At 41.1% G+C, this 54719-nt stretch overlaps 1 protein-coding gene and 1 non-coding gene across 4 annotated transcripts; both read right to left on the bottom strand.

Annotated features, from left to right (window-relative positions):
* Positions 1–18181: 18181 nt before the first annotated feature.
* On the bottom strand, positions 18182–39964 carry Morf4l1 (mortality factor 4 like 1). Of its 3 annotated transcripts, none has more exons than XM_051207335.1 (13): positions 39738–39964; positions 35356–35402; positions 32648–32715; positions 29538–29651; positions 28365–28451; positions 26373–26453; positions 23608–23633; positions 23189–23277; positions 22474–22575; positions 21125–21213; positions 20701–20873; positions 20011–20095; positions 18182–18917 (listed from the first exon to the last, which is right to left on the bottom strand). In XM_051207335.1, exons 1-13 carry the CDS (start codon positions 39775–39777, stop codon positions 18833–18835), a joined length of 1086 nt encoding a protein of 361 aa, XP_051063292.1. In that variant the 5' UTR covers positions 39778–39964; the 3' UTR covers positions 18182–18832. The 3 variants fall into 3 exon arrangements, with proteins under 3 accessions (XP_051063292.1, XP_051063283.1, XP_051063300.1); XM_051207326.1 differs by having other exon boundaries at positions 29538–29654; positions 39738–39963; XM_051207343.1 differs by lacking the exon at positions 29538–29651 and having other exon boundaries at positions 39738–39953.
* A 10392-nt stretch (positions 39965–50356) lies between these two features.
* Positions 50357–50429, bottom strand: Trnak-cuu (transfer RNA lysine (anticodon CUU)). Its single transcript has one exon. It is a non-coding gene; the product is annotated as a tRNA-Lys (tRNA).
* Between the last annotated feature and the right edge of the window lie 4290 nt (positions 50430–54719).

Here is a 54719-nt window from a genome sequence, read left to right as displayed (position 1 = left end):
AACCTCTTGCACTTGCATCCAGTGGTCTGGTCTCGTCTCTTGGGGGCAAGGGCCTTCCCCCTGACAGGCTCCAAACTCTTGGGGTCTCTGGGGGTCTTTCATTGGAGGTCCCACCGAGATTGGAGACCCTTCCCCCTAGAGACTGACACTGACACCCACCGGGAGGTAAGCTGGCCAGCGCTTAATTTCTGTTCTTTGTTGTCTTGTTCATATGTCTTTTACTTGTTGCTTGTTGCGCAGCGATCGGTAATCGGCTAGGCTAGTCGAGTCTGTAGGCGGCTTGAGAAGGAGCTGACGAGCTCGGACTTCTACCCGCCACCCTGGGAGACGTCTCAGGGATCTGGGGCGCCCGATTTTTCGGGGCCCACAACGAGTCCCAGGGATTCGTGGTTTTGGGGGGGCCAGGGGGCTTAAGATCCTCTGTGCCTCCAACTCAGTATCTGGTTTCGGTTTTACGGCCGAAAACGCGCAGCGTGTCTTTGTGCCGGCTGTCTATGTGTTTTGTCTGTTCTGTTTATCTGTCTGATTCTTTATTTCGAAGAAAATATGAAACAATCTTTAACCACCCCCTTAAGTTTATTTTAGATCATTGATGATGTACAGAGCCCAGCTCACAATCAGTTGGTTAAAGGAAAAAAAAAAACTGTGTCGGACTCCCCGGTAGCCAGCTGACTCTGAGATCAAAGGGAGCCAGCCACCGAAGGAACCTGCTGAGCCTTTCCCCTGCACCAGGCTGCTGGATTAGGAGGCCAATTTCAATTTCAATACTGGTCTTTCTCGGCGTCCAACCTTTATAATTGAAAAATCTAACAACCCCTCCTTCTCCAAAAACCCTGTAGCTCTCTAACCTACTTGAATATGGCTTTTGCAGGTTCTCCTAACCTTGGGGGGGGGGGAAACAACGCATCTTCCTGGGAGAAACGTCTTATTTGGCAACTCAGTTGCCAAATAAAATTGAGGAAATTTTTCCCCTAAATCGTCCCTGCTGGGACTTTAACACCTACGTCTTTATCGCCAGTTACTCACAGCGGGTCTCCGCAGGCCTGGGACGCTGTCCCAGGAATTTGGCTGAGGTAAGACAGATAACCCAGGGACCGGAGGAAACTCCGACTGCATTTTTGGAGAGGCTAAAGGAAGCCTACCGTATGTATACACCCTTTGATCCTGATAGTAACGAGCAAAGGGGCAATGTTTCTATGGCTTTCATTTGGCAGTCGGCTCCAGATATTAGGACTAAGTTGCAGAGATTAGATAATTTACAAGATTATAGCCTGCAGGATCTGGTAAAGGAAGCAGAAAAGATCTTTAATAAGAGAGAAACACCTGAGAAAAAAAAAAAAAGACTTAAAAAGTTGCAGGAAGAAAGAGAGGACAAGTTTAAAAAGGAGCTAGAGGGAGAGAGAGAGGAAAAAAAAAAAAAAAAAAAAAAGAGAGAGAGAGAGAGAGAGGGATCATAGGAACTGGAGAGAATTAAGCAAAATTCTGGCCACTGTAGCTCAGAATAATCATAGTGCAGGAAGTCAGAAAAGGAAAAAAAAAAAAAAGGAGGCCCAGGGTAGATTGAGACCAGTGTGCCTACTGCAAAGAAAAAGGCCATTGGGTCAAAGATTGCCCTAAGAGACCTAAAACTCAGAGGCGTGGAGACGGACTCCCAAGACCAACTCAGCTTCTAGCCCTAGATGAAGACTAGGGCAGTCGGGGCCAGGAGCCCCCCCCTGAGCCCAGGCTAACCTTAAAAGTCGGGGGGGAGGGGCAGCTAGTCACCTTCCTGGTGGACACTGGAGCCCAACATTCAGTTCTCACTGAAACGAACGGGCCATTGAGTACCAAAACAGCTTGGGTACAAGGAGCCACCGGAGAAAAACAATACCGATGGACCACGGAGAGAAAAGTTCATCTCGCATCAGGTAAAGTCTCACATTCCTTTTTGCATGTACCGGACTGTTCATATCCATTACTGGGTCGAGATCTACTGACTAAATTAAAAGCCCAGATCCATTTTGAAGGACCAGGAGCTAAAGTCTCTGGCCCACAAGGGGCTCCACTTGAAATATTGACTTTACAATTAAAAAATAAATATAGACTTTTTAAAAAGCCTCCTGAACAGCAGGAAGGAATGGACTTATGGTTAAAACAACACCCCCTGGCCTGGGCAGAAACAGGGGGCATGGGCTGGCCATACAACAGCCACCCCTAATAATAACCCTGAACCCAGCCACCTTGTTACCACTGCTGGAGGAACCAGCCTCCCATGACTGTCAGCAGATCCTTGCAGAGATGCATGGAATGTGGCCTGATCTGACCGATCAGCCCTTGAAAGATGCAGACTACACCTGGTTCACAGATGGCAGCAGCTACTTGCTAAATGGTGAGAGACAGGAAGGGGCTGCAGAGGTCATATGGGCCACTGCACTCCCAGGAGGCACCTCTGCTCAGCAAGCTGAACCCTTTGCTCTGACTCAGGCTCTCCAGATGGCAACAGGTAAGAAGCTTAATGTGTACACTGATAGCCGGTATGCCTTTGCCACTGCCCATGTCCATGGAGAAATTTATCGGAGAAGGGGCCTTTTAACATCAGAAGGCAAAGAAATCAAAAATAAAAATAAAATCTTGACATTATTAAAGGCCCTGTTCCTTCCTAAAAAATTGAGCATAATGCATTGCCCTGGACATCAAAAGGGGGAAAGCCTGGAGGCAAAAGGAAATCGCCTGGCTGATGAAGCAGCCAAACAAGCAGCCTTAAGCCCCCAACTATTGACTATTAGCATATTGACTGAAAAGGAAACAGCTAAGACTCCAGATTGGGACTATGATGAAACGGATTTGGACATTGTTCAGAAACTAGGTGCAGATTATGACCCCAATCGGCAATGCTGGGTCTACCAAGGAAAGACTATACTGCCTATAAAAATGGCAAAAATGTTAATAGACCACCTCCATAAACTGACTCATCTAAGTGCCAAAAAGATGAAAACTTTGCTAGATAAACAAGAAATTGGAACTTACCTTCCCAATCGGAATTTATTACTGGAACAAGTAACTGCTAACTGTCTGGCCTGTGCCCAGATAAACCAAGGAAAACCAAACTGAATTCTGGGACCCGGCTTTGTGGCCATAGGCCTGATGTCCATTGAGAAATAGACTTTACTGAAGTCAAACCTGGAATATATGGTTATAAATATTTACTGGTTTTTATAGACACCTTTTCAGGATGGGTAAAAGCGTTTCCTACCAAACATGAGACTGCAAAAATGGTCACCAAGAAACTATTGGAAGAAATCTTTCCCAGATATGGGATGCCACAGGTAATAGGATCAGACAATGGGCCTGCCTTCGTCTCCCAGGTAAGTCAGCTGGTGGCCAGGTTGCTGGGGATAAATTGAAAATTACATTGTGCTTACAGACCCCAGAGTTCAGGACAGGTAGAAAAAATAAATAAAACCATTAAGGAGGCTTTATCCAAATTAACGCTTGAAACTGGCTTTAAGGACTGGGTACAACTCCTATCTCTGGCTCTCTATTGGGCCAGAAACACTCCAGGCCCTCATGGCCTAACTCCCTTTGAAATCCTATATGACAGTCCACCACCAGCTGTATCATTCTTTGATGCTGACATTTCTGATTTTGCAAACACCCCTTCCATACAGGTGCATCTATGAGCCTTATAGATAGTCCAAGAAGAGGTCTGGAAACCTCTGGCGGCCGCATCCCGGGAGGAACAAAGAACCTCTTGTCAGCCCCACTCTTTCCAGATTGGCGATTCCATCTGGGTTCGGAGACATCAGACTAAGAACTTAGAGCCCCACTAGAAGGGCCCCTACACTGTGCTCCTGACAACTCCCACCGCCCTGAAAGTAGACAGGATTGCTGCCTGGATGCATTTTAAATAGACTGGTACTGTTCAAAAATACACACACACACTTGTCAGTTGTTCAGGCCCTAGTTTTGAGCCAGCAGTACCAGCAATTAAAACAAATGAAAACTGAAAAACCATGAATAAAGGGTTTTATTCATTTTATAGAAAAAGGGGGGGAATGAAAGACCCCCACTATGCTTATTGCCTGTTTAAATTGCTCTTGCTAATTTGCCAAGGTCAAGTTATGAGAAAAGTACAGGAGGGAACCAGGTGCTGCTCTCATCCAACGCCAACCAGATATCTGTGGTCTGCAGCTTGGACCAAAGCAAGGTCAGCAGGACAGTGTCCAGTATGCTGAGATAGTCATAACTGAATTCTTTGTATTCTTTGTGCCCAACCCGAATAACCAACTGTCCTTGGTTAACTACAACTGCAACATTTAGATGAAACAATGAAATCCCTGTAACCATGCTTCTGCTTCTGTAAGCCTGCTTCTTGCCACCCCAACCCTATATAAACTGCCTGAGTTTTAACCTCAGCACGCTCAGTCCCCCCGAAAGACTGAAGCGTCCACAGGTACCTGTGTAAACAATAAACAACCTCTTGCACTTGCATCCAGTGGTCTGGTCTCGTCTCTTGGGGGCAAGGGCCTTCCCCCTGACAGGCTCCAAACTCTTGGGGTCTCTGGGGGTCTTTCACAACAACAATGAAATTATGAAACACCCCAAAGAAGTAGAAACACACAATATTCTCAAGTGAAAAGCTTAATGTAAATTAATTCTTGCAAGGAATAGAAATGTGTTTAGTATATCTCCAACTAAAATCTTTTTTAAAAAATTGATTCTGTTTACCTGGGCAAAGAGTGAAGATTTAAAAGTGTGACTGGTTTTTACTCAGTGTGAAACTACTTCAATGGGCATGCGTGCATATGTGAGCTAAGAGGGCAGCTCGTGGAAACCCTTGCCTTCCACAATGGAGGGTCTGTGCATCCCACTCAGGACTCGAGGCTTGGCTGAAGCCTCGAGTGCCCCATGTGCTGAGCCATCCCACCAGCCCCAAGATAAAATTTATTTTTATGAAGCAGTAATGAAAGCCAGGCGGTGCTGGCACACACCTTTAACCTCAGCACTCGGGAGACAGAAACAGGCAGATATCTGTGAGTTTGAGGCCTATAGAGTGAGTTCCAGGACAGCCAAGACTATACAGAGAAACTCTGTCTCAAAAAACTGAAAAACCAATAACAACCCCCACAGTCCAAACTCATGGACACTGAACAATGTGCAGTTGCCCCACTCCTGGGTCAAGGAAGAAAGAAAGAAATTAAAGACGTCCTAGGGTTCAACCAGAATGAAGACACAACATATCCAAACTTATGAGACACTTTGAAAGCAGTGCTACGAGGAAAGTTCATTGCACTAAATACCCACATGAAGAAAATGGAAGCTAGTCACATTAAGAGAATTAACAGCACAAATGAAAGATCTAGAACAAAAAGAAGCAAACTCACTCCAAAGGAGTAGAAGCCAGGAAATAAATTTAGGGCTGAAATCAACAAAGTAAAAACAAGGAAAACATTACAAGGAATCAATGTAACAAAGAGCTTGCTCTTCCAGAAAATCAACAATATAGACAAACCTTTCTCCTGTAGAGCAAGAACTTTGGGTCTTTCAAGAAGGAAATTAAAGAAGATATAAGAAAAATGGAAAGATCTCCCACGTTCATCGATAGGCAGGATCAACATATTAAAATGCAATCTACAGATTCAGTGCAATCCCAATCAAAATCCCAGCACAATTTTTCACAGACCTTGAAAGGGCAATACTCAACTTTATATGGAAAAACAATAGACTCAGTTAGCCAAAACAACCCTGTACAATAAAGGAACTTCCAGAGGCATCACCATCTCTGACTTCAAGCTCTACTATAGAGCTAGAAGAGTCCTGAAAACAGCTTGGTATTGGCACAAAAACTGGTAGACCAATGGAATCAAATTGAAAACCCTGATATTAACACACAAACACCTATGAACACCTGACATTTGACAAAGAAACTAAAATTATACAATGGAAAAAAGAAAGCATCTTCAACAAATGATGCTGGCATGTAGAAGACTGCAGATAGATCCATCTTTATCACCAAGCACAAAACTTAAGTGCAAATGGATTAAAGACCTCAATGTAATCCAGCCACACTGAATCTCTTAAAAGAGAAAGTAGGAGGTACCCTTGAATGAATTGGTACAGGAGACAGCTTCCCCAAACATAACACCAGTAGCACAGACACTGAGATCAACAATTAATGGGACCTCCTGAAACTGAGAAGCTTCTGTAAGGCAAAGGACACAGTCAACAAGACAAAATGACAGCCCACAGACTGGAAAAATATCTTCACCAACCCCACATCTGACAGAGGGCTGATCTCCATAATATACAAAGAACTCAAGATTCTCAGTAGAGGAATCTAAAATGGCTGAAAGACACTTAAAGTGTTCAATATCCTTAGCCATCATGGAAAAGCAAATCAAAACAACTCTGAGACACCATCTTACTCCTGTCAGAATGGCTAAATTAATAAAAAACACCAATGACAGCTTATGTTGGAGAGGACGTGGAGAAAGGGGAACACTCCTCCATTGCTGGTGGGAGTGCAAACTTGTACAGCCACTTTGGAAGTCAGTATACCAGTTCCTCAGGAAAATGGGAATCAGTCTGCCACAAGATTCCACTCTTAGGCACATATCCAAAAGATGCATATTCATGCAACAAAGACATCTGTTCAACTATGTTCATAGCCTTATCATTTGTAATAGCCAGAACCTGGGAGCAATCTAGATGTTCCTCAACTGAAGAATGGATAAAGAAAATGTGGTACATTTATACAATGGAGTACTATTCAGTGGAAAAAAAAAAACAATGGAATATTGAAATTCAAAGGCAAATAGATGGAACTAGAAGAAACCATCCTGAGTGAGGTAACCCAGTCACAAAAAGATGAATATGGTATGTACTCACTCATATATGGATCTTAGACATAGAGCAAAGGATCACCAGCCTACAATCCACACCGCCAAAGAAGCTAGGAAACAGGGAGAACCCTGGAAAAGAGGAAAGGGACAAGATCTCCTGAGCAAATTGGGAGCAGGGTGGGAGAAGGGGAGAGGGAGTTAAGAGAAAGAGGAGGGGAGTAGAGAACATGGGGAACAGGAAGATTGAGTCAGGGGAAGAATAGAGGAGAACAAGAAAAGAGACACCATAATAGAGGGAGCCATTATAGGTTTAAAGAGAAATGTGGCACTAGGGAAATGTCCAGAGACTTACAAGAATGACCCCAACTAACAATCTAAGCAATAGTGGAGAGGTTACCATAATGCCCCTCCCTGATAATGATATTGATGACTACCTTATATACCATCCTAGAGCATTCATCCAGTAGCTGATAGAAGCAGAAGCAGACACCCACAGCTAAACACTGAACTGAACTCCTGGAAACCAGTTGCAGAGAGGGAGAAGTGATGAGCAAAGGGGTCAAGATCAGGCTGGAGAAACCCACAGAAACAGCTGACCCAAGTAAGGGGGAGCTCAGGGATTCCAGATTGATCGCTGTGAAACCAGCATAGGACCAACCCAGACCCCCTGTACATGGGTCTCAGTTAGGAATCCTTGGAAGTGTATGATACCTCTAACAATGGATCCAGGATGTATCCCTAGTGCAGGAATGGACTTCGGGAAACCATTCTCCATGGAGGGATACTCCCTTAGCCTAGAGACACGAGGGAGGGCCTAGGTCCTACCCCAAATGACTTGACAGACTTTGATGATCCTTCATGGAAGGCCTCACTCTCCCTGGGGAGTGGATGGAGGATGGGGTTGGGGTATGTGTGGGGGGCATGGGAGGATGGAAGGGAGAGGGAGCTGAGATTGATATGTAAAATAAGCAAAAAAATTAAATAAAAAAGATATATAAAATGTCAACCCTTAAGGCAGTATACAAATTAAAGATAATCTAACACAAAGAATCTTTTAAAATGAGAAGTCAAGGCATCAGTAACAGAAGACAATTAGTGTTTTTGTTTTATTTTTTTATTTTTTAAGATAGGGTCTCGCTGCATAGCTAGCCCAAGGTCGCCTGAAAATCCCTATGTAGACCAGGATGGCCTCAAAAACACAGAGATCTTCTATCTTTGCCTCCCACATGCTGGGATTACAAGTATACACTACCAAACTGGCCTATGACTTTTGCTATTCAATAAAAGGTGTTAAAAATAACAGGCTACAGGTAAAACAATTTACTTTAACCCCTTACTTAACTAAAATTTAATTTTTTATGCACACTGATGTTTTGCTTGCATGAATGTCTATGTAAGCCTGTCAGATCCTCTGGAATTGGAGTTAGGAGCTGTAACATGGGTACTAGGAATTGAACCCAGGTCCTCTGAAAGACCAACCAGTGCTCTTAATCACAGACCCATCTCTCCAGCTCCCCTTGGATCCAAGAGCAGCAAACAAGGAGGTAATATATGGGATGGATATATTCCATTTGCAGTTAAACCCCAGGGATCCAGAAGAGACAATTCCTGAACCGGTTCAACCTAAAAGATCTCAGGCACTCTGTCTTGACACCCCTCCTGAAAGGCCCTTCTACATAGCTGGGGATCTAAGGGAACATCTCTGGCACCAAACAGCTCTCAGTTAAGGAAAGATTTAAAGAAAAAAGAAAAAGTTATAGCCCACAGATAAAAGACATCACAAGGGAACTAGATCAATGCCTTTTATCAATAAAGATGTGAAAGGCCTCAGTTAAAAAAAACAAAAACAAAAACAAAAACAAAAAAAAAAAAAAAAAAAAAAAAAACAGCAAGAAGGGCTACACATCCAAACGAAATGTGACTCACTCCAGGAACAAAGGTGAGTCAACATGTAAAAAATCAATTTAAGATACGAAATATAATATAACATAGGTCAAAATATTGCACAAGCATCTCAATAAATGTGAAAAAAAACCCAACACTTGAAATAATTTGAATACTTGAGGGCTGGAGATACAACTTAAGGGTACACAACTTTCCTAGCTACATACAGAATGTCTTGAGTAAAATGGGGATTGGCACAGCTAGATGGCTCATTGGGTAAAGGCAGTTGCCACCAAACCTGATGACAACCCCAGTTTGATGCCCAGGACTGACATTTTGGAAAAAAAGAACCAATTCCCTCAAGTTGTTCTCCAATGCCCTTATACATGGGGTAACAGGTGCACCCATAAGTACACTCACAAATACACATGATAAAAAAAAAAAACTAGCATTGGGTGAGGAACAGTCAATGACAGATTACATGTGTAACATCCCTGGTGTGCAAGCCTGTGCATGGACGTGTATACACACACACACACACACACACACACACAGAGTATTTTATAATTAAAAAAAACCTTAATGAACTATGAATAGATAACAATCTGATAAAGGACACCTAAGGAAAACTCACAGCTAATATGGTACTTGTGAAATACTGAGTACTTTCCTCCTTCAACCAAGGACAAGAGAGGAATTTGTTCTCACCAGCTCTGTTCAGTACAACAGATTGCCTGGGCAATCAGATGAGACAATGGTAGAACAGGTATTCCCTTTGAAAAGATGAAACCTTATATACAGCAAACCCTAAGGACGTATACACTGTTAAGGGCTGAAATGAGAAAATCCAACTGAAGGCTTTTGTGTATTAAGGACACCATAGACAAGTGAAAAATCCAACAGGATTTGCAAAGCATCTAACAGAGATCTAGCATCTGAAATATGTAAAACAGAACAAAGGGGCTGGAGAGATGGCTCAGTAGTTAAGAACACTAGCTAGTCTTCCAAAGGTCCTGAGTTCAATTCCCAGCAACCACATGATGGCTCACAACTATCTGTGAAGAGATTTGGTGCCCTCTGCTGGCCTGCAGTGATACATGCAGGCAGAACACTATACAAAATAAACACATCTTTAAAAACACACAAAAAACTCCTCCATCTCCACGAAATCCTCATTTTATTTTTTTAATATTTTAACCTATTTGGGAAGGGGCCAGAGGACATGCACACACCACAAAGTATGTGTAGAGATCAGAGGGCAACCATCAGGAGTCTGTTTTCTTCCTCCTGCACATGGCTCCTGGGAATCAAACTCCGGTTCTCAGGCTTGTGAGCAAGCACCTTTACCCCCTGAGCTATCTCAGTGACCCTTTCCCCTTTTATTAAAAGATATATTGCATTTATTTTATATGTACATGTGTGTGTGTGTAGACATGCAGGTGCCAGTCATATTAAAGTCAGACGGCAACTTGTGAGAGTTGGTTCTCTCTACCACCATGGGGGCTCTGGGAATCAAACTCAGATCATCAGAGCTAGACAACTGCCTTTAACCACTGAGCCACCTTATGGGCCCAGTAAGTGCCCCTTTTGAGGCAAACTCAAGGTAGAATTCTTGCTTAGCATGACAAGGCCCTAGGTTTTACCCTTAGCATTGCTGAAAGAACAGCAAACAAACAAAAATACACTCTTGTAGACAGTTAATAGCTATATTTCCAGAGGCAGGAGAATGGACAAAGACCCTTGATACACCTGTCTCACCTGTCTTCTGTTTCTATGGAACAGTGTCTAGACTGTTGCAGACTGTAGCAGCCAGTAGCATTGTGTCTGATTGAAGACAAGATATTGCTACACAGCCCAGGCTGGGTGTAAGCATGTAAAGGAGCCTCCTGCCTCAGCCTCCTCAGTGCTGGGGTTACAGATGTGCACCATGTCACCCAGCTTAAAATATTTATTAAACTAGAATTGTAAACTTGTGAAGCAAAAGACAACCAGAATACCAGAATATATGCTCCACAAATCTTAAAAAAAAAAATCAAAATAAGCCAGGCATGTGGCACACATACATTATTCCCACACGGGGGATAGTTGAGGCAGTTGGTTCTGAGTCCCAAGATGAGCCTAAACTACATATTTAATTCTAGGCCAGCCTGGGACATGGGTGGTAAGGGGAAAAGTTAGTGAGGGAAAGAGAGGAAGGAAGAGGGGGAGGAGGGGAGGGAGATATAACAGTTGTTTAAAACAAACAAACAAATGATCTCGGTTGGTGGCACACACCTTTAACTCCAGCATTTGGGAGGCAGATGGATCTCTGAGTTCCAGGCCAGCCTGGTCTACAAAGCTACAGAGAAACCCTGTCTCAAAAACCCAAAAACAAAAACAAACAAAAAAAAAAGGAACAAAGTACATGATCATAATAAACTCAGTCATCCCCTCCTGAAGATCCTCCTCCTCAAACACCCTTCCACACATTTTACCACCAGGCCACAACTCCACCCTGAAGCCCAACAAGATATGTCTATCCCTCACATAAATGAAGACTTGCCAGGTCTCTTGGTGGACACCTGAAACCACAGAACTCCAGAGGCTGAGGCAGAAAGAACAAGTTAGAGGGCAGCCTGGATAACAAGTTTCCTAGAAGAATGGGGGGGGGGGTAAAAAGGAAGCAAACCGTTGGTATGGTCCAGATGTCTAGAACTGGTGATAAGAGCAAAGCTGCCATTTCTTCTCTGGTTCCTTATTTTAACTCATTTGCATCCAGCCAGCACCAGCTACTGTGGTGTCCATTTGACTTTTCTTTGGTGTGACCTCAAATATCACTCCCAGTGCTGAGAATATGGCTAAGTGGTACAGCACTTACCAATCATACAGAAGGCCTTGGACAGAATCCTCAGAACCAGGAAACACCACGATGAGCTTGGTGTAATGGCTGAAGGCCTCTATTACCAGCACTCAGGAGGCTGGGTGGGACAACCAGCTCAAGGACAAACACAGTCTGAGGCCCGCTTGGGTTACATGACACTGTCTCAGAGAACAAAACATCATTCCTTGGGTTGGAGAGATGACTCAGAGATTGAGAGCATTGGTTGCCCTTCCAGAGGACTGGGGTTAGATTCCTAGCACCCACAGAGCAGCTCACAAATGTCTGTAGTCTCAGTCCCAGGAGATCCAATGTCTTCTTCTGGTCTCTGTGGGCACCAGGCCCATGCATGGTACAGACATACATGCAGGCAAAACACCCATACACCTAAAATAATTTGAAGTTTAAAATTATTTTTGAAGGATCTGACTAGCATTGGTGCTGTTTTAGTTTTTACCTCACAAGTAACCCCAGCCAGAGCTGCTCAGCTGAGCCTGCAAGTCATGAGATAATCATTCTTAGGTATTTGTTAGAGATTGCCCCCAGGGCCTCAAGCATGCTAGGCAAGCGCTCTACCACTGCAGCTAAGATTCTTTCATATACTTGTATTTGCCTACCTTCTTCCATTTTTTTCTACTTTTCTTTAGACATATTGCTACTCAGCCCTGGCTGACCTCAACGTATGGTCTTCCTGCCTCCTGAATACTAAGATTACCTATTCACCACCCCTCAAGGTCCTTTCAAACTTTATATTTTAGAATTGACCCTTAAAATAGCATGTGGCTGGAGCTGGAGTGATGGCTAACTGGTTAATCTAACACGTGCTGTTCTCCCAGTACTTGATTCCCAGCATTCACAGGAGGGTGCTAACAATTGTCTGGTAACTCTAGGGAGATCTGACCCTTGGAAATTTAAAGTTTACCTTCAATTTTTATTGGTGCTAGGGATTGAAATCGGTGCCTTACACATGGTAAGTACACAATAACACTGAGAAACCTATGCCCCTATTCCCAAGATTCCTTTTCAATAAATGGTTACCCTGAGTTCCTAGTTTGTTTTCTGTTGCTGTAATTAACACCATAATGGAAAACAATTTGAGAAAGTGTTTATTGCTACTTAAATGTAGCAAACCAGGGCAGGAGTTCAAGGCAGGAGCTTAAAGCAGAGGCCATTGAAAAACACAGCTTAATGGTTTACTTAGCCTACTTTTAAGTTACCCAGAGGTAACTTAAATGGATACAATGGGTGGGGTCCTGCAAGATTACTCATTAATCAAGAACATGCCCATAGGCCGATCTGAAGGCCAATCTCAAACTCCACACCTCTTTCCAGGTGATTTTAGTTTGTGCCACTGGATAATGAAACAAGTTTTATGCATTACCATTACTAGGAAGCTTATTTTATAAGGCCAACAAGACCATCTGTTAACTTTAGCCATGCCTCAGAGATTCATGCATCTCTCACCTTCTATATACTTTTTCTAATAAGATTTTCTGACTTACCCTTTTTTCTGCAAGTTTTTTTTTAAACTTGTTTCCACCAAATTGAGACATGCAATTATTTGTTTCAATTGACTTTGTTTGGATTTAACTGAGTGTTTTGCTTGAACGTATGCATGTGCAAAACACATGATGTGACTGGTACCTACAGATGGAGAAGAGGATGCTGAATCCTCTGTAACTGGACTTATGATTGTTGTAAACCAAGTTAAGAGTCTTCTCCAAAAACAAGCATTCTTAACCCTCTCCAGCCAGCTCTCAACCTTTAATATCCATTGCCCTCAGCTTTTACTATTTGTCAGTTTAGAGGCTTTTGAACCTGGGAAGTTTTCAGATGCTGTTGGGTTTTATCTTTTTATTTTTGATAAAATTTAAGATTTTTACATGTCAATCCCAGTTCCTGCACCCTCCCATTCCCATCCCATCCCCTTTCTGCTCCCCAGAGAGGGTGGGGCCTTCCATTGAGGATCTTCAAAGTCTATTAGATCATGTGAAACAGGATGTGTCTAGGCTGAAAGTGTATCCCTCTATGTGGGATGGGCTCCCGAAGTCCATTTGTACACTAGGGATAAATACTACCAGCCCCATAGACTGCCTAGTCCTCTTAACCAGAAAGTCTCATCAGCCCTCCCAAGCAGCCAGCAATCTCAAGTACTCTACAATTTCCTTCCATGTCACTAGGCAACCTACACTACCACGCAGTTTCCTAGCCTTTCCTTCCCTCCTTTGTCGTCTCTAGTCTCTACCTTGATCCCTTTCATCTAACTTTTCTCTCTAATCTATTAAACCCATTCATTCTACTTTGGCATACACTGTTAGTTTGGAGTTTTGCTGCTTGATCATTTGTATCCCGACTGGCTATAAACTTGTCTGAGGGGGACACTAATCCTCATGCTTTACCCCCGATGCTAGTTAAGTTATATGCCACCATATCTGATTTGGGTTTCTATTTCACTATTGTCTCTTGGACTTAACCCTGCAGATTAAACACCACTTTCTCATCTTTGAATATAGAATATCTTTAACTGTCTTACATTGATTGCCCCCATTAAATGAGGGTGTACCTCACTATAGTTTTGTTAATGCTGGTGAAGTACTTGCATGACTTTATATTGGTCTTAAATCCATTTTGTCTTTCCACACTTTTACTTTTCTTTTAAGTATCTTTTTTTTCCAACTCAAAAACAGTGAGACAAACCTTTATTGGTTGGAAGCTGACACCTCCAAATCCTGGGCAGGGTGGTCCAGTTTGTGTGTTGGATCATGGGTAACTGGTTTCCCAAACTGCAGTGTAAGTCAAACTGCCTGTCTTTTGGACCTTGGGGCTCCAGAACAGGTGCTGGCTGCTTTCTGGAATACTCCACGGGCAGATTTGGGGCCCTGGTTTGTGGTCTTTGTCTTGGGGTAGGAAATTTATTTCAACCCTTTTACATTAACAGTAGAGGGTATCATTTTCTGTCTTGCCCTTTAAATAACTTCTATGTGATACCCCATTGTCTAGATTGAATCCAGATAAATTTTCATTGATTTCTCTTCCTTTTCTGTTCATTTATTTATGCCAAAAGTTACACTTCCTCTTATATCTATCTCTTGGCATTCTGTAGTGTAAGCTCTCAGTTTGCTAATGTGTAACCCCTGGAAAGTACTGTATTTCATATACTGTGTTGTTCTTCAATGTGCTTTGTTCATTCAACAACGCATGAAAGCTAACTCAAGGGGGGGGGGTGAGAAAGCCATCCAAACAAACCAACAATGGCGGTAACAATGAAGGCAGGTAACTTCTTTGAACTTCAGAAATTTTATGTTAATATTAGTACTGGGGGCTAAAAAGATTACTCAGTGGTTAAGAGCTGTTCTTCCAGAAGACCTGGGCTCAATTCCCAGCATGACAGCTCACAACTGTCTGTAGCTCGTTTCAGGGTATCTGACACTCTCAATACATATATATGCAAACAAAATCCCAATGTAGAATGTACATAAATTTTCATGATGCATACATATATCATAAATGGTGACCCAGTGGCTCACTTCTGTTAGGTTTGATTAAACAGAAGGCAGGTCACCAGTTTGACACCAGCCTGGTCTCCACAACAAATTCCAGGCCAACCAGGGTGATGCTAAGTAGGGAGAATTAAAATGAGTATGGTGGAACATAGAACAGGCCTGTAATCCCAGTTATTTGGGAGGCTAAAGCGAAAGGCCCATGAGTTCCAGATGCTAATTTGGCTTTCACTCCCATTGAGTCAAATAAGAGCAAAAGGGAGTAGCATCAGTTTTAACCATAGAAGACATTAAAAGACAAACATTCTAATGACTGGGGCTAGAAAGAAGGCTCAACAGTTAAAAGCACTAGCTGCTCTTCCATGGGACCCAGTTTTAGTTCACACCAAGCACATGGCAGGTCACAGCTTTCTCTATTCCAGTCCAGGAGCTCCAATGACCTCACCTGGCCATCTATGGGACTGAGCACAGAGGAAGAGTGCACAGACATGAATGCAGGCAAAAGACCCACAACTTTCCCCAACTGTTATGGTTATATTAACACCAGAATACATATTGTTCTTCTTTTGTTACAGTTGTAATAAAGGCTGGAGAAAGGGGATGGGGGTCCCGAGTGAGTGGGGCCGCAAGGTAAGGGACCACGTGGGAGATTGCATAGCCGGTGAGGGTGACCCAGACGGGAAGGAATAAACACACCTAGCAGATAGAGCTTAAATGAGTTTATTTAGAAAGGGGAGTGAGGGAGAAGGGACGAGACACAGAGGCACCAGTAACAGAAGAGTAGGGGGGGGGGGGGAGAGAGGGAGGGAGAGAGACACAGAGACAGAGAGAGAGGAAGGGGGCAGCTGGTGGCCAACCAAAAGCAGGTGAGACCGTAAGTGGGCGGGGTCTGACTTTTAAAGGGGTCCTTTACACCTGCCTGCAGACTAGTAGTACTCATGGAACCCTGGGCTGACCAGAGTACTGCCTGAATCCTTACAAGTATAAAGCTGTAAGGTTAGGCTCATAAAGACCAAAAAAAGTAAACTAAGAAGAGATAACAGGGGCCAGGTATGCTAATTCTGAGAAAACAATTTCAAAACCTAAATTCTTAACAGGTCAAGCTATAAAAATTAATGTCCATTATATGCAGGCTAAGTACCATCGTGTCCTTGGATGCAACAAACTGGTAAGTTAAATAACTTACTTTCTTAAATTTTCTTGCTCCTAGGAGCACCACTGAAGCTTACAACTTGATTTCTCCATAAACATGTTTCTTTTTTGTTGTGGCAAATCTCTGGTTTATTCCAGCTCAAATCTCAAAGCATACAGTTCACCAAGGCAGGGAAGCAAGGCCGGTATGACTGTTCAGTTAATGGTGGCAAGAACTTTGTGGTACAACCTGTTTATGTATCGGCAAGTAAGGAAACTTTGTGTAGCATGAGGGAACCAGGGACAGTTCACCCAAAAAGGCCTACTTTTTCCAGACTGGCCCCCTACCTAAGTAAGCTGTGCTAGCAGCTAGAGACCAAGCATATGAGGACCATTTCAGTCTCAAGCCGTAACTTGTTTATAGCAAGCTTTTCCATCTTGGACAGGGTATTCTCTATAGGCTGACCTACTGCAATCTCCCCAATAGCTGACACTACAGATACCAGATCGATATATCTCAAATTCCAAAACTACCTAAATATAGCCATCTTGCAGTTTACCAGTTCGTTGCGGTTTTTCCCTTGTGTTTTATAAGTCTAGGAATTAACTGTTGCTTCTACTTCGTTAAGGCAAGGGCTTCTGTTTGTGCTGCTAGATGGCTTGCAAGCTTCCAAGCCATTTTCATTCTCCCATCTCGATCTCCACCTTCTCTGTATAGAAGACACTGGGATTACAGTGTTATGCTCTAGGGATCCAATTTGGGTCACTGGGCTTTCATGGGTAGCATCATTATCCTCCACACCACCTCCCCAGCCCCGTCTTACCAATAAGCCTGTTTTGTGAACAAGTACAAATAAAGCCAGGCAGTGGTGGCACACCTTTAGTCCCAGCACTCAGGAGGCAGAGACAGGCAGGTATTTGAGTCTGATGTCAGCATGGTCCACAGAGTGAGTTCCAGGACAGTCAGAAATACAAAGAGAAGCCTGTCTTAAAAAACAAACAGAAGGGAAAGGTCTTACTTGACCAGGATGGCTCCCTCCCTTTGACTTCCAAGCACTAGGATTACAGGTGTTTATTTTTAATAGTTAAAAGAAAAAAAAAGTCATGAAACAAAAAGGCTCAAGTATAGCTGCTCTTATAGAAAAATTAAATGACTCAGAATAACCATCTTGACTGAGCAAAAACACAGCAGTACATTAGGGATCATCAGGAAAAAAACTAACTTGTGTTCAACTCCCAGAACCCACGTGCAAGGTGGAAGAAGTTAACACTCTTAAAAAATTGTCCTCTAGCATCCACATGTGCAACATGGCAAGCTCTCTGTCTCATACAGCTCTACCATTATTGAAAACAATACTCTACAGGCATTAGAATACAGAAAAACAAAAACCCATCACCCTATCATCTTTGCACGGACCAAATAAACAGGCAGGTTTATTCTCCACTGTGTGTTAGGGATTGAACCCAAGAATCAAGTGAACTAATCAAATACAGTTAAGAGGACCATGAATACACACCATTTATTCTCACTCAAACCCTCTTATGCTTGTGTCTCTTGCTACCTGAACCCTTGCCAGTATGCTGTATCTATGTCCAAATCCAATCCCTCTGGGATCTCTATTAAAGGTTAACAATGTTGCCCTTCACAAATATCCTAACTGCAAAATTTGTGCTCATTTTTAGCTCATTTCTCACAGAAACTCCTTACAAAAAATCACTACCAGAAAAGTTTTCACACAGCAAAAATTACCCACTGCTCAAAATTACCAAGGGTCTGAGTGAAAGAGGGCACTATCATGTGGACATCTATCCTTTTATGGCTAGGAATCAAGATGTCAAATTTCTACAACCAACAGTTTACTCTACACCAAAGCAAGCTTTTCATTCCATAAAGATCAACCAGGAAATTAAACAGTCTCCTGAACAATCAATATCTAATCACAAATATACAATGTGCCAAGGTTTTGATAACACAGCCACACAATCTCTTGAAATTTAAAGAAAAAAATTTATTGAAGATCTGAAAAACAACTCCTACAAGATTGACTTTTCCATAAAACTGTAGCTACAGGATGCATTGCGTCTATCATGTTAAAACGTGCATTAGACACAAATACAAAAACCATGAAACAAGCCACCATTCTTTAACAATTAAGCAAAGATAAAATGCCTAAAGAACAACATGGATGACTTGCAAAGGATGGGCTCTTTAAGCACCATTTAAAAAAAAAAAAAAAGAGCACAGATGGATGAGTGTTCAGTTATATACACTGAAGTGAACCTTTGGCACTAGGAATCAGAGCATTTTGTCATAGAGCATTAACACATATTATAAAAGTGCGTAGTGTCAAAGGAACAGAACCACCAGCATTCAAAAGCAGCTTTGTCAACTAGGCAATAAACACTCTACAGCATGTCTCTGTTGTCCGTCACTGAATACACTGGTAGAAACTTTGAAATGAAAAGAAAGAATTAAAGGAGCACTGACTCCTTTTATTTTCTCTGTTTAAAATCAAACAGAAAACAAACATCAATTCTGTTATACACTAACGGTCTTCAAAGTACATTATTTGTACAAGAGAAGGACTAAGAACCAAACTGTTTACAGAGACCCAAGCACGAGCGAGAGAACACGCCCCTCACACGGCCTTCCGATGGTATTCAGGAGGAGCCACTTCGTAATCACTGGCACTGAACAAAGTTGCAGAATTCTTCGCCAGATACCTAAAAAAAAAAAAAAAAAAAAAAAAAAAATTAACTCACTATAAAAACGTTAAGTTACACTGACACTAACTATACAGTGATGCATGGATCACTGTGTCCTCGAGAAACCACATCACTACAATCCAAACCAGATTATATAGCAGACAAAGATGCATTAGTGCCCAGAAACTCTCTTCTGAAACAAGAACAACCTGAAGGGAATTTGCAAACAGCTGTCATTATTATAAAGCAGTACATTCTAAACAATAATATTCATTTTCTTTAACCTTTTCAACACTGTTCAATTCCATACAAGGTAGTCTATGAACACTTTTCAAGTTCAAACCTGAAATAAAGGCATGTCAAATAGTAGTTAGTGCATTTCTGTATTATCAAAGAAATTGGAATCCGGAGAAAATATTTACGACTGTTAGAAAAAAAAAAAAAAAAGGGGGGGGGGGGCTACAAGTAACTCCAGATCCTTCCTCCAAGAAGTAATTCACAGTAACCATGGTCCATATTCTGAAAAGTCCAGTCTTTTCAAATTGAAATGTTTCTCTCCAAACAAAAAACAGACTACCACCTGTTACTACACCTGATTTCTTCTCCATTCTGAGTTAACCTATCATTTTCAAAAGCTGCTTGGTTTTAAGTTCTTCTCTATTATAAAAACACCCTCCAACGTGTTATAAGCTAGAACTGCCTCTTCCCATTTCTTCAATCTTTTAAACTTAACGACTTTGACAAAAAAGATGTTTGTGGTTAACTTATATTTGTATTATTTCACTGCTATTTCTAAGCCCTTTATTTAGCCCTTAAAAGTTTATCTTTCTACTCTCTAATACAGGTAACTCTAAGTTTACAAAATTAACCTACAGTGTTTTCACTGTCTTAATAGCTTGGAGACTTAATCACTCCATCATTTCCCATACATAACCTATATGGTTACTCTCCCACCATCTATGTGATTCCCATATATACTATTTATATTGTTCTAGTGCCTTATTGATATCTGTACAAATATAATGCCCATTTTAGTAATTATCACAATCTCTCCTTTCATACATGAATTTTAAGTAACCACCCAATTGTTTGTGATTTCAATTAAACTTACTTGAGGAAATCATGTAGATAGTTCAGTAATAAAGCAAGGCTTTTCTCATCCAGAGGTGTATAGGCCAACATCGCTCCAATTCGCACTATTTAACAAAATAATTCAGTTAAAGTTATATCTAAGGCAGCACTATAACCATACACATTAACTATTTAAGAAGTAAATGGGTTGTCACAGATTTCATAAAACTAAATGATCATATGTGTATGTATAGGTGCATGCATGTATGTATGTATATCTTGTAAGCTAAGGACAACTTTGAATGTCTTTCCTCATGTACCATCCACTGGACTGGAGAAGACAGTGAGAACCCAAGATGCCCACATCCACCTCCACAGCACTGGATCATAAGTATCCACCCATTACACCCAGCTTTATGTGAGGTTCAGGGCACAAGTATCCACCCATTATACCCAATTTTATGTGAGGTTCAGGGCTGAGGGATTCCTCACACTTGGAATTTTATAGACTGAGCTATTGCCCCAGGCTTGATTTTTCAAAATTCTTTCTCAAAAAGAGATTTGGCTATTTAAAACTTTAAGATCGTAAAGAAAAATTCCAGTGGAAACTATCATGTTTTGAAAAGTTATTTTACCTTCCCTTCATTTAGCAAAGACCCCCCAAAAAAAAATTATTGAAGGCTTAAGAAGAGGGGAGGAAGATAAAATCTTGTTTCTAAAGTCTTATTACCAAACAATCTCAGTAAATGTGGTGCTCCATACACCTGGGACATGGGTGCATCAGGGTGATCTGCAAGAATCTCAGCATACTGCGGTCTCTCAAATTTGTAGAGCAGCTGAGTGCCCAGCATTACATTGAAGTACTCCTTTATCCCTGCCACAACCTCATTGACAGCATACTCCCTGATAAAAGAACAACATTACTTTCAAAATATTTCCTTTCTTGAAAGCATGTATAAAAGTTAAAAAACTATGGCTAAGACATTTTTAACAAGTAAAATCAAATTCAAACTTACTGCAATAAAGCTCTTGGAAAACTACAGCTTTCCAAATAGCAAAATCTTTAACGACAATGTAAAAACCTATAGCATAGCCACAATTATACCTAAGAGTACTTAAATACTTTGCATGTATTCAAAAGGGTGTGTTCTTACTTATTATCTGTATTGCCTCGAGATTTCTTATAATTTGCATAATCCTCCAAAATGGAATCCACATTCTTCTTTGCAGGAAGATAAAAAAGCTAAGGGAAAAAAATTTTGAATATGAATGTTTAGAAAGAAAAGCCCAAGAAATGTGCTCAAGATCAAATACTATATAACTTCAAATTCCAACTATGTCTAAATCTCAAATCTCATGAACCCTCAAGCAACCACTATTATTCTCATCTCCTTCACTCCCACTAAACTTGTCACTTGTCAAACAGTTTATGGAGTTCCTAAATCTGGATTTAGGCAACCCAACTCTGTGACATTCCTAAGTCATGAAAGCAGTTTCTTAAGAGTTTAAACTTTCAGTGGGGAAGAGAGAGGCTCAGAAAGCTGAAACTTGAAAAGATCCACGGGACCCTTCCAGGCAGCTAAGCTGTTGCTCCAGGGATACAACTTTCACACGCAGCTTTAAGATTCAATTAGGGGTGGGCTTTTCAGTAGTACACCTATTTTTGAATTGCTCACATTTCTGCAAGCAATCCATCATTCATGTTCTGTAAACCCCAAAGCCTCACACTGGCTTGCCAAACTGGCCTGATGTTGGCATCTGTTCTCTCTTAACATGGGGGAAAAATTATTCAACATCTTACAAATGAGTAACTAACCCTAGGATCAATTAGCAGGTATGTTATATGCTTTCTACTATATTCCATTATCAGGACATGAATAAATAAATATGCTCTATCAACAGCAACATTAAGATGAAAAATATATGTTTCTCTATTGTTTTTTTTTTTTGAAACAGTCCTGCTCCAGCAACCTCCAACTTTCTTTTTGTTGTTGTTGTTAAAGACATGGTTTCTTTGCATTGCTTTGGTGCCTATCCTGGAACTCACTCAGTAGACCATGATGGTCTAGAAATCAGAGATCTGCCTGCCTCTGCCTCCCAAGTGCTGGGACTAATGGCATGTTCCACCTGTACCCAGCTTCCTCCAACTTTCTTAATCACCATAACCTAATAAAATTTTAAGGGACTGGAGAGATGGTTCAGCAATTAAGAGCATTAGAGGGCCTGGGTTCAAGTCCCAGCAACACACATGGTAGCTAACCATCTGGAACTCCAGTTCCAGGAGATCCAATACCCTCTTCTGGTCTCCACAGGCACTACACACAGGCCATGCCATGCAGACACACATACAGGCAAAACAAACAAGCAAACAAAAACCACCCCACTATACATAGATAGATATAGATAGAAATACACTTTAAAACACTCCAGTCATAAAACGTCAGGCCTCTTTATCTTTTTGTCAAATATAACCATACAACTGTGTAGTTTTCAAGTTACCTACCTGTTTTTGTCTAGTGATCAAGTCCCAGTCATCCACAAGCCATGGTTTCAGCTCTTCAGGGATCTTTACTTTAACTTCAACTCTGTTCATGAATGTTTCTTCCTAAATATAAAAAGGGAAGATACTGTGAACTTTTCCTGCTTAATAGTAACTCCTCTTTTGACCTTCAGACACCGGGTATATACTAATTCCTTGTCACTGAAAAAAAAAACAAAAACAAAAACAAACAAACAAAAAAAAAAAAAAACAAAAACAATACATGAAATCATACAGCCAGGAGAAAAGAATATGTTCTTGAGTTATAATGGCCCTTACTGCATTTTCTCTTCTGATAAATGGGAGTGTCCTGAATTAACTTCACATTTACTGTTGATACTCAAAATGATTACCCCAAACCCGGCTCTATTCCCTTCCCATCTCCCTCTGATACATGGACTTACTAGTATTCAGCTCTGGCTGTCTTGGAACTCACAAACAGACCAGATATGCTATCTCTGCCTCCTGAGGGCTAGGATTAAAGGCATGTACCACCATGCGCAGCTAACATGGCTATCTTCAAAGACACTTTTTTGTTTTGAGTTACTACTAGACAAGGACTTTCATAGCATGTGTCCCCATCATTTTCCAAATCTGAAACATGAGGCTCTCCTATCTCAAACACTAACAGCAGTAAGGAAGGGAGTAGGGAAATAAAGGAAAAGGGCAGAAAACTCACATTTTCAACAGTAGGATCTACCCGGGCTCTTTTCTTCCTAGGAGGCTGAGGTGTCTCACTGGTACTGCCACCATCTCCATTTCCAGGTGCTACAAAATGTGTATGGAAGTGGGGTGGTATTGGTTAACTAAAAGTCTTCACAGTAAAGTGTCTTGATTTAAGTTATTTTCTCCATTATAGATGTTTCATAAATCCAACTTAAAGAATCATATTTCTACCAAAAAAAAACTCACCTTACTGATCATTTAAGAAGTATTTAGTAACATTTAAAAAGTTATTTTACTGGGAGAATCATTAAGACTAAAGCAGGTAGGTGGAAACAATAAACCACATACATATTAAATGTCAGTTTAAAGTGGTGAACTCACAATCTAAATGTTATAAAGAATAGATCATTTTAAGAAAGTCTATACTCTTACTTTTCTGCTTGTTCTTTTTTGTTTTCCTGAAAAGAGAAGAAAACAATAATTACTCCTAGAAACTGTTTCAACTCTTATGAAAAGTAAATTAATTCAGAGAAAAAAAAAATGGCCCATCAAAATTCCCAACGACTATTTTTAAGTTTGCCTCCCAAAATACTTATTTTTAGATTTAAAACAACATCATCATCATCATCATCACTGAGACAAGGTCTCATTGTGTAGCTCTGGCTGTCCTGGAACTATGTAGACCAAAGATCAAACTCAAGAGATCCACCTAGCCTCTGGGGAACCTGCATACTTTAAAATACATACCCACACATACACATTGTTTAAAAATTGTAAAAACCAACAGCAACAAAAGGGCTGAGTGTGGTAGTGCATACTTTTAACCCCAACATTGGGGAAGCAGAGGCAGACAGATCTCTTGAGTATGAGTTTGTCTTTAAAACACAAAACAAAAACAAAAACCTGGCCAAATTTAAGTTTTCCTTTACTTCATGAAGTTGAAGCTTAAAATAGGAAAGATTTGAAGACAGTATCTCCAAAACTATTATCCAAAAACTTTACTTGTATGTGCATGCCAATGATTCACAGGAATCAAAGAAACTAGTTCTTTTAAAACTTTACACACAAGCTCTGTGGCATAAAATGGTAACCAATGCCAAGACTATCAATAAACTAAAACCACTCATTCTAATGATTTCTACTAGTAAGGATTCCCACCAAATGGTCTTCTCATTGTATTACATGCAAAAGTTAGTTCCTCAAATTGTACAGTACGAGTCACACAATACATTGCTAGTGTTCTGTCTGCATTTTAATTCTAAAACTTATGAGTACATATTCTCAAAATGTAACTGTTAAAAGTTCTATTTAGGGGGACTGGAGATATGACTCAGTCATTAAGAACACTGGCTGCTTTTCCAGACGACCTGGGTTCTATAGCCAGAACCCACGTGGTAGCTAACACTGTCTTATTAATTCCAATTCCAGCCAATCCCTTTTCAGGAACCCATGTGGTACACAGACATACATACAGGCAAAACACTCAGGAACCTGGGGGGGGAAGAGGGGGGGAGAGGGAGGGAGGGAGGGAAGGAGGGAGGGAGGGAGAGAGAGAGAGAGAGAGAGAGAGAGAGAGAGAGAGAGAGAGAGAGAGAGAGAGAGATCCAGAAGGGAAGGATTATAGACAGTTTAAAAAATAAAACAAAACACGTCCAGGCATGAACTCCTTTAAAACCAGCACTCAGGAGGCAGAGGAAGGCAGATCTCCATGAATCCAAGGCCAGCCTGATCAACATAGTGAGTTCCAGGCCAGCCAGAGCTATTATAATGAAGCCCTGCCTCAAAAAAAAAAAAAAAAAAAACCAAAAATATTCAAAAGACAGTGTTTTACCCTGCATGAATGAGCAATACTGTTCCCAGAAATGTGCCAAGGGCACAAAAGTGATGACCATTTTCTGACTGGATTTAAAGCCTGCTCAATAGGAGAGTATTCATGCCTGCTTATTGTAAACCTGGTCAAAAGCCCATGCAGGAATGGCTGGGGGGGGGGGGGGTGTCATAGGTCCTACAGAGAAATTACTGCTTTGCTAAATGGCTGTTATGCTTATACTAAAAGTATAAGAGGGTCCAGAACACATGTAGAGGCAGGAGGACAAGGAGAACTGTGAGGTGCTGGCTTCTGGGCATTGCATGGCTGCTGCACTTGCACTAGAAACCACATTACCTACACAAGGCAACATTCTAACATGGATAGAAGAGGAACCCATGAGAAGCTACTGGCACTTTATGGTTGCTGGGGAAGAATGAGCCATTTTTCTTTAGGGGCATGTATGGCCACTGGTAGGTGGCCCATGCTCCAGTAAGTGGCTCTACCTATAGCCACAAACATAAAACTAGCAGTAACTACAGGCATTACATTTTTTAAAAAGGACATCAGCTTTGGCAAGAGAACAGCAGGAAAGGGGAGTGTTTAGGGTTTAAATGGGAAAGTGGTGGGGTGGATGATTAAAATACACTGTACACATCTATGAAATTCTCAGAAAGTTTTTCTTCTTTAAAGAGCCTTAATCCAGAGTACTATTATAGCAACTCCTTTTGGAAGTCTCTTCCCCTAACATAAGGAAATGTTTTTCTACTTCTTAGTGAGCCTACTTACCCTTCAAATAATGATAGTTATAGCCTATGTTTTTGCATTACTAATCTTTAGGACCACATATTAGGTCATCATTTCCAATGCCACTTTCAGGTACATAACCTTCTAGAGATACAATATTAGTACATGACTTTCATACTATGGGCTGGTTGCCCAGAAGCCTTACAATGCAGAGTTAACAAGTTATACTTTTATTCTTATTCTCATTTTTATATATGTATTTTTAGCACTACTGGAAAAGTAACCTTTGCCAAAATAATTATGAAAACTTGTGACTACCTGACAATTCAATACTACCTTCCTAAGAGAAAACCTGTGTTGTGTGTGTATACACATATAACTTCAAACCTGAGGGCTATAAAAAGCAAGTACTGCCGTTGAATTGCATACTAAAACAATTTATTTTAATGTTGCATATATTTTAGTGCAAGGGATGAAGCTAAAAGCAGTTAATGTGCATTTCAAGTTACTTTAACAACCTGATATCTGAGAAACAATTTTCACCAACACTTTTAAAAGCTCCCATTAGAAACAAAATATCATCAGCAATATAAATTTGAATTATACTTATAATAATGAAATGCTTAAACAAAGGGTATCTTACACTTCGACATTTTTCTGTTGAAGACCAGATGTCTTCTTTCCTGGAGCAGCCCCTCTCATCTTGCCCTCTGCATACTGTTCCCTTCAAAAATAATATCAGAAAGTTACTTATATGACAAACAGCAAATTGTGCCTGTTTGACTCCATCTAGAATTTGTATTAAAACTGAAGTTCACAGCCAGACCTAATGCCAGCACTTGAAAGACAGAAGCAGATATATCCCTGTGAGGTCAAGACCAACAAGAGCTTGTACAGTGAGACCCTGACTCAGAAAAATTTAAAAACTTATCTGTTAGTAAGTAGACTTTCAGAATGCTCCAAAGTATCCATGTTGTACAGATTCACTCTACTACAAAACTAAGTGCTTAAAATAAGTAACACAGAAAGTCTGAAAATGGAACTGGAGAGATGGCTCAGAGGTTAAGAGCACTGACTGCTCTTCCAGAGGACCCAACTTCAATTTCCAGCACTCACATGGCACCTCACAGCTGTCTATAACTCCACTTCCAGTGGACAGAGCACATATGTAGACTTACATGTAGGTAAAACACCAATACACGTAATAATTTAAAAAAAAGAAAAAAGAACACTGGCCACTCTTCCAGAAGTCCCAAATTCCCAGGACCCATATGGCTGATCACTACTATATATAACTGCAGTCCCATGGGATCTGATGCCCTCTTCTGGTGTACATACATGCAGACAAAACACCCACATACATAAATTACAAAAAGCCTGAAATATTTCCCCCTAGATTCAGGAACAAAAATTAAAATTTAAAAATTGAGGTCCCAAGATGGGTAGCAGTGGTACATGCATTTAATTACTTGGAAGGCAGGTGGATCTCTGAGTTGGAGGCCAGCCTGGTCTACAGAGCTAGTTCCAGAACAGCCAAGCCACAAAGAGAAACCCTGTCTAAAAACAAAATCAAAAACAGAAAAATCACCAATACTGAGGTCTCCAACTCCAAACCTACACATAAATAAGCACTGAGAGCTAAGATTTACAGAAATCAAGCCTAGGAAGATGGCTTAGAGGTTTAGAGTAATTCCCAGTCTTACAGAAGACATGGATGTGATTCCCAGCACCCACATGGTGGTGGCCCACAACCATCCATAACTCCAGAGAATATGACTCTTTCTTCTGGTCTCCTCAGGTATCAGGGACACAGCCATAGATACACACAGCAAAACACTCATATATTAAAAATAAGTAAGCCAAAAACAGGTTTTAAAGGTATACAGAAATCAGAAGATTCAAGAAACTAAGCAGGAAGCCAGAGAACTGGTAAAAAGTAGGTGTTGCCAATCCCACTGACCAGAGTTCAATACCCTGGACCCTAAATGATAGAAGTGACTCCAACCTCCACAATCTCATCATGGCATACCCCCGCTCACACACAAAATAAATGAAAGCAAAAATTTATTTTTCTGTTACTAAAATTAAAGTCCATATAGTACAAAGTACAAATTGATTAACATATGCTCTTAGAGACTGAAAATTCCAGTGCTATACCTGACTGGGAATTTACTAACATCCCAATGTTTTCTTTTAATGTAACTGCATGCTATAATTTTCATTTTTAAAATAATTTATCTGTAAAATGCAATTGAAATTAACTACCCAAAAATAATTTGTGTCCTTTTCCTCAACATTATTTTCAGAGATGAATTTTGATGAGAACACCTCTTGTTTTTCGTTTCCCCATCAGTTAACTGTACCTTCCACAGCACCCAAGAAGAGGTAAAACAAGGTATTAATGAGTTTGCACTTACCATTTCCAATACTATATTTCTACTAAGTTCTAAAGACAGACTCAAAAATGACAAGATATTTTTTGCCCAAAAAAATATGTAATACATAATTACTTAAATCATACTTTTACCACAAGAACTAGCAAGAACCAAGAATCATTGTATCAAAAGCAGAGAGGGAGACACCAACATTACCACATTCTGCTTATTCCAAAACTCCTTTCTCAAAATAAACTTACTGATTGGCTTTCTGAAGTTCTCGCTGTTTCTGCAAATTGGTGTCCACATATTTGAGTACTCTGCTTTCTGGAACCCATTCATCCCAACTGAAAAATACAAGTTACAACAACAATGAATAAATTTTTAATATAGTTCAGGCTCTCTTCCAATTAACTTTTAAAGATCTAACAACTAAAACTGTGGAATTCCTTGAAGTGTTTGTTCCTTTAACATCTAGTTGCATGTGTATACATACAAGGCATGTTACAGAATATGTGTGGAGGTCAGAAAACAACTTCTGGGAGTCAATTCTTTCACCATGTAGGTCCTGGGCATCCAACCTGGTTCTTCATCCTTGGAGGCAACTACCTTTACCCACGAACCATTCTGTCAACCCTAGCTTTTTTGAGACTTTAAAAAAAAAACCCTCCAATTTGGCCTTGAATCCACACTAATTCTCCTGCCTCAGTGTCGCAAATTCTGTAATTACAGTCATGCTCAAAGCATGCCCAGACTTTTCTGAAATAATGTAATAAACTGGCAACGCAAATCCATTCTCAAAAGAAATATCTAAGCAAAATGTGTTATAGTAAGAAGCAGCATTCCAAATACAGGTATGTACATTATTCAAATCATTTTAAATGGTCTAAGAGTAAGTCATTGGAGAGTCTCTAAGCCATTAGCCTTTCAGAATTATAGTACTATCTTAAGTTACACAGCTCACATATGCTAAAGGTGCACCAGGAACACACAATGGTCTACAATAATCACCACCTAGATAACTAGACTAAGTTTGTACATTAAAGGCTTGCAGTTTTGTTTTTGTTTTTTTAGATTACCCATTGTTCACTTTCATCTACTCAAAGTAAGCATTCCAATTTCTAAGGATAATCAGAAGCTTTCTACAAACTCAGGTATTTGGCTTTTAACAAAACAAGGTTTTTGCTTTTATGTATGGGAAAACATATATGGTATGTTGAACTTTTTAAGCAAACTAATCTGAGCACAATTAAGTCTTTTCTCCTGCTGACGGAGCTCCATTAGTGACACAATCAGGTGTATTCCTGAGGCAGTCTTTTACTTAACGAATCCCACCTCTGACCTCTTATCGAGTATAGCCAAAAGGAAAACTAATAAATAAAAAACATTCTTCAACATGATTTCCTAAAGAAAACTTTAAAACATGCATTTACCTAGAGGTCAGGAGGGGGTGGTGTACTGAGGGAGCTCCTTCAGGAACAGGAAAAAGGGCTACAATATCCTCACGTGTCTTCAAAGATTTTTCAGAGCGCCTGGGCCTCACAGCACTTCTGATACAGACAGCATAGTACAAAGTAATCTCAGTAACTATGTGCAGAATTTAGCTTAAGCTTTATCAAGATTCATTTACAAATGGAATAGTTTAATGTCTGTGTCAACAAATTCCAGTAAGATTTTTGAAAATTTAGAAGTATCTTAGTATCTACTGTGATTTTTTTGAATGTGTATTTTAAACTAATGTCTTAAAGAAATTCCACTTTGAAATTGGAATTTTGCTGTACCAGTGTGTTTAGGTGTCCTACAGCAGGGCATAGTGGTAAACACCTTTAATCCCAGCACTCTAGATGTAGGAGGCAGATCTCAGTTCCAGGCCAGCTTGGTCTACACACCAAGCTCCAGACAGCCAAGGCTACGCATTAAGATCCTGTCTCTAAATAAATAAATAAATAAATAAATAAATGTCTTCCAAACTTTCTTTTTTGGGGGGAGTAGGAAGGGTAGGGTTGGTTGGGTACTGGAGATTGAGCCAGGGTTCCATGCATGCTGGGCAAGAAAGACCTCTACCACTGAAACCATATCCCTACCCATTAAGTTCCTTCAGAAAAAAACAAACTACATCCCCTCACCTAAAACTAAAAATTATGAACTTTTAACTGCTTTAAAGCCTTAGTAATTCCTTCCCCTCAGATATAAACCACAACCAAGTAAGCATTCTGACCAACAACCAATTACCAAGTCATTCCAAGCGCTTATAAGCAAAGAGCTGAAAATCCTTACTGAAACTGAGAAAACAAAATGGACAATGATCTTTATTCTGAGGAATCTCTACTAGACTAATAACTGAGGGCCACTCTAATTGTTATTGATCAAGTATGTAACTTACAGTATGTTCCAAAGAGGTTGTGACTAATACCAAAAGTCAAATCCCCAGACAAAATTGAATACATACACAACATTGACTGGCATTTAAAAAAACACTCCTCTCAAATGGTTTTGTTTCTCTATAACTAGATGTGGTGGTACAAGCCTATAATCTCAAGACTCACTAAGCAGGCAGATAGATTACTACAAGTTCCAGGATAGCCAAAGCTACACAACAAGACCCAGATTCAAAAAAATAAAAAGAAAATGAGAAATCATTTCTAAGTATATCCTAAAGGCTAAAAATGGCATATTTAGCAAATCGAATATAAAGATACCTAAGATAATTTTCCTCAGTACCCTGCAGAAAGTCATTAAAACTTATAATGTACTACCACTGCCCCCTTACCTCCCATGAGAACAAGATTTAAATAAAACTATACCACTTATTTCTGTCATAAACTACAATCCAACAAAGGAATCACTACTTTTTGAAAAAGTAAAAGCAGAAAACTGGAGGCTTTGGTTTTATAACTTACAGCAATATACAAAAAATAGTTAACATATACTCACAGCTACTGAAGTAAATTCCAAATCAAAGTGTGCAAGGGGAGGGGAAATACGCCCACTCCATGAATGTGTTTTCCTTTCAATGGTTTATATGGACTTTTAACTTTCCCATCCCCAATACGCATAAAGATCACATTCTACCTCCTGAAGGAAACAATCTATTACACACTTTATCTGGATATTAGCAAAATAGCAACATGTAAAATATAAGCCTCATAAACTAAAGACGAAATTCACTTTTCAGTTCTTTTTTTTTAATATGGATACTCCAGAAACCTTGACATGAAAGTCTGATTCCTAGATATTACAATCAACTTAAATCAAAATCCTTTTATTCATTCATTCATTCATTTTTTGGAGGCAAGGTCTTACTACATAGTTCTGGCTGACCTATAAGCAGAAGAGTTCAGACTGCTTCTGCCTGAAATGTGCTAGCACACCTAGCTCCAATTTCTTAATATAAGACTGGGATCATTCTGAAATAGTTATCTACTGATCATTATTAGAAATACTTTATTCACAAGTTATCAGAATATGCTTTCATGTAGTTTAAATTGTGGCCTTTCTACAATTATACTAACAGAATATGGAATAAGTTAAAAATTCTCACCTAAAAGCATTTACCTATTTGTAATAAGCTGAATTAACTGGTTGTCTTTTGGATAAAGAAGTATATATAAAAAGTTAGACCAAAATTATGGGACAGTAAACCTAACAGAAGAGGAAGTCTTCCTCTATACTGTTCCCACGTTAAAGAAGCACCAGATCCTGGATCAAGATAGACAAAGCATTAAGCATTACAAGATATCAAAGTAATTCCCAAATGGATAGTCCTTTGAAATGTCATCCTGAAGTACAAAACATCAATAACAAAAATTATTTAAAACTTCCCCTACTAACCTCGGTGTGGCAGCGTATGCGTTTAACCCTGAACTTGCGAGACAGGGGCAGGTGGGTCTCTGTGAGTTCGAGGCCAACCTGGTCTACACAAAGTGAATTCCAGGACAGACAGGCTTAACTGAGAAACCCTGCCTCAAGCACCCACCCCCAGTTCCCATAATATTAATAAGCCATTCAATTCCTGACACCAAAAAGGCCAGAATAACTTATTAGGTGCTGTTACATTTGAGTCTCAAAGAGACCACTACTGAGAAAACTCCAGTGACCACTAGAAAGTTATATTCTATAAAGAAGACTTCTATGCTGAGCCGCACACAGGAAACAACTTTCTGTTAACAGTGTTTCAAAACTTCATAAAACAGGTTTATAAACTGTCATTTCTAAAACATATTTTCCTCTTTTCTCCAACTAGTTTTGAGTTTAACTGCTGGAATAAGAAATATAAGTCATTTGGTTTATACTTAGGTCAAAATATTAAGATATGTCATTTAAAAAAAGTATGCTGACAAACCACTTATAATTCAACCAACCACTAATTCAACCAACCACTGGGCACTATAAAGTAAATGCAAGAAATATTCTCAAAAATCAAGTACATATATATAAAATGGTTGAGTTCTCCCTAATAAAGTTTCATTATACTAAAGATGACTATCCCTTGCTTCAATATATATAACAGGAGACAAAACGCTTTTAAAGCTCTAATACTCACTTTTTATTCCAACCACTGTAATGGATAAAGTATTTCACTTGTTTGTCCTTTATGGCAACCTTTACACACTGAAATAAAAAAGAAAAAAGTCTTTGGTATACACATAAATCTTAAAGACAAAAGCAAACTTGCATCCTAATGACAGATGTGCTCTTTTTAAATAATTAACTCTTGGCTGAATTATTTAGTACTGTAAAACTTTAATTAGAGTACTTTCAAGGACAGAGTTGTAGGTCAGTTTGAGTTTATAATCCTAGTGCTGAGAATATTTTTCTATATAAAGTTACAAAACTGCAATTTAGAAATAAACACAAAGCTGACAAACAGCATTAAAAAAAAGGTCACTAGCTAAACAAAATAAATTATTGGAGGAAAGTCACTATAGCAAGGGTTTTCACTGAAGGCAAACCAAACAACAGCTACTACATTTAAAAAGTTGTTCACCACCAAAATATTTTGCTGCCAGAGAAAAAACAGCCAGTTCAGATGCTTGCCAAAAGTTCATACAACAATGGAAAACATACAATACCTTTAAAAGAACTCACAGTTATAAAGACATATATTCAAAACATGAGCAGGAACATCATTTAATCAGAACTGTCTGGCACTATGTTAATATTTTCATACAAATACAAGCTTGCTATAAATGTACAGAAATCACTTTCAAGCAACTATGCCTTGTTATTTATATGTGAACGTGTGTGTGTGTGTGTGTGTGTGTGTGTGTGTGTGTGTATGTGTGTGTTTTTGTTGGTTTTCTGGACTGGGGACTGAACCAGTACCTCACTGTGGAAAGCAATTTATATCACTGAGCTTTGTCCCCTGCCGTCTTTACTACTTTGTGAGACAGGATCTCACTAAGGCCATTCTTGAGTTCTGTACCTCAAGTAATGTGTCTCAACTTCCCAAGTAGCCTGGTTCATAGACCTGTGTCACTCAGTTTATGTGTTTTCTTTTTTTTTGGGGGGGGGGGCGGCAAGACGAGGGGGGAGGTAGCAGTGGTGGTGGTAGGGGTAGTAGCAATAAGTAGTCTACCATGTAGCTAGCCAGCTGCCTTTGTGTTCAATTCTTAAATGCCTGCTCTGGCATCCTTTTAATTCCAGCACTGAGGAGGTAGAAGCAGGTCTATTTCTGTGAGTTCAAGACCACCCTGGTCTAAATAGTGAGCTTCAGGCCAGCTAGGGCTACAAAATCTGTCTCAAAAGTAATGTTTTGAAAAAACTTGTAATCCCAGTTCTCAGGCAGTCAGATTAAGATTTGGAATCTAGACTAGCTATGCACTGAAGTTAAGGACAAGCTGAGCTCTACAGGAAGATCCTATTTTTAAAAAAATAAAGGGTTGGGGTATAGAGCTCTTCTCTAGCAAACAAAAGGGCCCAGTTTTAAGCCCTAGTAGGGTCAAGGATGATGGGGCAACTTTTAATTTTCTGTGCTGGGCCAGGCATAACCCAGTGATAGGGAACAAGGCTAGAGTGTTTAAATCCCCAGGTTCAACACTAGAATGATACCAACAGCTCAATTCTGCCAAGTCATTAGAAATAAAATAATTTTAGACTGTACAATGCATTGTACAGGGTATGGAGATATAACTGCAGTGGAAGCTCTCTTCCAAGCATGCAAAGCCCTGGGTTTAATCCAGAGCACTGAAAACATTTTTAATTAATATAAAGATAAATGTATTTTACTATTATCTCTGGCTTTTTCCCCCTTCTCTTTAGTTTGAGACAGGGTCTCTGTCCTAACTATCCTAACTCACTCTATAGACCAGGCTGGCTTTGAACTCAGAGATCACCTGTCTCTGCCTACCTACTGCTAGGATTAAAAACACCACCACCAGGCATCTGAATTTAGAGTAAATTTTTATGTAACAGCACATGATGAAACAGGAAAAAAGAGCCTTATTCACTCAGGATTAAAATACCACTAAATTCAACAAACAGAAGTTAAATGTATATATGACAGCCAGAGCATGGTGGTTCACATCTGTATGAGACCTTGGCATGAGAAGATAAAGCTTGCTCTTAGTTCAAAGTCAGCCTGAGCTAGTGAAAATTCAAGTCTCAAAACCACCAAACACAAAAAGAAATACACACACACACACACTCGAGTGCACAGAGAAGTTAAATATCAACTGTTAAAAGCCAAGGATATGGTTCAGTGGATAACAGTGCTTGCCATATGATTCAGGTACTCCTATAATGAGATGTACCTATAATGAGATGGAAGACAGAGAAGAAAAGAATCCCAGGAAATCTGAAGGTCAGATAGAAGACACTGTCTCAAAGACAGAAGAGGAGGCTGGCACTTGAGGTTGTCCTCTGACTGCAACACTTTTGAGGTTTTACACATCTACATGCACAAATGTTTGCAAGCACACACAGCCAAGTGTAGCTCTGCTATTATTGTGTTATTAATTATAAAATGTCATTTGTTACAACCAACCACTAACCTTCACTGATCACTTAAATGCTATTTCCAACCAATGGGCCTTTACTGAGTTAGTTTAGAAAAATAAAAGAGTATCAATAGCTGAACCATCCGCCACCAAGCAAGCAGTAACAAACTCAAAATGAGATGGGAAGATTTATGAGCCTATGAAAAAGAGGAATCTTTACATATCCAGTAAGAAAATACTGTAATTTGATATTAAAAAGTCAAAGCTAGCCAACATTTTTGTCCACCTTCTCAAAAGAAAGCAGGTTCCATACCTTTGCTTCATAGAGAAGAGGCCCATGAAAGCACAGCACTCTCTCGCCTGTAAAAAATGGGGAGAGGGAGTCGGGTTAATTGTGAATCTTTTGTCATACAGAAAAATATGACTCCAAGAGCCACTGCACTTGATTATAGGAGTTGTAGGAAAAATGGTTAAGACTATTCACAGATCACAGATGCTTCAGAACTTTACCATATCCTTAATAGACCAACTTAATTTCTATTTACTTAAATAATATAATCACCTAATAGAATCTACTGTAGTTATTTATGTTTAGCATCCATAATTTTTAAAATGTTCTTCAAGTGTCTTTCAAGTTTAGACACTTGACTGATCTCTGCTTCCTTTTACTGAGTACCATACATTAAAATTTCCCATCAAGTACATGAGATGAATTTTAAGTTATCTTATCCATATCTGATTATTCCTCAGTATTCTAGAAGCTAGACTATTTTAATGAACATCAGACAGAATAATCCCAAACCTGGCAAATTACACCCAATGTTGACTCTACCATCAGCACTTGCAAATCCAAATAAAATCTGGCTAGAGTTAAGAGTTGAAGGGAGGGGGTGATTTCTGGACTCCGACTTTCACATGATACTGGAAGTTTATCCCACACATTATTTTCAGTCCACTTGCACATTGCAAGTAGACTCAAGATTCTAACAGGGTCCGCTGTGTGGTTATAAAATCTGTATCTACTAGTCCTACTGGCATGGCAGCACACACCTTTAATCCTAGTACCCAGGAGGCAAAGGCTGGTAATTTCTTGACCTCAAGGACAGTACATTTTATAGGCCAGCCAAGGCTACATGGTGAGACCCTCCCTCTCTGGATCTGAAGTGTGCCAAGCATTTCATATTAATAAAGGACACATAAAAGCAAATGTTTGTAACCTTTGCTGCAATTATATTGCACTTTTATTCCCATCAAACAGCAAGGAGAACCAGCTACTTGTGAAGCCTCAGAGGAGCCAGACAACACATGCAAAAGTGTAGTAATATACATGTAGTCCAACATCCATGGAACATAGAATGAAAGTGTGAAAGTAGAAGGGAAACAGATGCTGATCCTGTCCATGTCCTGGGATTTCATGCTTACTACCACATCTAATGAACCCAAGACTTTGTGTATGCTATGGAAGGAAGCACTCTTCCAACCCAGCTACGTACATCCTTAGCCCCTGAAGTGTTTTTTGAAACTATTATTACTCCTGAGCTACAACAAAGACCTCTATTGTTAGATTTCCAGAATAAGATCCAGTAACCTTAACATCAAGGTTCTCCATAAAATCTTGTACTTGAATAAGGATGGAAAATTTACCAGACAGTCCAGGGATAAAACCCAAATAAACGGGTAAAACATGCAGTAATATCACATCTGTAATTACTAATTTCACTCCAAGTTGACCTTTCATGCTACTCTAAAGTAATGTACCTTTTTAAAAATTAGCTGCTTCAGCTAAAAACCACACTGAGTAAGGCTCTTTGAATCCAAAAATATACATACATACATACAGCTAGCTGGTATGGATCAGGCTAACAAATGGAAGCAGATTCAGAAAAGGACAAATTACACAGCACAGTACTCCACCCTTACATTCATTCACTCTAGTCTCAAACTACAACAATCTGCCCTGGGCTGTCTTCCCACTAGCTTGTAATTATTTAAAACAACCCTCCAGGGGACTGAGATACAGTTCCATTCCTAGCACCCACACAAAAGCTCCCAAGTCCAGTTCCTGGGCACCAGTTCCTTCCGCACATAGCACACTGCAGGCAAGACACTTACACATAAAATAATGTAAGTACACACATGGATAGTCACCTGCTTTCACTACCACCATCTACAAAGATTTCAAAACAATCCCATTAACACACTAAATACTTTTCCTTTCCAGATGTTCACCGAGCTTTTATTATTTATCATGGGGAGGAGAGTAAGCATATGCACATGTGACACTCTGTACATATGTGGAGGTCTGAAGACAACTTGTGAGACAGTTTTCTACCTCTATCATGTGGGCCCCAGGAATCAGTCAATGTGGGTAAAGAGCATGCTATCTGGTCTTTTTATATGCAATTTTAAAAAAATGGCTATGTATTTTAGCTTGCACTTTTTTGTTTGGTTTTCTGAGACAAGTTGGTCATCCTCCTGCCTCTTCTTCTCTAAAACTGCTGTCATTTTAAATGTGTCACACCAAACTACACCTGGAAAGCACAGTTGAAAACTAATGGTTAAGAGCAGGGATTTACAAAGCTTTCATAACCTAGCCTTTGTTCTTACTCTTCTTCAATTACACCAACACCCTCTTTCTGGTTGCCTTCTTTCATCTCACTTGTCAACTTCTTCAGAAAGAAAGCACATCCTCAAAGACAGCCATTCTTGATTTCTAGTTCTTTTCAGACAGCAGTAAAATTTTTGTGCTGACAACCTGGAGAAGCCTATGAGCCTCTTAGCATGATTTAATACATAGAACACACCACATCACCAAGATAACCAACCGTTAGCAGAATCAGCAAGAGTACAGTGTACACCATCTTCCTGCGTTCGAAGGCCAGCTCAATGCCTTCAACAGTACCTAACTTCACTATTTTTTTGAGATGGTCCCTCGCTGTTAACTGTAGCTCACTATTGATCAGCAGGTTGGCTAACCAACAAGGTCAGTCCATCCACCTGTGCAGTCCCCATCCACCCAGCTGTAGCTCCGGCTGTCTTGTAAACAGGAAGACCAAGAGATTGACTGCCACTGCCTCTCGAGTGCTTTTAAAATGCAAGCTCAGGTCCTCACATTTGCCTCAAGAAGCACTCACTGGGCAACAATGCTCTCTCTCAGGCCCCCCATAACTATTTTAAATGTCACATTCTGTAACATCAAGGGAACTAACAAGATACGGGGAACAAGATTTAGCTGCTGCACTCTGAAGATTAAAGCAGGAGGATCAATATAATACCAGGGTTACATACAAGACTTACCTCCAAAACAACAAAAAACTTTCTAGAAAACACCTACCAAAATAACGAAGGGCTACAATTTTTCAAAATGGGAGAAAAATATTTAAGAGTCCCCATCAAAATAGTCCCTGGAATACCCTTAAATACAGTTAAGGCATTCAGGTTTGATGCTTAATTTTTTTTGTTTTATTGCCTAGCACCTTAATGGTTAAACAACCCTAAAAACAGTTACGCAGGCGTCTAGACTTCATGTACACAACAAGCACACACAGCCATGGCAATTGTTCCTCTTTATGCTTAGAGTTTTACTTCCTTTAGTGTACTATTAAACCACCTTAATAATTGAGTTATGAGAACTAAGTAACTGCTTTCCGCACTAAGTACCGTTAAACAGCAACACTTTTCTCAATCAAAGCCAATTTAAAAAAAAAAAAAAAAAAAAAAACACTAAGCTTTCAAGTCGCCATTAAATCCATCCCAAACTACTGCAACCAGTCAAGCAACTTCCTGTATTTAAAAATGCCGAGGCCAAGGACCTCTAGACGGAAACTTCCTGGGGTGGAGCTGCAATTGTTTTCCCGAGCAACTGCGCAGGAGAGCTCACAGGGACCCACAGGGACCCACAGGGACCCTGGCGCTGCGCTCCCGCGACAACAAAACCATGCCCTCAGGCACCAGCAAGCCTAGGCACTCGCTCGGGCGGCTCCCGGCTTTTCCGTCCCCACCCTTCCATCACTCGGAGGCAGAGGGAGGCAGAGGGAGGCGGGGGGGGGGGGGGCGGGCGTTCGTCTGCGAGTGGTCTCGGTGCCAGGGGGCGCTGCACCTAGCCCGGAGCTGCACCGAGCCGCGAGACGCCGGCAGCCATGATGGCGCGGCCATCTTGGCGCGGCCATCTTACAACGCACTTCTCCCGCCGCGGGGCGCGCAGCCCCAACTCCCGGTCCTCGAGCAGTAGGACTCCGCGGAACGCCGAGATAGCCCCGCAGTGCCAAGCAGCCTCCAGCCTCCAGCCCACAGCGGCGCACGCGGCCCGGGGCAGCGCGGCAGCGCGGGGATGGGCGGCCGCTGCTCCCCTCCCCCACGCCACATCACTTCCTAACCGTCGCCATGGCCAGCCGGCCGCCTCCCCACAATAGCTTTCCCCGCTCAGAAAAACAGACAGGCACCCAGGCCGTGCCACTCGCACGGGGATGCCTCGGGCCTGCCAGTGCCACAAAGCACGGGCGCCAGATGACGCACCGCAAGTCCCCTCCGCACCGCAAGTCCCCTCCGCAATGCGCCTCTCCCCCCCCCACAAAGCCCTGGCTGCAGTTTCCCCAGGCCGCGAGCCTGGCCGACCCCGACCCCCAAACCTCAGCCGCCCCAGCCAGCCCCCTCCCCTGCGCCGTCCCGTCCCTCCCCCCAAAGCCGCACACTCACCCTCCTGGAACTTGGGCTTCGGGTCCTGCTTGGGCGCCATTTATAAGTGATTCGCCGCCTCCTCCTTCTCCCACCACCCCCGACTACCGCCCCCTACTCTCTACCCCACCCAACCTAGCGTCAGAAGCGCCGTCGGGAGCAGCCAGCTCTACATCCTGGGCGCGATTTGCCAGCGCCGTCTGACCTCACAGCGCAGCGACCCTCGCAGCCGCCGCCTGGGCCAACGGCTGCCCGCCGCGCACGCACTCCTGCGCCCGTGCCGCCCCCGAGGCACGCCGGGAATAGTAGTTCCGCCCCGATTGACGCGAAGCCGGGTGGGGGAGGGGTGGGGGGGAGGGAGACGCCTTCCCTCCCCCTCCCGCCCCCCATCCCACTCCCCCGCCTGCCCCAGACCCCCGAGGATCCAGACCCCAGAGGCTTATTAAAACCCAGATTTGGTTTTCTGTCGGTGGAAAGGAGGAAGAAATAAGTGACGCACTGCCCGGCGATGAAAGGATGGAAAAGGCTCAGGGGTAGATGCTTGTATGCAAGATGAGGAGGCCACGAACACGAGAAGCGGACTGAGGACAGGACTGACTCTGCAGCCTGTGTTCCGCAGCATCATCCCGACTCGGCCTAGGAGAGCTTTGGAGGCCAGAGATGAAACTAGAGGCGAGCGGGAAGGAGGTCCGCTCCAAAAGCTTCCAGAAGCTTCGGTGTTTAGAAAGCCGTGCCCTGTTTACTGCGTCAGTGCCCATGACCATTTGTAGATTCCAGCTTCTGACTTCTGACTGAGTCCCACAGGAGGCAAACCTTGATTGATGCCAAAGTCAAGGGTTGTCCCATACCTGACCTCTCTGTACCCTTTTTGACATCTTATTCATTTTTTCTTGTTCTTTCTTTTCTTTCTTTCTTTCTTTCTTTCTTTCTCTTTTTTCTCACCTTGTTTCTTTGAGGTAGTTTACACAGTCTGAAAAAACAAAAGCAAAACCTTTCTTCACTTTGTTCCAAACTCCTTAGTGGACTCTGCTGTGAAATAACACTGTACCCACAGAATTACATGAATTGCATACAAAAGCTTAGAGCTGTTAACTAGGAGGTAAATTCCAAAATTCCTTCCACAGTCTGCAGCTATCTACCTACCCTAGGAAAGCCTTTGTGTCTCACTATAGAGCCCTGGCTGGCCTGAAACTGGTCATGTAGACTGGCCTGGCCTTGAACTCACAGAGATCTATCTACCTAACTCTGCCTCCTGACACCCTGCCTCTACTTTTCTGTTTTTTTCCAGACATGGTTTCTCTGTGTAGCTCTGCCTGTCCTGGAACTAAAATAAACCAAGCTAGCCTCAAACCCAAGAGATTTGTCTGACTCTGCCTCCTGAGTGCTGGGAATAGAGACATAGACCACTACACACACCCAGCTTCTGATTATTTTAAACTACTTTATAAATGGCTTCCTCTAGTTACATTTCAACCCACACTTAAGAAAATACCCGTTTTCCAACATTCTTGCCAAACATGGTATTTCCACTCTCTGATTTTCATACAACAGAGTGTGTTTTGCAAAAGAAGCAAGTTGCAAGAGTGAACATTTTTATCAGTGGGTTAGAAGTCTGGACAGTGTTTAACTGGGTGTCCAGGGAGGACAGAGGGAGATAGATAGGAAAGAGGCACTAAAGAATCCTGAGATGCTAGAAATGTTCTAAATCTTGATTTTTTTTTTTTTTAGCTCTTGTATGATTATGTGAATTTTTTTTTCTTTTTGCTTTTTTTTTTTTTTTTTTTTTTTTTTTTTTCAGAACAGGTTTTCTCTCTGTAATAGCCCTGGCTGTCCTGGAACTTGCTCTGTAGGCCAGGCTGGGCTCAAACTCACAGAGATCTGCCTTTTTCCACCTCCCAAGAGCTGAGATTAAAGGTGTGCAACACCCCCACCCAACCGACGATTATGTTAATTTTTAAGCACTGTACATCTTATGTAATGCACTTTCCCATACCTATATTATGCCTTAGTAACAAACTTTAAATTGATTTATTATATGTGCTTCACATATGGGTGGTCAGAAGACAGCTTGCAAGAGTTAGTTCTCTCCTTTTATCATGTGGGCTTTGGGTATGGAACGCAGCTTATCAACCTTAGTATCTGGTTCCTTTAGCTCACCAAGAATATGTTGATGGTCATTTAAAAATATTTTATCATGAGAACTGGAGAAGTGATTCATCAATTAAGAGCACTGGTTGAAGACTTGGGTTCAATTCCTATCACCTACATAGCAGATCACAGTAACTACAGCTCCAGTTAGAAAAGCAGTAAGTGCTCTTAACCCATGAATGATCAGTACAGCCTCTCCCTCTTTTTAAAAATACTATATGAGCATGATGTGTGTATTGCAGCCAACTCTAGGGTCTTGCACCTTCTAGGCAAACACCATCATGCCATTCTCAGCTCAAGGATCCAGGAATTTGCATGAGCCAAAAATAAATAAAATCATTGTTTTCTTCAAACTCATGCTAAAGCTTAGTATTTCTTTATAAATGAAGATAGGATTAATAAGGATCGGGATAAACAATTAGGCTGAACAGATGTTTATTCAGGGAGAAATAACCCACAACATAGACAGATGAACACCAGCAGGTTCCTGGTCCCAAGGATGCCTCCACAAGTGCTCCTGTCTCCATGCTGCAAGCCAGAGCACTCTCCAAGCCCCTTCCTCAGACCTAGTTCCCACAGGTCACGTCCAGCCCTGTCTCCACCCACCATGGGTGAGGTCTATGCCACAGGTGCGAACAAGGTGAATATCTCACTACAATTCCCCTTTTAGTCTAAAGAAAAAATTTGGGCTAGATACATAAACTATATACAAATAGTGAATAGCAAGTGTGCTCTAAGAAAAGGAAAATTGAGAGCAAAACGACCTACATATATAGTCCTAGGATGAAGGCATAAGGGAGTTTACAATAGAGTTGTCCTAAGCTAGTACCTAATATATCTAACTGGGAAGAGAGAATAATAGTTGTGATAGTTTAATCTTCAACCTCATCAAGACCTGAGAAGGAAAATAACGATACTAGGGTAGACATAAAGTGCAGATGGGCAACTTCCAAAAGGTGCAGCGAGGACAGAAACAGCAAGCCACCTGGACAGTCACCCTAGGTCTCACAGCAACGTTGGTACACCCAGTTTTGGCTAAGGCCAAGAGAACTTGAAAGACCACAACAACAGCAGGGAGATAGAAAGGCTGTCTTACCCTGACTTGGCAAGGTTCAGCAGTCCTCTATATTTGTCTCCTGCAAGCATGTAGGACTGCATGTCCAAATCAGTGGTCATGGTGGGGGCAGTTCTTTGTCCAAGAGGCCATTGGCCGAAGTGAGGATGAACTCCAGAAGGAGCAACAACCGTGTCCAACATATTTTCAGGAAAGTGCACGGTGCTGTCAGGAGCAATAGTGTCTCATGTCAACAGAGTACTAATATTAAAACATTTAAATGCCATGTTCTGCATGTCTATGAAGTGATTGAAGATTCTGAACTAAATCAGCCAGTGTACTTCAAGGATGTATTGACCTCAGAATGGAAACCAGGATATGTGTTACGTTGGGGTAGGGGTTTTGCATTTGTATCTACAGGAGAAGAAAAAGTATGGATACCATCTAAGTTAATCAAGATCTGAGTTGAACAAGAGAAACATCTTAATGAAGAGAAATGACAAGTCATCCAACAAATTAGGTCCCATGAGGTGTGCGGAGACCTCTCAAAGGTAGGGGAAGTGTTCTGTTCTTGTCCTTACAGGAAAACAGAGACTTGATGCTCCTGTAGAGGGCCTGGATTCAATTCCTGGGACCGACAGCTGCCTGTAATTCCAGTACCAGGGGATGTAATGCCCTCTTCTGGCCTCTGTGTGGTACACAAGCATACATGTAGACATGAACATCTATACACAAAATTAAAAATGAATGAATACATGAAGATAGGACCAGTGAGATGGTTCAGAGAGTAAAAGTCTTGCCTCCAAGCCTGATGAACTGAGTTCAATTCTTATTAACTCTCTGTCTCTCTCTTTCTCACACACACAGAGAGGCATAAGTGCCCACATACACACAAGTAAATAATAAAATTGTCAACGAAAGTACTTTAAAATATAAAAGCAATCACTCCCATTACAGTTCTTGCATATATTTCAGAAATATTTATGTTCATCACTACAATGAAATTACTGTGCTCGAGGCTAGAGAGATGACTCAGTGGTTGAGGACATGTACAGAAGATTCAAGTTCCTTTCCCAGCTGTTGTCAGACAGCTCACACCTGTAATTACAGCTCCAGGAGGATCCGATACCTCTAGCGTTTTGTGGGCATCTGAGTTCATGAGCATGGACATGCATACAGACACACACATAATCATATAGTTAAGAATAAAACAGATCTTGAATTTTTTTTTTTACTCATTAGACCTGACCTTGATCCTGTTATTTAATATATTAATGTTTGTCGGAAGCTGTCTTTGTGGGGTTGCAATAGGAACCAGCTGAGCAGCCCCAAGTTTGCACCTGAGTGGAGGTGTGTGGATAAGGTAAAGGCTAACTACAGATGATAAAGAAAAGACAGAAACACAGAATAAAAGTCAGGAGGGCAGATCAGTCAATACTGAAATGCCTCGAGGAATTTATTTTTCACAACTCTTGTATACCTTAACCAAAAGGGGGAAACATGGTATCATGTATATGGGACAAACAGAATTTTCTTCCTCACTTATTCTAAAGGTTCAGTAACCACACCTTAGCTTCAACTTCTCATTCCCTAGCCTTGAGGTCAGGAGTAGCCACACCTCAGACTCAGGTCTGTTGTTATTTAGAATAAGACAGACAGACATCCTACTGTAGCCATACCTTTGAACTTTAGGTCTTATGGCTTGCTGAGGACAGTTTTGACTTCCTTGTCCTTGTGCCAAGATGGAGTGCAGCCATCTTTATGGGCACCAACAAATGTTAAACCATGTATCTACCATATTTTTAGTAATAAGTAATTTTTAGTGATAAGTTGATTTTTATTTAGTTATTTACTTTTATAATCTTATGTGCCATATATATATATATATATATATATATATATATATATATAATAAAAGAATTCATTGGCTTAATTGACTGCCACCAGACCAAAACTGGAAGAGGATTCTGGGCACAAAAAAAGTACACACAACACACACCCTGTACTAATGGTGGTAATAGTATTTGTTATTTGTTTAAAACACTCAAATTCTGAAAAGCTTGAGCTTTTTATGCCTAACATGACTATTTTATATATGTATTTGTTTATCTATCTGTATACACATATATGTGTTTTGTGTTGTATATGTTTACGAGGGGCACATGCATGCCCCTGCAGAGTCTAAAGTCCCTAGGTCAAGCTATAGGAATGTTGGGATTTCAGCCACTCAACCCCATCTCCTGCTTCTATGGGTTCTGTGAATTTGAAATGAGGTCGTCCAACACTTTACCCACTGAGCCACCTCCCTATTCCTTATTTTATCTTTGAGATAGGGTCTCATATATGTCATACTGGTGTCAAATCCATGACATCAGCAAAGAACATTCTCTTGCCTTCAGTTACTGAATGGTAGAATTATAGTCACATGACCTCATACCCAAATTTGACATGAACATACAAGGTTCTCATTGTGTCCCTCGAGAATGCCACAATGCCTTGTTGTCCCATTATTGGTGATGAGAGTAATCACTGGGATAAAGAGGCTAAAGGCCTCTTTGTTTTTGAATAATAGGTGATACTTGAGTAGTCAGTGTCAGAGCTTGGGGTCTGACAGCTCTAACAAGCCAGGTTTAGCCTGTTCTCCATAGGTAACTTAACAGAGAAAAGCAATATATTTAACATAGCCACACTGGGAAAGAGGCAAATTATGAGTTCCATTAACACCCTCTTCCCATTAACCTTCAGGATTCTGACATGAGTTATAGGTTTACGCAGAAGGCAAGAGACACACATAGTGTAACTGGGCCAGTGAGATGGCTCAGTAGCTAAAAGCCAAGCCTGGCAACCCGAGTTTGATCTCTAGAACTTACATGGTGGAAGGAGAGAGAGTTGTTCCCAAAAATTGTTCTCTGACCTCCAAATGCATGCTATTGTAGCCTTCTTTCTCCCTTCCCCTCTCTCTAACACACACACACACACACACACACACACACACACACACACACACAATTAAAATGTAATAAAAAATTTAAATAGACATGTGTAACTAAGCAGTGTTGGCCTCTGTTTGTGGTGGCTTGAATGAGGATGCCTTCTCTAGGTCTATATATTTGAATACTTGATACCCACACCCGGTTGGTAGAAACGTTTGAGAAGGATTAGGAGGCGTGATGTTGTTGGAGGAGATGTGAGGTTTCAAAAGACTCACAGCACACTCCCAGTGTGCCCCTCAGCATCCTATTTTCAAACCAAGGTGTGAGCTCTCAGTTGTTCCTGTCTAGGTGCTTTCTATTTCATGGACTCAAAACCCTCTGAAACCATAGGCCTGATTAAACACTTTCTTTTATAAGTTGCCTTGGTCATGGTGTTTTGCACAGCAATGGAAAAGCAGCTAACACTGTAAGGAGTACAGGTTTTTCTTCCCGCCGCTGGTCTTGTCCCGTCGCCGCACCAGCCCAATTAACACACAGAGCCTCTGTATTAGATATAATCCTGTTGGCCTGGTTACTTGTTTCTTATCGGCTAGCTCTGTCTTAAGTATTAACCCATTTCTGCTGACCTATGTATTTCTCTTACCGGGGAGCTGGCCGGCATACTGCTTTCTCCCGACTCTCCATCTTGGCTCTCCTTCTTACTCTTTCCTCCTTGTCTCCTAGTCCCGCCTCTCTTGCTTTTCTATTGGCCAACAGTGCTTTATTCATTAACCAGTATGAGAAACATATATACATAATGACATCTCCCATCATAACACTCTGGTACAACCTTATCTATATAACAATTTCCAGACCAGCCAGAGCTCCACAGTGAGACCCTGTCTCAAAAGAAATTTTAAGAAGGTGGATGAGGGTAGTTTATATTGGCCCCATTTCAAACCCTAGAAACGGCCCACACACACCCACATAGATACAAGAACTAGATGTACTCCTAAGGAACCATAATGTATCCATCACTCAGCTTCTACAGTTATTAACATGCCCTAATCTTGCCTCTTAGGTGGCCCCTTCACCCTTCCTCCACAAAAGATACTTCCATACAAATTCATTCTATATGATTAAATATAACTCTGTAAAAGTCCCCTCCAAAATACACACACACCGCTAGTACATTTAAAAGTAAGTAATTCCTTTATGTCTTTTAGGTATTTAGTCAATGTTTAGATTTCCTGATTGCCTCATCCATAGCAAATCAACATCTAAATAAGGGCCAGGCATTTAGTTTAATTAAGATGTCTCTGCCTAGCAGAGAACTCAGAAATCTGAAGCAATGCAGTGAGAGCATGTCTAAAGAAAGATTTTTTCTTTTTCATGCCACTTAGTAGTTGAAACTGAATTACTCAGAATTAACAAACACATCTTATTAAAATTGATTAACTAAGCATAGAATCTTCAAATGTATGGAAAAACAAAATATGCACTCAATCACTAGTCCAAAAATAATGAGCGAAGAATAAGAAGAAAATACCCTTTGAGATTAAGCTTTTACAAGTGTTACTCCTCACAAAACCAAGCCCTTGCCTTGCTGGTGGCTGGCCAAGAAAGGTGCTAGTACAGTTCTAGGTCATGGGACTCAGAGGTATGGCCTCTGTAACCTGACCAGGGACCTGTTGAACCATTCACACTTCTGTTGGGGGGGCTAGGCTGTGGGCTGTTCTTCACTTTCTCATCTTAGTATCCCAAGTCATGAACTGTGAACCACATTTGGATTAGCCTGAGTTTGATTGCTCATTCCAGATGGCTACAGTAAGGCTGTGATGACCTACAGAACGGTTCAGTTAGGTCTATGGTAATGGAACTAGAGAGCAAGTGACGCAAATAAACTTACATAAAAAAACAAATGTTGATTCTGGGAGACCTATGGCCTGGCTGCACTACTGTGCTCTCTTAGAGCTGTGAGCCTTTCCAGAAGGAGAATGACAATTAGTTTCTCTATTTAGTCTTTGAGTTACATCATAATGGGATACACTTCAAATCAAAACTACTAGCCAACTAGCTTGCAGATTATATCCATTTTCTGCAGCAGAGAGAACAAACTGACAGAAGCTAGGTAGGATATACAAGAGAAATGGATGGTCTTACAGTTCAGGGGCTGGAATGAAGGTGTTGGCAGTATTGGTTCTTCTGCTGATAATGACAAAGAATCCATTCCATGTGTCTCCCCAAGCCTCTGGTAGTTTGCTGAAAGTATTTGGAGTTCCTTTATTTATGGACTTACAATTCATTCTCTGCCTTGAGCTTCACAGAACATCCTCCCGTTGTCCAAAGGGATGTCTTTGCCCAGATTTCTCCTCTGTGATGAAGCCTGCCCTGACTTCATCTAGACTAACTCCATCCATCCATGACACTATTTCTAAATAAAACTACTTTCTGAGATAGTGGGGATACACACTTTTCTGCCTATCACACTGATTTGTAATAAATAGATGTATGGGATTTTCACTGAGTTCTCATCAGTTTATGCAGTTGCTTCTTTGCTGTCCTGGGAAAATTCCATCACTCTGCATATCACCTAGAGCCTAATTCTCTCTGAGAATCTTCTCCTTCCCTCCCTTTGCTTTCCTCCCCTCCTCCCTTCTTGCTTTGTTCTTTGTTCTTTGCAACACTGGGCTTGATTAGTTCAAGAATTACTCTTGTTTTGCCTTTCAAAGTCTGAAACTGTGTTTTGAATAGATGGTAACACCTGTTAATTGTGGAGGACATTTAAGAATTGCTGAGGGAGCCAGGCAGTGGTGGTGTGTGACTTTAACCCCAGCAGAGCAGAAACAGGTGAGCTTTTGTGAATTTGAGGTCTGCCTGGTCTAAAACGCCAGTTCAGAGTTTCAGGATAGTCAGGGCAGTCAGGGAAGCCCTTTCTTGAAAAACTATAAACAAAACAAAAAAGAATTGCTGATGGTATTTATTTGATCTCTTAGCATTTCCCTCCACCCTGGTTCTGCTCCTGCCTCTCTGAGCATACCAGCAGTAAAACCAACTGGAGTTAGACAGACCAGGTTGCATGACTATCTTTCACACCTGCTAGCTGTGCAAACTTAGGCAAATAGCTGAAAGCCTTTGAGCCTTTCCCTGTCGTCTATAGAACATGGACAATAACTGAACTGCACATTGGCAAAGATATATGTTTAATGTACTTCAACTAGTGTCCTAGTTATTTGTTCTCAACCTCCTATTCTGGCCTTTATTATATGATCACCATTAGAAAGTTCCTGTCTCCAGCCCACACTTCTACTATAGCACCCATGAGGCTTTGCTTTGTGTGACTTTTTACATGTGTGTTTCTTGCTACTGAATAGTGAGTCATGAGGGTAAGGATTTGTTCTTTTCCCAGCACCTTGAGTACTGTTTGGGGCATGGTAGCTAATAGACCTTCAATAAATGTTATCTAAATTAATGAAATCTTTCTGAATGATCTTGTCTTAATTCCATGCCAACTTCCTTCATATTTCAAGCCATTCCTATGCAATGGTAAGTAAACTCAAACCACTCAAGCTAAAATAAAGTAAAATAAAACAAACAAACAAACAAAAAAAAAAAAAACTGCTGATGGATGACTGAAAATATTTAAGAACTTTTACATGTCAATATAAAAACAAAGTTTTACTCAATGGGAATTGTTTTGGGAAAATCTATCAAGAAGGGGAGCTCTAAAAGAACAAAAATTTGCAATTTCAATTACTAACTTTAATAAAAAGGAAAAGAAAGAGTAAAAATAGAACAAAACAAAAACCAAAGCAAAACAACAACAAAACTAACTGGGTTTCCGATTGTGTATAGCCAATGCAATCTTATAATAGTTTTAAAAAATATTAGTGTGGGCAGTAGTGGTGCAAACCTTTAATCTCAGCACTTGGGAGACAGAGGCAATCGGACCTCTGTGAGTTCAAGGCCAGCCTATTCTACAGCCTGAGTTCCAGGAAAGCCAGAGCTGTTACACAGAGAAACCCTGTCTCCAAAAACAAAACAAAAAGATCTTGAGATATTAGAACTGCTCTCTAAATCAACCTTCGAAATCATTGACAGTATTAAATGAAAAGTAAAGATCACTCACACAATGTTTGTGTACTTCAAGATACCATTAATTTTCATGTCAATGATACTCCCTAATGTTTCACTTCAGGCTGCCCTTAAATAGAACATTGAAATAGAAATTAAAAAAAAAAAAAAAAAAAATGTTCCCCTAGGCAGAATACCCTTTTAGGTTTCCTGTTGTTTTTTCATTTAAAACCTACTTATTATTATGTCAGTGCTGGTTGTGTGGGGTTGACTGGGGTGTTTGTGGGAGTCGTTTCTGTCCTCCCAACCACGTGGGATCCAGGGACAGAATTACAGTTCAAAGGCAGTATACCGGCTTAGATTATTTGACAATAAGTAACCTGTTCCAGTTTGATAATAGTACTCAGTTCAATAACAAGTCGGGTGCTGGCCTAGAAAACTGAAAAGCATTTCGCCCAACGTGGGGCTCGAACCCACGACCCTGGGATTAAGAGTCCCATGCTCTACCGACTGAGCTAGCCGGGCAGTTGAAAACTTGCCTTTTCTAGGTCCTTTCAAAGGAATCACATTGTTTTAGTTTGTTTCAAGTGGTGTACCATATGTTAAAAGTATCTCTTCCGAGCTTTTCTTTCTTTCGTTTTCTTATTTTTCTTTTCTTTTTTCTTTTTGTAAAATATCTTTCGAAACTAATTGTATTTTGTTTCTGCTTCCGTGAGCCCAAACTTCTGCAGTTTAATAAAAAATGTCTAAACGGCCCTCTAGCGGTCAGAATCTCCTGTTGCGTTCTCCTCTCCCTGCCGGCTTGGGTGTCTGACATCCAGAAGTTTCCCGCGCTGCCTGGAGCTGGGCGAGTGCTCCTCACGCGCGCGCGGGCACCAAAGTCGGGCGAACCCCCAGCACAACGCAGCTAACTAGGAGCTGGCGACAGACATGGTTTAGTGGGACCCTCCCAACACCAGCTAACCGGGTACTTGAGTTCCGTCCTTGGGAACCGACTGCTGTAGGCGGGCACTTTAAATTACACTTGTAATCTAAAATACATTTGAAAAAGAAGCTAACTGAACTGACAAGGCGCAGGAAGCTTAGAAAGACAGGAGATTCAGAAGACCCTTCCTTCCCCAAGGAGCTCCAAATGTGCTTTCCCGAGTCCTCGCCCAAGCTGGGATGGGCTTTGGGTCACCCACACTTCTTAAAGTAACCCCAATAAACTCACCAAGCTGAACTTGGGCGCAATGAGCCTGACAGCTAGTGACCATCAAAACAGACGTTTGTTCATGGATCCCAGGAAAAGCTACACAACACCCTCTAAATAAAGAATATCGACTGCCTAAACCGTGGCAGGAACAAGCTTCTAATTTACCATCCTAATCTAGAAATAGAACATCAGTGAGATGAGTCGTTATTTGTGACGCCATATAGGGTCAACAGTAATTATTCTCAGTTATATATGGATATGTTATATATTTACTGAGAAGAATGATGAGATCTGCCTGCCCCTGCTGGGATTAAAGGCGTCCTGCTTGAGCCACCACCGCCTGGCCAGAAATAGTTTATTGGGATCCATCCACCTTTAGATCTTATTGTTTGTTTACAGGAAACAAAAGGGAATTTTTAAAAAATAGGAACTCACTAAGAACCAGACTTTCCTTGAACTCAGAGGTCTGCTTCCTACCTCTGCCTCCTGGGTGCTGGGGTTGAAGGCATGCACCATCGCATCTAGCCTCAGTTTTATTTTGATTGCTAGAAATCAAACCCAGACCCTCCTGCATGCTAGGCAATGCCCTGTTACTGAGGGACATAGAGCCCCAGTACAGTACTACATCCTATTCCATGATTTCCTGTTAGATAAAACAAACAAACAAACAAACAAACCAGAGGATCACAATTTTCATATATAGTAATCGACCTAGACAAATTGGTTATGAGAAGATTTGAGAATCAACTGGAGAAATTTGATAGTTTGAATGTAAAAGATGAGATAAAGACTTGCTGAAATGGAAAAGTGTAGATGTTTGACCGATGAATAAAATGTCATCTTGCATGGCTAATGCCTTTAATCCCAGCACTCAGGAGACAGGCAGGTCTACTCTGTGAGTTCGAGTGCAGCCTGGTCTACAGAGAGAGTTCCAGGACAGGCAGAGAAACCATATAAAGACTAATATCTAGGAGAATGTAAAGAATTTTGTTTTCTTTTGAAAACTACACGCATACACTTGCTTCTGCAATACAAAGTGGGCTTTTGTTTGTTTTTTGAGTGGATGACAAAAGGAAGGGAGACCATTAAAACTTTAAAATGTGGCCAACAGTTAGGTTGACATAAATGAAACCCACAAATTCTGAATACTTCATATGTATAAGTGGATTATAAATCTGACTTGAGCCTTCCTGGCCATCAAGGAAAAGAAGGTACAGTTCATTTTGCCCATAACCCCCTGGGTTAATTCTATCCCTGGAGGTTCCAGGACCAAAAAGAGTCAACTGTAAGACTTTGTCACTTAGAATAATAATAATAATAAAAACATACTGCTTATAACATATGTTGACATTTTCTTCACACCCTCTAATTTGGCACTGGTTTTCATGTATCCTAGGTTACTCTTAAACCCTAAGTAGCTGTGACCTTGAACTTCTTATCCTCCTGCCTCTACCCTCCTGAGTGCTGGGAATACAAACATGTATCCCCATGCCTAGTTTCATGTAGGGCTGGACATCCAGCCTAGGGCTTCCTGAATTCAAGAGGCAAGGGGTCTACCAACCGAGCCACATATGTAGACTCTCGGTAAGTTGATTTCCATTGAGAGACTTGTACCATCTTCTGGCGTCACTGTGCTACTCTCTGAGAGGAGATCTGTGAATCCCTGTGGACTCCCATCTCCTTCTCTGTTTGGCACATACAGCCATGACTACACTAGATGCCTTAGAGATCAGGGTAGATCTTGGTAGCATGTTTTCTAACAAACAAAAAAAGGAGGCCTTAGGAAGGAGCCACAGGTCCACACTCCTTACTCCATATCCAGTTTCAGCCTTTCTGCCCTGATCCACATGGTTAGCTCCTACCCACGGGGTCCCCTTTTTCATTACTGTTCATTGGCCACCAGTCCATGAGGACAAAGGGGCAGAAGCAGCAACAGAAAGCTTTATACCTGGCCTGTGAACACAATGGCGATAGCTCTCTGAGAACAGGGTCATTGAGTCAGCATGACATTAGTCCAGAGTACAGGGGATATATAGGATTAGGGCAAACCCTAATTTGTATTAGATGGCATGCCCCTGTCACATAGCTGGATTAGTGGCAGCATGGCCCCATGAAAATGGCTAGAGCACGTTACTTAATGACCTTGAGGGCAGCAGGGGAAGAGCATTTTCAGGGAACTGTGTCAAGGGTCATCCTTGAGATAAACCAGATATCCTGGCCTACAGACATCCTCCAGATAAGGCTAGGTGGGGAGCAGGAAGCCCTTCTGCTGTGGAGGGAAGGTGTCCTCCATATTGTTCTGAGCCCTGGGAGAGTTGTTAAGCTATGGTAGACAGCAACCTCTGACCAGTGGGGACTTAAAACATCTCCCTGTGTTTTATTTTATCATCATCAAAAGCCTTGAGGAATCTGTTGTCTGGATAGGAAGGATCCAGGACTTGGAAGTGAATCATGACCTGACTGGTGATGATCTGCCACCGGAGGAAGTAAATAAGGCAGGGGGCAAGCATTAAAATAAAATGTAGCATAATTAGAGGACTGCTAAGGGACAGGAGCCAGTAGACAAGAGGTTATTGAACCAGCTAAGTTGCTCTGTTGGCTGGAACTTTCAAAGCAGATCTTCGTGGAGCTTTTGAGGGTATTGACATTAGTTTCACCCACATTTGATTCATTTACATAGAAGCAACATTCTTCCACCAGTACCAAGCAAGTCCCCCCTATGTCCAGCAATTGTTAGGTCTAGTGCTTTTCTGTTTGGGAGCACAACCCCAGCAAGAGAGTGCATCTGTCTTTGGAGTAACTCCTCCAGCTGTAGATGTCCGGATAAAGTCAGTGACAGAAGTCTCCACCCAGGTGATTCGCCTGAACAAAGGAAGTTGTTGCAGCCCCAGCAGATCCAAGGGAGATGACAAGTTCTATTCCTACCAGTAAGGAAGGAATACCTGTTGTCTTTGTCTGGTTTGTAACAGAAGTGCTGCCTCTTCTTCCTTGTATAGATAGACCTGTGAAATAATCACAACAGAGGTGCAGATCCTGGCAGGGAATTGTCTGTGCAGGGGGTGATCTTTCCCTTACACAAAAGGAAGAAAGGAGGTGGTGTGCAGTGTAAGCCGGGAAAGGTTTGATTGACAGCACATTTGGTGACCTGTAGGTATGAGATGGAGAGAAAGATAAAGGGGGTAAAGTCGGCATCTGATCAAAGAGGAGGGTATTATGAAGGAGAATGTCATTTCTCTTGGTCAACATTGTCACAGAATTATTTGTGGGTACTAATGCAAGGGGTGGGTACTAGAAGCACAAAGGAAGCAATGAGGGGCATTTGGATATTTGGTGAACTCAAAGAGATCAGCAACATGTTGAATGTATAGACCCCAGGACATTGTCCATCTTACTTGTTCCTGGTTTTTTTTTTTTCCCTACAGGACAATGCTATGGTGAGTTAAGGCAGGCATAAGCCGTCAGGAGATATGACTGCCAGAAGAGGGATCGCTAGTGAAGGAAGGCCACCTTGAAGTATTTGCCCATTACCCCTGGGCACTGGTGCTGGCATCCCAGGAAACCACATGAGATTTGGCATCCTGCTAGTGGGAAATCTCCTGTCCTGATCATTTGATTCCTTC

Source organism: Phodopus roborovskii, unplaced genomic scaffold (genome assembly GCF_943737965.1).
Source record: "Phodopus roborovskii unplaced genomic scaffold, PHOROB, whole genome shotgun sequence".
In the NCBI taxonomy this organism is placed as follows: domain Eukaryota; kingdom Metazoa; phylum Chordata; class Mammalia; order Rodentia; family Cricetidae; genus Phodopus; species Phodopus roborovskii.
This window is presented reverse-complemented; position numbering and strand designations above follow the sequence as displayed.

Excerpts from the sequence above, each read along its gene's own strand:
- Morf4l1 (XM_051207326.1), bottom strand. The coding sequence starts at position 39,777 with ATGGCGCCCAAGCAGGACCCGAAGCCCAAGTTCCAGGAGG. Across the intron at positions 22,576-23,188 it reads TAGATCCTACTGTTGAAAAT|GAAGAAACATTCATGAACAG; the intron begins GTGAGTTTTCTG and ends TTTTATATTTAG. Across the intron at positions 18,918-20,010 it reads TATCTACATGATTTCCTCAA|GTATCTGGCGAAGAATTCTG; the intron begins GTAAGTTTAATT and ends TTTTTTTTTTAG.